The sequence below is a fragment of the Saccostrea echinata genome, unplaced genomic scaffold, assembly GCF_033153115.1.
Source record: "Saccostrea echinata isolate AGI-Se365-2 ecotype Australia unplaced genomic scaffold, CSIRO_AGI_Sech_v1 ptg000036l, whole genome shotgun sequence".
Lineage (NCBI taxonomy): Eukaryota > Metazoa > Mollusca > Bivalvia > Ostreida > Ostreidae > Saccostrea > Saccostrea echinata.
In genome coordinates this window covers 3,906,069-3,978,157 of record NW_026889785.1, presented here as the reverse complement: position 1 = coordinate 3,978,157, position 72,089 = coordinate 3,906,069, and the positions used below count along the sequence as shown (strand labels likewise).

The 72,089-nt window shown below is 35.5% G+C and overlaps 1 protein-coding gene and 1 pseudogene across 1 annotated transcript; both read left to right on the top strand.

The window, feature by feature from the left end:
• Nucleotides 1–16,600: 16,600 nt before the first annotated feature.
• On the top strand, nucleotides 16,601–40,472 carry LOC133199899 (uncharacterized; annotated as a pseudogene).
• A 5,848-nt stretch (nucleotides 40,473–46,320) lies between these two features.
• LOC133199898 (uncharacterized) lies at nucleotides 46,321–47,440 on the top strand. Its single transcript, XM_061335705.1, has 3 exons — nucleotides 46,321–46,743; nucleotides 46,888–47,106; nucleotides 47,357–47,440. Exons 1-3 carry the CDS (start codon nucleotides 46,321–46,323, stop codon nucleotides 47,438–47,440), a joined length of 726 nt encoding a protein of 241 aa, XP_061191689.1.
• The last annotated feature ends 24,649 nt before the right edge of the window (nucleotides 47,441–72,089 follow it).

Genomic DNA, 72,089 nt, shown 5'->3' with positions numbered 1-72,089 from the left:
TGTAGACGTATATCAGGAGAAGAGGTCTTTGAATTTCTTCGGGAAGCACAACAGTAAAGGTATTCACATATTGAATGAAACAAAGAGTTGTGTTGTTTTTATAATAATAGCAAGCATTAAATGTTACAGGATTGTGATAAAAAAGAAATGCAAATTATAATTAATGCAACTATTTCGATCTTCAATTGAAAACAATTAAGTTCAAATTTAACATTGTAGATTGCGGACGGTGAGGAAGAGTTCTCAGGCACTGTGAATGGAGTTTCGTTTGAAGAGTGAGTTATTATACCCATATGTTCCTTTAAAAGATATGGAAGAATTGTTTCATTTTTAGAGGGGGTCAGGTGACCCCATCTATTACTTTACTGTCAGAGCTTTGAAAACGTAAGCCAAGATGATAACACATGAATTAAATCTATGCTATATTAAAGAGCGCAAAAATAGTTTTGATATAAATATAAACATTCTGTTATTTCTGTATCAAACTGTAGAGAGTGATATGAACTTTTTTAAAATCAAATTAATAAAACATTTTGTAATTTCAGTTCAGGTGTTAGTTTTCAAACTGTATTGTTTTTAATTAACAGATCAACCGTTCACGGTAGCTCAGTCGGTAGAGCGCTCGCTCCGTGATCGGGAGGTCGTGAGTTCGAATCTCGGCCGCGACAGACCTAAGTCGATAAAAAATAGGTAGCAACTGTTCCTTCGCCATGCGCTCGGCACTTTGGAGTGAAAGTTGCGGGTCTTTCGGATGAGACCTTAAAAACCGAGGCCCCGTGTCACGGCAGGCGTTGGCACGATAAAGATCCCTCACTGCTCAATGGCCCTGAGTGCCGAGTAAAGGTCAAAATTTGAAGCCCTTCACCGGTATATGGTGACGTCTCTATATGAGTGAAAAATTCTCGAATGGGACGTAAAACAATATACAATCAATCAATCAATTAACAGATCCAATTCCTCCATCCTCCTGGATGACGAGTTTCTGGCTTGCTCCTCGGAACAATTGAGAGAGATCTTTCCTGGAGGGAATTTTGTTGAAAACTTGAAGGTGAAGGGGAGGAAGAGGAGATCAGTGATAATGCCAATGTAAGCAAAATTTGTATAATGATCATATACTATGGAGTTAATGTTAAATATTTGGTGAAAGAGAAAAGAAAGAAATGGAGTTATAAGATGTTAATATTGATATTAAGAATGAAGTAGAATTTGTTGATGATTTAAGCAAATGGAAAGATTCATATATGTAATGGTAGAAATAGAGAGTTGAAATTGATTTTTGTGAAATGTTGCAGTGAGATGGAAGCAGAGTCTACTGGATGCAATGCTACGGAAGCAGAGCCTATCGTCCATAGTGGTGTCGCAGAGCCTTCTGTTCATACTAGTGGGGTGGACGCTAAGCCATCAACTTGCAGTGGGGTGAATACAGAGCCAGACCTTTGCAGTGGAGGAAGCCTTCTAGAGGAGTTAGAAGCTATTTTGAACTGAACTATTGTGCTGTGAAAAACTTGCATTACATGAAAAGGGCAGTAAAATGATCTTCATCCTGTGTTAAATAGAGTCTGTGGAAGGTGTATTGTATATAGTTTTCTAATTTTACGTTATGGCAAGAACTGCTCATTGTGTCTTTTTTTTTGTACCTTGTATTAGAATGGTAATTACTTAAAAATTTTCTCAATTTTCTCGAGAGTTCCTTTCAACTATCATGAGAAAGAATTTCAAGTCCCTTTAAAGTGTGTTATAATAGTTTTGATGTATGTGCATTCCAGTATTGTAATATTTGTGCCAAATGGTTTTATTTATTTCAAAGTGGTTGTGATATCCAATTTCAAATATCCAAGTTCATTCCATATGTACCCTATTTATTTATTTCTAGTGCAAACCATATACAAGATTATATCTTGTATATAGTTGGAAAGGGAAGCAATGATTGTATAGTTTCTGTCTCTTAGATTCTAGTTTAAGATTTCACTGAATGTGTTATAAAGTTTTCTTGTTTTTTTTATGAGTTGTATATTCTCTTTCTTTTTGTTTTAGATATGCTTATGTTTTCCTTTCCTTAATATGTGAAATATGTATGGTTCAATATCATATGACAAATGCTATTTTTCATGTGATCTTCGAAAATCAACTTCAAGGAGATCCTGTACAGGTATTGTACATTTTGAAGGATGGAAGATTTTTTTATTAAATGATTTACAATTCTGCATACTGTTTCTTGTGTTTCATTAGAAGATGTCAATGGTAACAGTGCATGTATTTGATAAATTAAAGTCCAGGCTTTTTGATATCATTGACAGCTGCTTTTTTCAATAAAAATGGAACTCGTAAATATACTTACCTTGTCATTGGTCATTTGCAAAATTATTTTGTCAAAAAACATTCTGATTGTTCACACAAGTACTCTGAAGTTGACATTAAAAAGATGCTTGAGTTTCTGATTGAGAATATCTTTGTGGTTTTTGGAGACCAGGTCTTCCAACAATCTATTGGAATTCCCATGGGTACCAATTGCGCCCCGTTATTAGAAAACCTTTTTTTGTATTCATATGAAGCAGAATTTGTCCAAAATCTTGGACGTGAAAAGAAGAAAACACTTGCTGTGGCCTTCAACTCGACATTTAGATATATCGACGACGTATTGTCAATTAACAATGGCTATTTCCATTCTCATGTCGATACGATATATCCTTGTGAACTTGAGATAAAAGATACCACAGAGTCTGACACATCTGTTTCATATTTGGATATTTTACTTGAAAAAGACGTTAATGGTAATCTAACAACCAAGCTTTATGATAAACGTGATGACTTTAACTTTTCAATCGTCAACTTCCCTTACTTATGCAGCAATATACCTTCATCACCTGCATACGGGGTATATATCTCTCAGTTGATTCGATACGCAAGAGCATGCTCTACTTATGTACAATTTCTAAAACGAGGTAAATTATTGACGAATAAGTTGATGAAACAAGAATATCAGCTGTCTCGTTTAAAGTCGTCATTTCGTAAGTTCTATGGTCGATACAATGACCTTGTCAGCAAATACAATTTATCATTGAATCAAATGCTGACTGACGTTTTTCACACTAATCGTTAGGCCATTATTTACACACTGAATTGTCGACGGATTTTTCCGTTATTTCCCGATCATGACAAGGAGCACACGGCGGGTGTGACCGGTCGGCAGGGGATGCTCACTCCTCCATGGCACCTGATCCCACCTCTGATGTTTGGAGGTCCGTGTTTTTGCTCTGCTCCTATTTTGTATTGATTAATGGACTTTTGAGCTTGAATACTGTTCGTTATCTCCATATATTTCATCCTAACAACCCTCGTAGACCCAAGGTATTAAAATCAGTTCGCAGAACGCTATTGGCCGATCTTATGTCTTGCATGAAATATTATTTTGTCCACATACTGTTTTCATTATCATTGTTTCTGACGTCTTCCAAAGCCTGGGAAGGTACGTTAATGATGAAGCTATAAACGACCCCAACAATAATGATGTAATGAAGTTTAAAGTATTTAACAACTACACCAGGCTTTGTCTCTGTGCAAAAAGGAAGAGGAATTCCGTCACCTTGGCTGCAACTGACACAGAGGACACTATGATTTGACAAACCTTGCGTCTGTGAAGGATTATTACAAATTAGTCTCCCATTTAGAGCCATTCCATTGCTTGTTCTAACAACAGTTAGTAAGGTCACCAACACTTTCCCTATTAATGTGCAGAACTACAGGCAGCAGCAGAGTCAATTGCTAGCCCGTCTTCAGCATAATCTGTGGCAATAAGAGGTGTCCAAACACTATGGTGACAAGTCAAGGAAAAGTCATATTTTAGCTAGCTGACTAACATCATTAAATCAGTAAAATTGTGGAAAGAATACCAGAACAGAGAACGTTGTTAAAGTCAGATGATTTATTGTAGAGGTCAGAAAGAGTAAATAATGGTACTAAAGAAATTATGGTGTCTCAATGACAGCAGTTGGTCTCTGTTCAAAAATTTTCGATTGGATGGCCTCTTAATAAGAGGAGGAAGTTTCTTTTTTCTCCAAAAAAATTAATACAGTGCACAATTGTGAACGATTACAGTCTACCCCCTCACCCTCGGGGGAAAAAATTATGTTTTGTAAATTCAGTATAAACATGATCACAAAAACAGTATACAAATGGTAAACATACACAGATTGTTACACCTTGCTACACAATTAAACAAACGTAATCGTTGTCCTTAAAATGATCCCTGCAAATGTAAACATAATTACTGGGAGGCACCAACTTTTCATACTTTGTTTTCCCACGTAGCTAGATTGAATCCAGGCATCTTTGTCCTTCTTATTTGATGGTTATATGTGATCCTTTTTAACCTTCTGGTACGAAACAGTACGCTTTCGGCATGGTCTACAATGACAATGTTTGGATTATCTGAGGAAAAGTAGGACAAATGCAGCGCTGGCGCAATCTATATGATCAGGAACGATAACCGACGCGCGTTTGCCATGCTTAATTTTCTTGTTTGTTGACCATGCTAATACACCTCTGTTCTCAAACTAGTCTCTGACTTTTCAGCATTAAGACGTTCTGGCGGTTTTCTCAAATCATTAACCGTCTTCTCCGGCGCCTCTCCCTCTGGGATCAGATTCTAAAGGTTTTCTGTAATCTTTTTTGCCCTCCTTTTTCATACATTTATTTCCAAGACCTATAACATCAAAGATAATATGGCAGCTATCAAGGATTGGGACCTGACTAAGCTCCCTGTATAAGTAACAAAATACTATATTTAACTCTACAGCACCACTTAGGGTTCTTTCTATCTAAATACTATTACACATGATAATGATGAATGTTGTATTCGTTCAAGAACCAGCAATTACATTGTAAAGATATAACAAAAATCTCATTGCATAAATATTTTTTATTACACTCTTCATCACTCGAATAATCAATTTCCTGAAAGAATCACTGATATGCGTTTACAGAACAACCTTATTATACCCCCGCTTCGAAGGAGAAGGAAGTATACTGTGTTACTCTTGTGTGTCTGTCTGTCCGTCCGTCTGTGTGTCTGTCCGTAAAAAAATTTGGTCGCAGTTTTCTCAGCAACTACTCTTTGGATGCTTGAAATTTTAACACACCATTTGTTTAGGCATTCCATATGGTGGGATTTATTTTTGTACGAATCCGATGTCAACTTCCTAATGATCCGTGCGTCTGTCCGTAGCATACATAACAAATTTTGCTCGCAGTTTTATCAGCAAATACTCATTGCAGATGCTTGAAATTTTAGCACACCCTTTGTTTAGGCATGCCATATGGTGGGATTTATATTTGTACGAATCCGATGTGGCGCAGTGGTTAGAGCGTCGGCTCTAGAGTCGCGAAGTAAGGAGTTGATCCTTACGTCGCGGGTTCGAATCCCAGTGTGGGAAGTGGAGACCGTTCCTTCGGATGACACCGTATAAACCGAGGTCCCGTGTCGCAGTAGGTGCTGGCACGAAAAAAATCCCTCACTGCTCAATGGCCGTAAGTGCCGAGATAGGACAAAATTTGCAGCTCTCCACCGGCAAGTGGTGGCGTCTCCATATGAGTGAAAAATTCTCGAGAGGGACGTTTAACAACATACAAGCAAACAAACAAACGAATCCGATGTAAACTTCCTGTTGATTCGTGCGTCTGTCCGTAGCATACATAACAAACTTTGGTTGTAGTTTTTTTCAACAAATACTCATCGCAGATGCTTGAAATTTTACCACACCCTTTGTTAACAATCAGCAATTTATTATTTTTTAAATAAAATTTCATGTGAAAAATTTAATCAACAATTGATTTTTTTTTTAATGTAATCAACTAGCATTGGGCAATATTATGCCAATATAGATGTATTAATGTTTTAAATCCATACTGGGATTTTAGTAACTGACATGAAAACATACCAGTGATGCTCACACGACATGCCTTTATCCCAGCCTTTCTCAGAGCGACCACTTGATCTTGCATAAGAGATGTCAAAGGGCATACAACAATCACTGTCATTTGTTTGTCTTTCTGATGCATGCACTGGGCAAACCACGGTAAAATCTGAAAAATTACACTCTTTCCGTAACCTGTTGGCAGAAAGGATAAGCAGTCATCTGCTTCGTACAAAGCTTTCAGTGTCTGTAGTTATTTATCGTTCAATTTGAAAGTCTTCTCATGTAATGAGGGACAATTGTGTACTGCAAATTGTGTAAACATTCGTCAAAGGACGCCATTTTTAAAAAACTTTACCTCTGTAGCGTCAATTTTTCCTGAGTAAACCAGCGACCGCATCACAAAAGCCCGGCGTAGTGGGATATCAAATTAGATCATACACCCGAGGTTTGATGTAGGGTATCGTAGTCAGCCGAGGTGAGCCGAATGATTTGAAGACAAAGATCCAATTGTATACATGCTATATGACGAATTCTTTTTTTTTTTTTTAAAGATTTAACAAAGGATAGTCTATCGTTGTAGAGGCCGCTGAGGTAAATAGGAATGAGGTCATGACGATTTACTGATAGGTCGGACCATAACAATGTCGGACTATAACAATGTCGGACTATAACAAACTAGGACTACCCAAACTCGGACCATAGGATTATTTTTACTAATTAATTAAGTTATATTTATTTCGAAGACTTTTTTATGATTTCTAAAGAGTATGAAGGTATACTGACCTTAAAAATGTTGAATTGTAGTATAACGTACGTTAGTAAGTGGACGGTGCATATGATAATTGATAAAAGGTTATGTTGCCCTATAGTGTATTTCTTATGCGTTATACTGTTATATAGGCCTTATATTACGTAAACAATGTTGTTCTCATTTTATTTTGTTAGGCCAGAGTTGCAGGTTTGTGTACCTGGTTATTATTCTCATTAACCAGAATTGCCTCTGTATATTTCGTAGTGAAGCTGCAGCATAGTTTGTTGACTTGAACTATAGACAGTTTCACAATAACTGAGGTACTACTTTTTTGCAGAGCAAAAAGAAATATTTTTTGCTGAAATATGACGTAAAAATTAATTGTTAAATATACTTCCAAACATAATTAATTTGCCATGCACAAGAGTAGTACCGCAGTTATCATGAATTTTATATATTTATGCACTGATTAAAAAGGCAGATTTGAAACCTTATTAAAGCCTCAAATTGTAATGAAGAAAAACTAACAAGTGTGTTTCAATTAATTTATTTTCATTGCAAACAAAGTTTTAAACCAAATAAATAAAGCAAGCACATTATATGGTCAACGTTTAAAGCTGTATCAAATAATTGTCACAGGTGTAAATATCACACAGTCAACACTTGGGAGTCACGATCACAACACTAGAGAACTATTCATTGTTTGTTAACACATATTTACACATGTCACATGGCACAATCACAAGCACAACACCAAAGAACTAGTCGTTGTTTGGGCCGTATACACCACCACACTCCCGCAACAGTTGGGATGCTGTGAGCTCTCCGTTGGTATAACGGTCCCAAGCTTCGTGATTAAAGTTGTTAAGTATCCGCCTTATTTATTCCGTTTATTTAATAAATATATATAAATTAGTCCGACTTTGTTATAGTCCGACTTCGTTATGGTCCGACTCTTATAGTCCGACATTGTTATGGTCCGTCTTATCTGTCATCGGTTACAAATAATTCAACTCCGATTATGAGGCATATTTCAACAGAACAATTAATTAGAATCATCCTACCTGAGTCTCGAGACAAGCCCACATCACATTATCTTTACATTGATACATGATATACGTATTCCAACATCAGATTTTTCATATATTTCAACTGATCTCTTCCCTCGCGGTCATTCTTCCTCCAATCCTTGTATTGAAGGGCATCGGGATCCGCGGGACGCTGTGATGTCACAATCATGCGCATTCCGCTTGTCGTAAAAGGAAGTCCGAAAAGTTGCGAGAGACCTATATACTATAGTATATAGGTCTCTGGTATAATGTATTACTTACACATCATATTACCTAAATACATACGGCCCAGGCAGAATTTTGTGATAGAAAAAAATAATATAGGGCAATATAGTATGTACCAGGTCAGCATATTTTAAATTTGATTTAAATACAAGTATTTCTGAATTATACTGTATGTGTAATGCTAACATTATTTTACTTCATCAGTACTTCTGGTAATTAACACATTTGATGCATTTTTGAAGCCTTTTTTATATTAAGATTCACTTTGTATGATTTTTTTTGTTTTTGAAGGAACAAGCACATAAATGACAACTTTTTGAAAAGAACAAGTCTTTAATGAAGAAATGTGAATCTACATTACCTTAAGATACTGGCATATTAATTCATGTATGACTAATTCCTGATATTTCTAAATATCTCCCCATACATGTGTATATTTTAATGTGCTATAGAACTTAAGATATTTGAACAAACTTGGATCTACACTATATAAGGAAGCTTTTGCCTTTTCTGGCTTAGTGGTTTTTAGAGTTAGAAAAAAATTATGATGCCAAATTTCCATTATTTCCCAATCATCTCCCCATTATATATATAGAGTGTATTTCATTTGAAATAAAAAGATGACAGACTTCCTTTAATTAGAAAAAGCTTATTTGAACTTTTGGATTGGCTAAACAAAGAAACCAAACAAACAAAATAACAGCATGTACTGGTTTTGTTTTCTTATTATCCATTATAAATGTTATATTCAGTACTGAACACATTTTGGTAAATAGTAATGGAAGGAAAACATGTCAAGTTTTTGTTTCATTTACTGCCACTTTCCTGGTACAAAGTTAATTCTTTCAAAATGGTAGTCGTCTCGACACCAAATGAACAAATCACACCACAGAGCACCGGTCAAACCCATTTGACCCATTTTCTGATAATAATATACATGGGAAGATTTTAGTTTATAGCTGTTATTGACTAGAGTTAAATATTTTAAAATCGTAATCGAGTCTGCATTTGGACATTTTATTTCTAGTAGCCCATACATGGGTACAGAGTTGGGATCTATGACTTTCCTGTCAGGTGAAGTTCCAAGATGAAAACATGAGGGGTTGATAACTAAGCCTGCTTTAAACACATTGTTTCCTGTAATTGTGGCGTATGCTTCTGCTGCTTCCTGTTCATGTTCAGGTCCAAATTTCATTGCTGCTGTTTGAATTTTATTATTTTTTAATAATCCGTCAACAAAAGTTGAAAAAAAAATTTTCCGTGAACAAACTCTTTTGAATTTAGATGAAGTAATTCTGTGTTTTCTTACTGTATTCCAGTAGGGACTTTTAGACTGTTCAATTGTATTTTGTTTAATGGAATCGGTTTTAGATACAGTTAGTCCTTCATACAAATTTTGTTCACCCAGATTTAGAAGTGTATTAAAATTTTGATCAAGTGTAGGTAAAGTGTAACCAGGATAGGTAGGAAAAGCAGGATTGTTTATAATTGTATCAGTACTGTCGTCAATTTTCTTTTGCTGATAAGAAAGAAGGGAACCTCTAGGTACTGGTCCAACTTTTGATTCAATAGTCTCAATGGAATTAATTTTGGAGGAAGGTGGCAGTATGGTTTTAAATTGAGCATTTGTTGTCATCAAGTTTTCATTGAGAGATTCTAAGATGTTCCGGTATGGAATTGGTTGTTGTATTGGACAATAAAATTTTGATTTCACACCATCTGTTCTTTTTAATTTTTTACACGTAATTTTCTGAATATGTACATCCTCAACTGCTTCAGGATGAATGCCCTCTAATCTTTTAGGTATGTGCCATGTTTGAGGCATTGATGTCATAGATTTGACACATGGTACCGTCTTCAAATCAAGTTTTTGATTGTGAGCTAATGTGTACATCAGACCTAAAATATGGCTGCAATGTCCAGAGCCAGCTTTACGTGTGCAGTTTGAACTTTCAACATTGGTACCAGCTGCAGATGTAAGGAAAATTTGTAAATTATGTGGGGAATCATTTTTCCTCATAGAGGGAAAGCACTTGGCTCTAATACTAGCACCAGTGACCCCTGATGTACATGGTCTCACTGAAATAATAGAAGAAGCTTACTTAGCTTCCTTGTAAATGAAAATTGATAAAGAAACAGAAAAATAAATCTAACCAAGTAAAAAATGAAACTGATTTCAGCAATGAAAATAAATTTAGACAAATAATATGAAACAAAAAATGTATAAAAGAAAATAAAAACAATTTGGGATTCATTTGCTACATGTACTAGGAAAGAAAAGAAAGATGATCCATTTTGTTAATTGCATGAATGTAAATTTCAGCTGTATAAACACTTGAAATTGGATTTCTTGGTATAATATACACTATATACTCTGTTATACATGTACAGGAATTTGACTTTTGTGTATATGGTAGTGTGGAACATGTCACATTTATATGTATAATAAGCTTATAAAGAGAAGAGGAAAAAGATATTGGCTTAATCAGTATTTTTTGCAACCAAATAAAAATGTCCCTGGTTAATTCTCAGTGCATCAATTCTACATCAATTGTTGTCTCTGACCACATCAATATTTTCCTAAGGATTGCTTTTTTTTAAATCTGCCTGATATTCACTTCACATCCCAGTATGCATAATGAAAATATCATTGAAATCCATTGCTCTAAATCATAATCATAGCTTGTCTTTCATTCTTTGAAAGTATGTGGTATATACATGTGCATTACTCAATCTGATTTATAGTACACCTGCACATCTTCAAATTTGCAGGCATCGAAAACGCAATTATATATATACATCACATTTAATTTAAATGAAGCATCCCCAGCAATTCGAGAACAAGACTTAAACTCACAACAAGGTTGATAAAAATTTAGAATCCTAAAATTTGAAATGTGTTTGTATAAGGTGTACATGTATTTGAATTTAATTTCTGGTAAAAATATGGTTACCATCAATACACTATTGAACTACTTTATATATATATATATATACATGTATATTACATGTGTATCTGGATATTGGAGGTTAACACAGTGCTTTGTTTATTTTTAAAATTCCATATTCTATTTGAAATGCCTTGCAATTTTCAAACGGGAAAAATCTATAAAAACAAAGCAAAATCAAGAAATATAAATAATAATTGAAAAAATAAACAAAGACATATACATGTAAATAGTTTATAAATTTATTATAAACAAACTAAAAAATCCATGTGTTAATAAATGACATAAGATAAATAACCTCAGCATCATAACATTTACGTAAGGAACATGCATTCTTTGAACAGCTGACTGCATAAATATTTCGATCTATAGGCTCTATATAAACCACACCCACCTTAGTGTACATTTCACATAACGTGACAATAAATTTCTTTATATTTTTTCCTTAAAAAGAATAACTAAAAAAGTACTTCATCTCTTCTTGTGGTGTATCTTTATTGTCATCCGTTCATCAAATCTCAATAATTATAACAGATATCAACGTAAAGAAGTTAAATGTATTATGCTGCCTGAAATGGGCCCTCGGAAAATATGTAAACAAACTTTAAATATCGTGTACATAGCCTTCAGCAAAATTGCTGTATCCTCTTTTGAGTAATTTATTTGGAATTTTTGATGTGGATGACGACGCCGATATCACATCGTCGGTTATCTTTGGTACAGTTGCGAGAGAGCGCGTCCATGCTGGTTGACCTTCACCGAACTTCGCCATCTTTCTCGTAGTCAAGAACGCTTGATCGTCAGGTCAGCCTCGTTTTCGTATTTGGATGGCAGACGCGTGAATAGAGTCTATTTGGTTATTTTTTGGCCTACTACTCCAGGGTGGGTTCCCCAACCCTAGAGTGTTCTACTACTTACTTTTTTGGAAACAAAACGACATTGGTGTGTATGTTTAGAATGAGAGTGGTGAATGTCATCTTTTGAATGTAGAAATCTTGTAAATGTAGTTTCTGGATGATAATAGAGTAGTGACCTAATAGGAAACTCCATCCTATGTATGGCGTTGAACTGAAAAGTGATTCTACAGTGCGCAATCTATATTCGAGAAGTGGTGTAAATCGGATGTGGATATTTAAAAATTCCAAGGAACTTCGCGAAAATTTGAAATCGCAAAATTTTACCAAAATCATCAACATAAAAACTTGCACTTTTCACCTTTATATACAACCATTCCCCACGATAAATTAAAGTCCAGGCTTTTGATATTATTGACAGCTGTTTTTTTTCAATAAACTCGTAAATTTACTTACCTAGCTTGTCATTTGCAAAATTATTTTGTTAAAAAACATTCTGATTGTACACACTGAAGTTGATAATAAAAAAATGCTTGAGTTTCTGATTGACAAATAGTCACCCGCGTGGTGCAGTGGTTAGAGCGTCTGCTCTAGAGTCGCGGAGTAAGGAGTTGATCCTTTAGGATCTTGATCCATGTTCTCTCCTTCAGCTTCAAGCTTTGTTCCTTCTTAAAAGTTGAAACACTTCTGATCTTCCCGTCAACAATGGCTTGACTGAAGTACTTCATGGTTTTTCCTGATCCAGAAAATTTAGACTTCATAACTCTCGGCTCTGGTGCCTCTCATGAATAGGCTTTTAAATTTTGAAATAAAAATTTATTATAGACGTAATATTGTTTTAAAATTCTTTACGAACAGGTACATGCACAAACATTCTTTTGAAAAAATAAATAATGAGCAAAAAAATGTTTCATATTTATATTGATAATTTTATCTGACAAACATAATAAATAAAATGCAGGGATTTCGCCTTTCAGTTTCTTAGAATCTTCATGTGGATACAACGATTTGAACAGAAAAAAAAAACAGGAACAACCTAGACTAGAACACAACGCCTGTCGTGATACGGGGCCTCGGTTTTTAAAGTTTCATCCGAAGGACCCGCAACTTTCACTTCAAAGTGCCGAGCGCATGGCGAAGGGACAGTTGCTTTCCATTTTTTATCGACTTAGGTCAGTCGCGGCCGAGATTCGAACTCACGACCTCCCGATCACGGCGCGAGCGCTCTACCGACTGAGCTACCGTGAACGGTAACTAATAAATTGATCAAAGAAGATCGTTTTCATAACAATCTACAAATTCGTCTTGACATTTTGAATGTTTCTCTGGAATGTAATCTATACTGTCAATATCAGGCAAACTGTCACTTGAATCTGACCTGCTATACATTTATTTTCCTTTGAAGAATTGCCTTCACACAAATGATTGAACAACTGACTTTTTCTCACTCTAATTATACTCTTATTATGATGGGGGAAGCTTGAAAATCTTGTTCTTGATTTTCTCCTTTTCTTTTCTTGATTGGGGATAATGCAGGCAGTGGGGAATTTTAGGGTGAATAATCCTTTAAAAGGTGATACAACTGCCAGACATCCTTTCTTTTCTTCTTCGGAGATGAACTATCCGAGTCGGAAGAAATTGTCCATACAACTGGTTTTGCCTTTCTTACAGTTTCACTTGGGCACTTTTTTGTCTTCCGGAGCTTAAGTTGCCCTTCTTTTTGCATGGCTGGCTGGTCATTTCAGGTGACAATTTGTGGTAAAGAAATCCATTCATTTGTGACTTTATAACACTTTCACCTGGAACACATTCTTCGATGTCTGACTTTTCATTACTTATTCAATTTTAAATTTAGCTTTATTTAGCAAATATATATAGAAAACTTTAAAATTTTAAATAAACTAGAAGTATGCAGATGTAGCACGGTGCAGTATAACAGACTGGTATAAAGGACCCCCCACCCCCCAAAAAAAATCCTCGCTGCTTCTCTGAGTAGTGGTATTATCGATGAAACAATACAACATGAATATCTCTGCGTGATAAATTAACACTTCCTAATGAAATACCCACAAAATTATGGGTCATCTTTAATTGCACTCTGTAGGATACATAGGCCTATCTGTTTAATGTCTCTGTTATCCATACCCATTGTGAAGTCACGTGATAAGATGGAGCTTCAGAACGGTCACGTGGATGGACACCAGTACCATGGGTCAAAGGCGCAGGCATACCTTTCTGCAACATTTGTCAACAGTCCAGTAGAAGGTAAGAAAATGTTTTAACAGCTGATTGAAAAGGGGGCTCGTTTTAATCGTTCTCATCCTCCTTACTAGGTACTAACTCGAGGAAAGTTGAAGCCACGCTTTTCAAAAGTTTTGTCCCTTGGCCGCCATCTTTCTCAATTCCCATCTAGGCCTTATCTCAGCGAGCTTCGTAGAGACTAGAAATTTTGGTCTGGTGACCGCAGAGACACCGTACCAACACTTTTAGTCTCTACGAATCTCGCTGAGATTAATCTAGGCCTATAGGTCTATGTAGCGAACCCTTTGCAACTTTTGTCTTTTAACATGTTTTACAGGAAAAAGGTCTTTGCTTCTTGTATTTTGATTTCCCAAGAACATGGGGCATTGAAAAAAAAAAAGTTAATGACAGTACGCCCTTTTCAATTGAAAAAACCCCCCGCCAAATTCGGGGGGGGGGGGTTGCAATACAACATGAAGTTTCTACATCTTTAAGGAAGGGAAATATAGATTAAATTATGACACTTTTTTTAACATGTTTAAAAAATCTTTTTCTATTAGAGACCTAGTCTATTTAGTAGCCTACTTTTTAACCAAAAATAAACCAAAATGAATATTTTCACTTTTTTTTTTAATTCTTACAAAAAAGATTTCTATATTCAAAATAAGTTTTGCTATTTTGTCTTTGCAAATACCCTTATATTTATGTATTGATTTATCATATCATGTGTATCCCCCACTGCATCACAATATACATTGTTGCACCCTAAATCATTTCTTTTGATCCTTTTGACCATTTGGTTGACCCAACACAGAGCCACAACTTTTGAAAAGATGAATTTGCAAAGTAAGGACTAGCCTCTACAATGTATTTACCCACAGCCACATGACACTTGCTCACACCTATGTCTGACTTTACCCCATCTATCAATATTTTGTAATATTAAATTAAATTCAACATTACTTATTCATTTGTATTTATCAGACCTGAAGGAAGCAATTTCAGTTTAGAGGAGGGAGTACAATCATATATTTTCAGTTGGGGAGGGGGCACCACCAAGAATTCCATAACAAGCCATAAAAAGAACTAGTCCGTTGTTTGTTGTAGTCGTTTTTGTTGTTGTCATTTTTATTAATTCCAGTGAAGTGTACCTTTTTGCATTACGACACAACCTATGAGGACAGCTGCACTCAAGGTAAATAGTAGTCTCTCCTTATCCCTGATTGGTTGCTTGTGCAACAGACTATTTCCGTGTCAATGTTGACAAAATGATTTGACCAATCACACAGGTCTTATACCGGGGGCGTGAATTGTTTACGCTGGGCACATCTGTCGAGATAGATTGTCACGTAATGCGAAATGGTACACTTCACTGAAATTGATAATAACTTTTTTACAATTGCATCCTCTTCTCCAGAAACACTGGGCCACTTTCAACGAGTTTGTTTTGGTAAAGGGGATTCAAATTTGTTCAAATAAAGGGCCACACCCTCTTCCAAGGAGAGGTAATGAAGAAATAGTAAAAAGTTAGGGTCATTTAAAAATCTTTAAAAATCTTCTTCTCAATAACTATTTGGGCCAGAAAAGAAGAATTTTTTTTTTCAAGTCATGACCTCCAGAGGTAGGTCAGGGCCACTTTGGGCAAACAAAGTTTTACATTGGTATATATAGGAAAAATCTTTTCAAATCTTCTTAAAAACAGCATAGTCATGATCAGTCATATTTAAAAAGAAACATTCTCAGGTAGTGTAGATTTTAAATTTATTACATTCATGACCCCCAGGGGAAGGGTGGGGCCAAAATTGGCAATCAAAGTATTGCATAGGAAAACAAAGGAAATATTTTTAAAAAGCCTTTTCCAAGGAACAGCATAGTCATGATTAGTCATAATATTTAGGCATCCTCATGTAGTGTAGATTCAAGTTTGTTCAAATCATGACCTTGGGCATAGGGTGGGGCCATAATGGACATATAAGAAAAAATGCTTGTAAATCTCTTCAAGAACAGGAAAACCATGATAGTCATATTTATATGGAAGCATTCACAGATAGTGTAGATTGAAGTTTGTTCACATCATAAACCCCGGGGATAGGGTGGGGCTACAACTTGCAATTTATATTGGAATGTATCACACAATTGAAAGATGAATCTGCTGATTAAGAACAGGAAGAGCTCAGATGAGCCCATGGGCCTCTTGTTTATTGTGGGGACACGAGCATATTTATACACAATATAGCAGCTTTGTTTTCTATAATATTCTATATCATTATGTCCGCAAAAAAAAAAAAATTGTTGGGGGGACACAGGCCCCTCCCCCCTTTCTTATGCCCATGTTCATCACTATTATGTATTGATAGCTAGATCCCATATTTTAAGATAAGGTATTATTTAGACATATTTTTTTTTTTTTTTTTTTGATTTATGTTAACATTTACATATTAACATTCTCTACAGCTTGATTACATTCTGAGGATCAGATAGTGAAGCAGTAGCTATGTCAAGGTCAAATAATTATTTGAAATCATTGTCATATGTTGATCAGCTTTTGTCAATATTGAGTGTATTATGTCCAGAATTACATGTTGGTATTTTTCATTTTTATTGTTCAGATATGCCACTTAAAAGCAAAGATGCCACTTAGAAGTAAAAAATATTCACAAAAAATTAAAGTAATTAAATACAAGGAAGAGGGAAAAGAAATTGAATTTGTGAAGTCTGAGCCAAAATGTTCAGGTTCCAAGAAACCAAAGAAAATTGCCACAGAGGAACTGTTGGATCAGCCATCAACTTCAGTTGTTCAGGAAGGTAATTGTATGAATTAATTTTACATGCATCCTCATAGCAATAAGGACTTTAAATATAACCACCACATTTCTTTTTTACTTCCAGAACGAGAATAAAGTTTTTCATGGTAATACATGTATATAATGATTATGAACTGTCTAAATTCCTCTATAAAAATCAAGACCAATGTTTTTCATGTTGATACTGAAGCATCCCCATCTTATGTGGATTCAGACCACTTAAGCCAAGACCTCTTGGGTGAAGGGTGGGTCAACAATATGAGGTCAAAATTTTTCATGGGAATAAAGTGGGAAAAAATTGTGAAACCTTTCCTGACAAACATCAGGACCAAGGTGTCAGACTCGATTGAGATTTAGGGATTACAGTTCTCTGGTTTACTTTAAATCTGTTGCTCATTGTCTATCATGGGTCCTCCAAGACCGTCTAATCTCTTAGTAAAAAAATAACAAGAAAGGAAAAGCAACAAAGTTATCAGAGATAAGCATGTGAACCAATTTGTTATGTATTACAAACTTTAGAATATTTTATTAATTTTATTTTGAAAAATAGATGTAAGGACTTATGTATCCAGAAAAACTAAAGAACGAGAAGGATGGGAAACAGTACAGCCTTCAATGCTAAGGGCTAGAATTGAGGAAATGTGCCCATCAACATGGGAATGTTGTTTTTGTGGCAAGGAGACGATGCATATTATCGACTGTCCAGACTGTGGTCCAACAGCATACTACTGTGAAACATGCTGCACAAAACTCCACAGTGTAGTGCTTTTTCACAAGCCATGTGTTTGGAAAGTAAATAATAATCAGCTGGTCATCTTTAAAAAGAATTGTTTGTTTGCCCTCTTCCGACCGACTGACTAAAAACAGCCTGATTCAAAAAAATTTTGACCTCCAGGAAACAATTTTTTTTTTAATTATTAATAACTATTTTAACTTCACATTTGCAGGTGTTTTTGACTAAAAGAATATTTGCCCCTACCTACCTACACAATTTTTTTTATCCTCTTTTGGGAGAGGGCAAACAAACAAATTTTTGGCCTTATTTACTTTTTTTTTTAAATTTTTTTTTTTCACAATTATATGAACTTCCTTAAAATGAACGTTAATTTAATACAAAAATTACAAAATTAAAGTTTATAAATATCCCTTCTGGTTTATATGCATTTTTTAAATTTCCTTTGTCTTTTTAAGAATGATATGTATGTCCCATATGAGAATTAATCTGAAACATGCATTGGAAGGGAAGATCATAAGGAATGTCCCACCACCTACACCAAAATCCTTGCTGTGATAAGCCTATCAGGTAACCACATTTCTAATTGTTAGCTCACCTGAGCTGAAAGCTCAAGTGAGCTTTTCTGATCACCCGTTGTCCGTCCGTCTGTAAACTTTTCACATTTTCAACTTCTGAAGAAGAACCACTGGGCCAGTTTTAACAAAATTATTACAAAACATCCTTGGGCGAAGGGAAGTTTAAATTGTTAAAATAAAGGGCCAAGCCCCCTAACAAGGTGAGATAATCAAGAAAAAACAAAAATAGGGTGGGGTCATAAAAAAATCTTTTTAAGAACCACTGGGCCAGAAAAGCTGAAACTTAAGTGGAAGCATCCTGGGGTTGTGTAGATTCTAAATTATTCAAATCATGACCCCTTGGGGTAGGGCGGGGCCACAATAGGTATTAAAAGGGGGGAAATCAGGTGAATAACAGCAGGGAAAAAAACTACTCAGGTGAGCACTGTGGCCCATGGGCCTCTTGTTGTAGTTTATAATCTATGTCTCCAAATGTTTTTTTTAAATTTTTTAATTTTTTTCTTATTTTTTGCAGTTGAATGTAAGAAGGACTGAAAAAGCATATTTTTTTGTTTTTAAATGCCCACTTCAGATTAATGGGAAGTACTTTTGTCAAGTAAAAAAAAAAAGAAACGCACACACCTCAAATGTGTTAAATTAACATTCACGATTGTGAGATGTTAAAATTTTGTACAAAATTGAATCGTTTCCTGAGTAAATGAGAATTGGTTTTAGAGAGCTAATTGTCCCTTCTTTAAGCTGTTTATACCCCCCCCCCCTCAAATAAAGGTGGGTGGGTGGGGATATAGTAATCACCTTGGCCATCTGTCTGTCTATGCAATCTTTTCCAAGCTGTACTTTGTAATGTAGATTCACTGAAACCTTATACATGGTACAAAGATTTTTTTTATGCCTGCAGGTGTGTCTTGATCTTGCTCCAAGTTCATTCTGGCAAGTTCAAGGTCACTGGCAGAATAATTGTAAAATTTATGATGTGTGTATTTTCTAACGGAAAAAAATTGGATGTCCATCTTTCACTCAACGAATACTTGAAACCTAAAATCATGTCCTTTTTTCTTTTTTTAATCAAGGACAATTTGGCAAGATCAAGGACACACTTGCAAAAAATGATTACAAATAGGCATTTTAAAAATATTGCACCAGGGGGCATTACTTTGTGAACTTGCTAACATTACCTGTAGTTCATTACAGTGAATGATGGTTAGTTCCAGACCCTAACAAAAAATTAAATTTTGATCAAGTCATGACTCCTTGGGATAGGACAGGCATAGAATAGTTTGTACAAATATTTGCATATAAATAAAGCTTAAATCTTTTAGCAAGTTAAGTGTATTCTGTCTCAAATGAAATTTATAAGTGTTATTGTATGTTAGCATCCCCATCTACTGCAGATTAAAGTTTATTTGATATGTCTTGACCCTCAGAGCTAGGAAAGGGCCACAAAAGAAGGGTTCAAAATTTAAATCAAAGATCTTATATGAAACATATTATGTACCAATGTTTTAAAAGTAAAAGTCATCAAGATTAAGAAATTTGAAAAACATGCAGACACAAATGGTAGTATTTTAGGTTTTTGAGCCTCCATATGTATATAGTTTATTTGTTATAATGAATTTCACTCTCATTAACAGTTTTCCTTGGCAAATTTGTAAACAATATGAAATTATTCCATCATTTATTAAAAAAAAAGAATAACCCTGAAAATAACATTTATATCGGTTCTAATTGAATTTCAGGACATCAGCATAAGATAAATATGCAATTTTGCAAGTGTGAGAAGGAGTCTATCACTTTAGTCAGGTGCAGACTTTGGCCATCTTCTCCTGAAACTCCCCGTGTTGCATTTGATTTTAAATTGATGGAATTGGCTGTGGTCCTTCAGCTTGAGGGGCATTTATCTTTAAAATCATTCTGTGATGCCATCATTCAATCTCAAAATGGATTTCCTGTTATGGTGCGACCTGATGAGGTAATTGTTATTGTTATATATACATATATATCTATCTCTCTCTCTCTCTCTATATATACATATATATATATATATATATTAACTTTACCTCAACTGCTTTATAGAAGATCCTATTTAAGAGAGGACTGATAGGAGATGCATTGTAGTAATGATTATGTTGCTCAGTTGTCTTCTTTGTATCATTATTTATTGCAATATTGATAAAAGAGGGAAGTGGGATTTGTTTAAAAAAAGAAAAGAAAAGAAATAATTACCGGTATAACACTTGAAAGAGCTTTTTATGCCAGCATCAGTGTGGGCTTAGGGAAGTTTTTGAGAGGAGTAAAAGTTTCAGACAACCAATCGGATCTATATCTTTATTCACATCTTTATCTTATTCAATGGACATGTCACAATGAGATGCATGCACTGCCTTGTTGAGTTTAAAATCTTCATTAAAGGTAAAGGTCACAGTAGGCAATTCAAATTAGACTGAAGAATATACTTTTGAGTCATATTTAATCAAAGAAACTTGACCTGAAGGGAATCGTTCAATTCATATAAATTTTATTTTAGCATGATGATTAAAATCTGAAATAATATTTATATCAAGATAGAGAAACTGAATGACATCTGAGTAAATTGACATTTGAATACAACAAAATATAATTGGAATACAATTAAATTGTATACTGTTAAATCACTAATTTTCATGGGATAAAATTTTATGGTTAGGAAAAGTCATTACTTCTTCAAAGAGATTTTATTTTGTGATTAAAGAGGAAACATTATTTTAATGCTGCAATATTGAAATTCAATATTTTTTTTTTTGGGGGGGGGGGGGGGTGTACATTTATGAATTCTTGAGTCTCTTCATGTCATGAAAACTATAATAAATAAATCCCTGTGAAATTAATCAATTTTACATTATATATGGATGTGCTATATATCTTTGCCTTTGTAGTACAGTAAAACATGCTTATAACGAAGTGCCAGGGACAGGTGATTTTGCTTCGCTATAAGCCTAATTCGTTTTATCTGTTAAGTTTACAATATATTTTAAAGACTGCAGGCCGGCTACAACCAACACGTTTGAAAATCACCACCAGCGTGTTTATACATATGCTCCAAAACACCACATGGGCCAGGAATGTCACTGTTCTGTGTCACTCTGCAGTCCATTCAATCTTCGCATGGCAGTGGCAAGTCCATGGTTATCCTGGCAGCGAAAGTAAGCTTGAAATGAAAACAAGAGGCCCATGGGCCTTATAGAGCACCTGAGTATCATGTAATAACTTTCCAACAATTGAATTTGGTTCGTGTTTTAAACCAGAGGCCATGAAATCAGTTTTGAAAGAGGCACCATTGCTCATTTAAACAATACACGTAGCATGCTTAAAGTGTGATTACTTAATACCCAGAGGAAGAGTAGGGGAACAAAGAAAAAAGCATTTACATTAATCAATAATAATCAGTAGTGCCCCCAGCCCACAGGAATCCCTGACCCTGGGACTTGAAATAGAAAAAAGGGAACCAGTTTACAGATCTACGTTGCGGAGAGAGCAAGAGACAAAGTGTCAACAAGCAAGAAAACAGACTCCTTGGTAAAGAACATCTCGAAACCCGAGAAAAAGAATACAAACCATTAAAATCTTGGACCATTGCAGACCTCTCCACCTCAACCGAAAATTCTTACGGATTCAATATCATCTACACAAGAAGTTGGTATACTGACAAGAATATCTTGATAAGGAGCTTCAAGAAATCCAACAGAACTTGAGTCAAATAGGGTCATTAAAACTTCAAATTGTTGGTGATAATTGGGACAAGAATAAGGACTTTATTCTATAGGGTCTTCAAAAAACTGGGTAAATGTAGCTCAAGACAAACCAGAAGGCTGGGAATTGAAACCCAGATTTTTTTGACAGACTTCTGTGAGGAAGAAATAGTTTCCATAGAGTAGACGTTTTCGGGAAGTTCAATTTAAGGGACAGATTAGATGTAACTTGCAAAGAACTGCGACAATGTTAGAAATTACTTAATTTTTGGTTATTATTTATAAGCATTATTTTGCTATCAGTTCGAAAATATTTTCTTAATCATTTTATTTTATTATGAAATAGCTGATATAATTATTATTATAGATAGTTTTGTATACCTTTGCGACTTGAATCGTGAGCAAAGCTAGACCAGATAGGTTCAGTAAAACAATGAGTCAGAGTTAAGTTCTTGCCATGTTGAGAAGGTGTGCCCACTCTATGCAGTGGAATGCCAGGTTGAGGAACTGGCTTACCAAGGCAAGTTTCTTATTTGTTACAGCTTACAGTAAAGATAATCCTTAACCATGGGTATAGCAGACAAAACGATGACAGCCAAAGGAATTCTGTATGATGATTCAATTTTTTTCAGAACATAATATACACAAGGAAAATTAAAATGATGGGTAGTGCCAAGTAAAGGTTGGCCAAAGATGGCACAATAGATCGAATTTAGCATCCTGTAAGAGGATGCCCACCTACAAGATGACCCAACGTCCAGTAACATCAAATAGTCTGTCATTTGTGGAAGATGACCCAATGTCCCGAAACATCAAATAGCCTGCCATTAGTGTATTTAGTTTGTTTGTTGTTAAACGTCCCTCTCGAGAATTTTTAACTGATATGGAGACGCCACCACTTCCCGGTGGAGAGCTGCAAATTTTGACCTATGCTTGGCACTAAGGGCCATAAAGCAGTGAGGGGTCGTTTTCGTGTCAGCTCTTACTGCAACACGAAACCTCGGTGTTATGCTCTCATCCGAAGGACCGGTCTATACCTCCCACAGTGGGATTCAAACCCGCGACGTAAGAATACTCCGGGACTGCAATTTTAGACAAATGACCCAGCGTCCAGTAACATCAAATAATCTGCTATTTCTGTAAGATGACCCAACGTCCAGTCGTGAGGTTTCACTTGGCCATTTATCATAGCAACTGGGGTGCAAGTTTATATAAACCACAATAGAAAAAATGGCTAGAGCACTACTATCTTTATTTGTTTTAAGACACAATTGAAATTCATGATCAAGTTTTTCAATTTTAAACTGACAAACTGTTAATTTTCTGTAACGTGAGGGATATGTATGCACTGTGTCTCGGATTCCAGTTGCAATATTATAGCCGTTAGTTTCTTTATCGTTCCTCCCTAAACACACATTTTCAGCCTCGGGACTCGTTAAGCTCTTGTGCTTTCTAATCTTCTTTACGAATTTAAAGCCCTTCAGTGGCATAACATATCGTCTCTATACGAGTGAAAAAAATTTTGAATGGGGCCTTCAGTAACATACAATCAATCGGAGCAAGCAAACAACCAGAAGTCTCTGATGAGAATGTACATTAGCTCTACTGGCTTGTTTTTATTACAAAGGAAGCGAAAAGTAGCATTTGTATTTGAAACTGTGCAATATCAATAAAAAGAATTATGATCCTTGGTTTAGTCCCTTTGTGGCAAGATTGATTGCAGTCTGATATAACTGGAGGAGAAGCATTTTGAAAGAATTTCACCAAAATTTCTATTTTAAGGCTTTGTGGAACAAGCTAGCACATTTTATGATCAGAAATGGAATGTTTGTACTGGAGAAAAATGTAGCAATAAATGGAAAAGCATTAGTAGATACTATAAAGCAGTAGTTAAAAAAATGCTAAAAGCCCATCCAACACCATAGCCTCTGACACCAAAGATTCCGTTTCACATGCAGTCCAAATCAGAAAACGTTAAATAATCAAAAGTAAGATGACTGCTACCAAGGTCAAGGTACATTTGTATACTAGTATGGTTCAGAGACTACGTCCATTACTCGGACGACAGAGGATGAATGCCTTGTGCGGTAAGCAGTGGATCAAGAGACTAGCCGTGAATTATGTAGACTCTCAGTAACTATCACCTCAACAAGGAATTCAGAACATTCTTGAGAAATATCAGGCAGTTTTCAAGGAAGATCTTGCTACTTTGAAGAATACAAAGGTAAAACTCTCCCTTAAGGCAGGTCGCGGGTTTGCTTTTGTCATCACTTTTGGTACACAATTTCGACGATTCGAGCGGTTGTTTTGTGCACATTTGATTATGACGTCAATTAAGTCACAAAGGCGACGTTGCGTTGTTTCCCGTGTAATTCTCTGAATATAACTTCACAAAGAGTCTACAGGTACGAACCAAGTAGACTAATGCAAAGTGCATGCTATTGTACGTAAACCTAGTACATGTATGAACCCAGATCGGGTATTATTAAATGACAGCCTGAATTCTGATGTGATTATGTGTAAATGTCTTAGAACAAACTAAATACGATACCAAATGAAAGGAATAATTTATATTGTAAGTGTTACTAAACTACTAAAAGTCGATCAAAATGAGTCAGCCTTAAAATTATGGTATGCAAAAAAAAAATTATGGTAAATTTCTTACCAAAAAAGGTTTGTATATGCGCACGTAATTTGCGACTAGCTTGCGACTAATATAGAAAGAACATTGCCGTTCACACCGCCTCATTTTTCTCAGTATTGGGATGTATTTTTCTTCACCGTTTTCGATTGAAGTGATCAAATTCATGTGTTATGCCTGAAATCTTTCTGAACATTAACATCCTAAAAATACATGCACTTAACAGGGGAAGTGCATATTACACCATTTTTACTGGGGCAAAACTTTTTCAGGATGGAATAAATCCTCAACACTAAAAACGGGTGAAATTTAATTACAGTACATATATTTTCCTGTTATTATTTATTTACTATTTCAATCATCATCATTATTATTTGTTTATTTTGTATTTGTATCTCGTTTAGTCGCTATGTATATGCAGGCTAACAAATTGTGAAATACATTTAAAAAATAAATTTAAACAAACATCCGGACTATCAGACCTATATGACACTGTAAACAATTTTACAAGTACATTTTTTGTATATAAGAAAAGCTCTCTGTGTATAAACTAAATGCAAGTGTTTTACATTTTGGGTATGGAAATTTGATTAAGAGAATTCGAAATTAAGAAATGTTTGAGAGTTAGGACTATATACCAGCTTGCGACTAATATAGGAAGAACATTGCAGTAACCCCCCCCCCCCCATTTTTCTCAGTATTGGGATGTTTTCAAACGAAGTGATCAAACTCATTTATTATGCCTGAAATCTTACTGAACATGAACATCCTAAAAATACATGAATACATATTTTATCACTCGCCGTGTTGTCGCTGCATGTTAACTCTTATGCACGAGAAATGTTTTATATACCGTTAATTCTGACTTTGTGGGCAGAATATGAATTTCACAATTCTAGTGTAAATAAGTTGCTGGTCATCCAACATATTTCCGCAATTAGTGAAACGATACTTAAATTGCATTTTAATTGCAACTATGAAACCTTTTTGATCTTGCATATTCCAAATGTAAAGGTATTTATACTCGTATGTAAACGTGATCACGTTCAACACATGACGTTGTAGTAATAAATAACACCATAAAGGCAACATTTTGGTAATATAAAAGCAAACTTTGAAATTATTTAGCAAATAAGCTAGCGAGAAGACATATTTATTTTTTTTATCTCAATAGTTTTCATTTGACCTCATCTGGATATTTTGAAATTCCTGACTAATTCGCCTACGAAGAGAATTTTTAAGCAGTAAACCCGCGACCTACCTTAAACCTGAGGATGCTTCCACATTAGTTTCATCTTTCCCGACCCAGTGGTTCTTGAGAAGATTTTAAAACATGCCACAAAATTTTCACTATTTCTTAATTATCTCCCCTTGAAAGAGGGTATGGCCCTTCGTTTGAATAAATTTGAATCCCCTTCACCCAAGGTTGCTTTGTGGAAAGTTTGGTTGAAATGAGCCCAGTGGTTCTGGAGAAGAAATCGAAAATGTGAAAAGTTTACAGACGGACGGGCAGACAGACGGACTACAGACAAATTGTGATCAGAAGAGCTCACTTGAGCTTTCAGCTCAGATGAGCTAATAAAGTATTATTTTCAATCACTGTTTACTTTGTCTTGTTCAAAGATGTACATGCTGTAAATTGCGTCAGTTAAAAATAAAGTTGTAAATTTAAATTTATTTTGTTTACCAAATAAAGTTTAGAAAATACTGTAAATTACACAATTGAAAATGAATGCGTTATATAGATCTCAAATTATAATTATTTATTTCCCTACTAGGAAAGTAATGCCTCTATTTAAATTCATGCATCATGTGCCACCGTCACAACTTTTTTAGATTGATAAACAAATATGGCGTCAAGAAAACTATGTAGGGGCCGTTTGGAATACAAATAACTTTTGACATTGATGGCACATATCTAATGCTTGAAGATACTTATCTTTTAAACAACCAGTATTAACCATCTACTCTGTAACAAGAGGCCCAAGGGCCTTAACGGTCACCTGAGTATAATACAACAATTTAGAAGTTAAATACACTGATAGATGAAGCAATGTGCCCTAAAGCAAGAGAAGCAGGAAGATCAGGATCAACAAAATAAATAGTCTAGTATTCAGTATCAACACATAATTAAAGTTCTAATCTGTCCCCCACGAAACACTATCACCATGCAGACTATTGACAAACTACTAGTGCTTCTGTACTATTTTTAAACCCATATTAAGACCTCTAGCATTGACCTCTCTTATGGTCTTTGAAGAACTTTTAATAAGATAAGTTATTTTTGTCTCATTTTTATTTATCTATTACTTACAGGTCTACCTGATTATTAAAACTAAGAAAGTACTTTTTTAATTATACGATTAACATTCTTGCATAATTATCTTATTCTATAAACCTTTCAAATACATTATTTACAGTGATTAATTATCAAAGGTGAATGGAAAAGGGGAATAACTTCTCTCAGTAGAATACAAATTAATAGAGCCCTGCCCAGGACCAGAATGCTTAGACGAATGGTTCAGATGTTTAAAAATCTGGTAGAAATACGCTTACTCATATCATTTAAACTTTTACTCAGTTTGCTTCCGATATGCCCAGAAGTAGAGAAGAATTTCACAGGTACAATGCATTTTCACTACAGATTCAACAAAGCCTTACCCTAACACCAGAACCGAAGACCAAGGGTCAAGAAATTTACAAATTTGGAAGAGTTACCCTCATCATCATAACTATGGACTTCAAAGAATTAACACTTTTCCACTATATTATCAAAAGTCCCCCCCCCTCGTTATGCCAGAACCCCTGACCCTAGGACCACAAGATGTAAAAATTCCGTTCAAAGCTCCCATTTTCATCATAGCTAAGCAATTTATTTATCAGCTCAACACTAAGGAGCAGACAGAATTAATTAATGATTAATTAATAGAATTAATGCTTTATCACTATGTAATCAATAGAGCCCCCCCCCCCTCCTCAAGAAACCCAAAAACTGAGGCCATATATTTACAAATTTTGGAAGAGGCATCCTTGTCTATCATAATCATGCACTTAGTTTGTTTAAATAATCTCCAGTAGCAGAGAAGAAGATTTTCAAAGAAGCAATGCATTTTCACTATATAATCAATAGAGCCCCGCCCTAACACCAGAATCCCTGACCCTGGGGCCATGAAATTCACAATTTTTGAAAAGGCATCCTTATGCATCATAACCATGCACTTAGTTTGTTTAAATAGTCTCCAGTAGCAGAGAAGAAGATTTTCAAAGAATCAATCCATTTTCACTATATAATCAATAGAGCCCCGCCCTAACAGCAGAACCCCTGACCCTGGGGCCATGAAATTCACAATTTTTGAAAAGGCATCCTTATGCATCATAACCATGCACTTAGTTTGTTTAAATAATACCCAGGAGCAGAGAAGAAGATTTTCAAAGAATTAAACAGGTTGGGCACACCCCACCAAATGGTCATTTATCCCCCGTTTGGTGGACAATCTCCCACATCGGAGACGACTTTTACTGACGAAATGGTGGACTTTTTTATTCTATTCCAAATTTTATTAAAATAAAGCAAAAGCGCATTTGCATAGGCATTGGGGAATTTTAGTGAATATATTCCTCGCACAATTAACATAGTTCAATCGATTTTCCATGTGCAATTTCTCCATAACTTCGTAAAAACGATACCCAGAGTTGTCCGTGACAGCCAAACTTCTTGATCAATCGATCAAAAAAAATTTGATTGTGTCTAGTACGATAAAAATTCTATTTTATCAAGTGGTTTAACTCTTGATAAGTTAACTTTCAATCGCTCTTATGATCTTCGTAAATATTTATCTCCATAAAATCCCGTTAAACACGAGCTCCTCATTACTTTACTGGTATGGTGGCCACTTATTGCTATAAAGTTTAATTTTCCTAGACTTGAACGTAATATCTCTTGTTATTTTTCTTTTAGGATGAAGTTCCATATTCCATGCGACCTTTTTGGTTTAATATGTATATTCCTGATGAATTTAATATATTTGATAAATAATTTTCAATAAAAGATTTACAAAGTGACTTTTACAATTATTCTTGTTTTTGTTCCAAGTACATCGTTTTAAAACAATAATTATATCATAATCTAACTTCATTTACTATTTTTATAAAGAACAAAGCCATTACGTACAAAATAAAACGAAAAAAAGGCGAAAACTTATTTTTCTTTTGATTTCCCAATTGAAAATTAACACAAATGTGCCTCCGTAGTTAAATCCGACTTTTGACCAGGTTAAAAAAAGATAATCGTTTTTATTGGTTTGCATTATTTGATTGGTTGCCCGGATAATCGAAATAGAAAGTAAAGAACGTGATTGACAGGTGCAGCATCGTTGGAGGAGGGAATTTTCTTTTTAAGTAAAAACTGAGAAACGTTGCTCTTGTTTACGCACGTGACGTTTTATTCAAATTTTTGAACGATTCTTCGCAAAAAATTACACATTGAATTCTCGATTTTTTTCACTCAGAACACCGATAAATATCTATATTTTATTCCACATGGTTTAAAATTATGCGCCATTCCACGCCATTCTAGAAAATTGAACACAACTATTTTTCTCTCCCAAATGGTCAGTAAAATTCGTCTCCGATATGGGAGATTGTCCACCAGACGGGGGATAAATGACCATTTGGTGGGGTGTGCCCAACCTGTTAAAGCATTTTCACTATATAATCAATAGAGCCCCGCCCTAACACCAGAACCCCTCACCCAGGGCCCATGGCTTTCACAATTCTGGAAGAGGCCCACCTCCTCATCATAACTGTGTACTTAGTTTATCACCTTAATGCCCAGGAGCAGAGGAGAAGATTTTCAAAGAATTAATGCATTTTCACTATATACAAATGTAATCAATAGAGCCCCGCCCTAACACCAGAACCCCTGACCCTGGGGCCATGAAATTCACAATTTTTGAAAAGGCACTTTTGCTCATCATACCTATGTACTTAGTTACTTTATTTAATACCCAGGAGCAAAGAAGATTTTCAAAGAATTAATGCTTTTTCACTATATAATCTATAGAGCCACGCCCTAACACCACAACCCCTGACCCTGGGGCCATGAAATTCACAATTTTTGAAAAGGCACTCTTGCTCATCATAACTATGTACTTAGTTCCTTTATTTAATACCCAGGAGCAGAGAAGAAGATTTTCAAAGAATTAATGCATTTTCACTATATAATCTATAGAGCCCCGCCCTAACACCAGAACCCCTGACCCTGGGGCCATGAAATTCACAATTTTTTTGAAAAGGCACTTTTGCTCATCATACCTATGTACTTAGTTACTTTATTTAATACCCAGGAGCAAAGAAGAAGATTTTCAAAGAATTAATGCTTTTTCACTATATCATCTATAGAGCCCCGCCCTTACACCAGAACCCCTGACCTTGGGGCCATGAATTTCACAATTTTGGTTGAGGGCTCAATGCTTATTACAATCATGCCAACAGTTTGACTGCTTGATGTCCAGGAGTAAAGAAGATTTTTAAAGATTGCATTATTTTTGGTGGTTTTAGCCCCACCCCTCAGGCCCCAGGGGGGGCAGGGACCATGAAATTCACAATTTTTGCTCCACTTCACCCATAGATGCTATATACCAAATTTGGTTGAAATTGGTTGAGCGGTTCTAGAGAAGAAGTTAAAAATGTTCAAAAGTTAACGGACGACGCACGACGACGGACGAAAACAGATAGCAATAGGTCACCTGAGTGACTCAGGTGACCTAATGACAGATGTTAAACTTTTATCCATATTCGTAGTCAAAACGCAACGTACCTCTTCGTCTATGATTTCCCGCGGACATGCGTGTCTATATACTGTTTACGTACTTCCTTCATCAATATTCATGAAAAGCCGAAATCTTGATTGCAGATCGAGCTTAATTGTTATGTAATTACAAAGACTTATTTAGTAAAACTTTGCGGAAAGTAATTATTTTTTTATTACACATCATGTTTATCAAATCATTTAATCATTTTGTTTCACAGAAAAAAAAATCGCGGTTATATAGCGTGTATATCTTTAATAGTCATCTGATATAGAAATCTAAGACAGAGTCTCCGACGAACCCGACTGTCACAAGAGCAGAATATATCATTATTCCCCTCTTGGGATAGAAGTCTTGTTGCACTTTTACTTTAAGGATAATTCCAGGAAAAATTGTCTAGAAATCATGGATTGTGCGATTTTTTTGTTATCAACAGAGGTAAGTGAATATTTGTTTGTTAACCTGTCTAAATAATGTCAGATACTGAGCCTATCATTTTGGAGACAGATATAAAACTTTCGCACCATGACAAAATTTATTAGCCATTTGGAACCAGATAACATCTTTTCAGCTGGTGCTAAATTCCAACAACGGTTTTTCAGCAGTTACATTCCATTATGATTTTAAAGAATGTTCCCTAAACTACAAAAATACATTTTTTTTCAAATTTCGCTGCATTGCTTTGCATCAGATATATGCAGAACCAAATCGACAATCTTCGTGGACTTCTTACTAAAAAAAAAGGGGGGGGGGAGGTTGTTAGGTCAGAGCCCAAGAAGTTGCGACAAAGGAAAAAAATCAGATATTACCATCTCACTTATTTGAATGCATGCAGTACTAGATGTTATTTAAGTTATGCAGTACTAGATGTAATTTAAGTTGAGCCTTTCTTGTCTTCCAATACCATTATATGATGGGATACCCTTGTCTGTAACTCCTGATCAGGTCAAGGTGGCCCTAAATCAGTTACAGCCTTAGAAACTTTTGATATACAGGTGACTCGCTGCAATCTTTATTTATTTAGATGTCTATATTAAGAAAAGGGCGTGTTTGCTATGAAAGACTGGGCCTTCAAGGAAAAGAGAGTTCATCCTTGAGTACGATGGTGACCTGATAGGCAAAGAAGAGGGCGATCACCATGAGTGGGAGAGTTCATCCTTGAGTACGATGGTGACCTGTTTGGCAAAGAAGGGGGCGATCACCATGAGTGGGGGAATTGTATAGTTTTCTTCTCATTTAAAAAAAAAATAGTATAATTCTGAGGAGAAAGATATATTGAAAATTAAATATAAAATACTGATTTCTGTTAACATCCCTGCTAAGAAAAAAGTTAATACGAGAACTTCCGTTACTGCTGTTACTGTCAAATGCAATCTGATTAACAAGTGTGGCTAAAAAAAAGACTTTTTTCATCAAAAAGGGGTAAAGACTGAGATTAGGATATCTGAAAGTACAGGAAAACTTGCAGGTTCCTGGATATCCTATCCCTCTTCGTTTCTTATTTTTCCCTTTTTTTTGTGGGGGGGGGGGAGGGGGTTCGTCCCTTTCCGAGAATTTTTTCACTCATACGGAGACGCAATTATTTGCCAGTGGAGGGCTGCAATTCAATACCTATACTCGGCACTCGGGGCCAATGAGTAGAAAGTATGGTAGAGGTTCTTTTTCATGCCAACACTTACTGCGACAAGGGATCTCGGTATATACGGTCTTATGGGAAGGACTGGTCCCCACGTCCTGCAGTGGATTCGAATCCGCGACGTAGGGACTTACTCCGTATGCCGCGACTTTAAAGCAGACGCTCTAAACATTGCGCCACGCGTGCGACTTTTTCTGCGTATATACAAGGCTTTGCTGACCTTAATACCGAGATGGTTTCACACCTTAAAAGCAAGAACCCCTGCATCGTGGCAGTTCAATGGTCCTGAGTTGAAATATCTAGATATTATATTATTGTCTGACGTCATGGCGTCAGACAGTACTAGATTTAGCCAAGGCTTGTTGGTCAAGTCGTTCAATAGAATTTTTGTGATAGCTTGATCACGGAAACTTCATACTATCTTAACTATCAGCTGAAGAGCATGAGGAGTAAAAGAAACATGCTTAACACCCAAACAAACCAGAGCATTAGAGCTGGTGTCATTATTATCACATTATACATTACAGGTTACATAACATTTGGCCATTCTCGAATGCATCATTCATGTCCTGCAATATAGAAGGAATGAAGCTGGTCAGGTCAACACTTGTCCATTATCTTTATCAGATTAACTAATGGATGTTTATTTTCAATGCATACTAAGTCTCTCTACCTTTAAAACTTTTATAAAATAACTTGCAGACGTTTGATTTATTCACGGTTAAAAAATATTACAGTGAAGGATAGATGTTGAATATTCTTTTGCTTAAATGCAAAGATGTTAGCTCATTTGTAACACCTTTTTTTTTTATATAAAACATTTCTTAATTATCAAAATTATTCACCAATAGATGTTAAAGTTTTTATGTGTTAAATTGTAGCTCTTTCATTCAAAAGCACTAAGATATATTTTTGTATCCCTGAACAGGCCCGTTGGAAGAAATTTCAGAAATTTTCAGTTTAGGGTGGACACTGTCGAGGAAAGATTCCTTATAGAGCATAAAAAATGTTATCATCGGAAGTTAATATTTTCATGATTTAGGGGACATAAGCATAAAATTAATAGCTATGTATAAATCGGCAATATTATTGGGGGCACGGTCCCCAACATACCCCCCCCCCGGTTCTTAAGTCCATGAAAAAAGAAATGACCAGTAATATAGTGTATATAGAATAAATTTATGTCCAAGTTTTATTTTAAGTTGATGCCACTGAATTGAACTTTTCTTGTTTCTTAGCAAAAGAATTCATTTCATTACTCAGCGTCATGTTGTTAACACTGGGTTTAGCTTTTCTTAATTCTTCGCGTAAAAATAAATTTGCTCAAGTCAGACAAGCTTTTTAGGAAAGCTAATACTTGTATTAATATCTATATTTGGAACTTTTTACTAGCATATGACGTTCAGAAGTGTTTCTGCTAAGAGAGCACTACAACCACTCCTTGAGTTGACTGATTAAAATATTTCACTTGACTTAGAACCGAATATTTACTGCACAACTTATCAAAATTCTTTGGTAAGGAAAATGTTAATTTGTCTTCTACGTATTCGTGTAAGAGTAGATTATAATTTTAGGTCTTTATTTTTGTACTGATTTTATCAACAGAATGTTTCATCGACATGTACCTGATCAATGCATGTTTTACGCTTCTTCAATTGTTTGTTTTTTATACGTTTTATTCTTTAGACAGGACGTATTATGTTACGGCGTTCATGTCCGTCCGTCTGCCTGTCTGTTAGCTTTTCTCGTGTCCGGCTCATAACTTGAATAGTATTAGGCCTAGGATTATCAAACTTTGTCAGCTGATACTTCTTGGGTAGAAGGTGTGTCGCGCATTAAAAGTAGGTCGCTCTGACCTTTAATTAAGATGTTATGGCCAAATATGGAAAAATCCTGTCCGGCTCATAGCTAGAAAACCATTGGACTTAGAATTATCAAACTTGGCCAATTTATGCATCTTGGGTAGAAGTGTGTCGCGACCTAGTTCTCACCGTGACCTTTAATTTAAGTGAAATAAAAAAAAAACAACTTTTTACTATTAGATAACACAATCCCAAAAATGCAAGATTGTTGCAGTATCCTTATTTAAAAAAATGTCAAATCAAGAAAACAATTATTTTTTTCATTATATACTTTACAGCAATCTATAACAAATGTAATGTTACAAGAGAAATTCCACCTATCCCAGGGGTGTAGTTATCAAGCACTGGTCAAGGAGACTTTGATAATAGAAAATTGCAGGTCAAATTAGACAGAAATTAATGAGTTTAGTGTGAGAAGCTAACTGGTAGAGCATCTCTGATCAAGCAGGTGTTATCTATATCTCTTGGGAACTGGGCAAACACATTGGCGGATGCAGAGGGGGGTTCCGGGGGTTGGAACCCCCCTTCATTTTTTTGCCGAGAGAGAGAGAGAGGATAAAAGGTTTGTTGAAATAGATATTTGTACGTCTAACTCACGTTTTATATAAACATAGTTCAAAACAACAGTTGCTCATATTCCACTTGCTATCAAATTTTCATTTCCCCCATTTACCTTCACTATTCCTCTCTTTCAGCGTTTTTATTTATGATTGAATGGAATAAAATAGTTATTTCAATACTAGTATATAATAAGTAACATGATATCGGATTCCGACGATCTTCGGCTATATGCGTACCATTTTCGTATTATCTTTTGAAGGAACTAAATCAAATAGGTCAATAAAAGGAATATGCATAAGGCCATAGTAAATAATATGTAATTCTTCGTTTGAGATAGGTATTCAAAAACTTACCAAAGAAAAAAAGTTTTTCAATCTGTAAAGTAAAATTTCTATGTTTTCTTTGGAAATGCTGCAAATTCAATTTTAAGACTTCAGTAGTTTTTGGAATGAGTTTGGTTTTTTTTATTCGGACTTTTGGGGGGGGGGGAGGGGGTTACCTTTTCAACGTAAAACAAAGATATTATTTACCACGACCTAAGAATTTCTCTGTCTGTGTGTGTGTGTGTGTGTGAATCTATGTTTGAGTGCGTGGTTGGGGGGGGTCACAACCCTGGAACCCCCCCTTCCAAAAATTGCTGGATCCGCCTCTGAAACAGAATCAGCCGTGTTGGACTAAATAGTTGGCCAGCCTAACTTTTAAAATGAATTTGGTGAAAAGTAATTAAAACTTATTTGATATTGTTTTTAGTTTTTGTCCATAATGTATTTCCATATTTTAAATAGTTATAAGTAAGAGCGTTTGTATATATTTATTACACTAAGGCTTTTCCATAGTGTGTCTTATTAAGTCAAGCATGCTATTCATGCATGGATAAACCAGGTTTTTGATTGGCTACTCTGGTGAGAAGCTCACTATTGTAGTAATTTTTTAGACATTCAAAAAAGATCCTTAGAGTGAGCAGTGTATTATTACTGACTTCTAAATTCCTGAATAATTTTTTGACAATTTCTATACAAGACCTATGGACTTATGGACAAGATACTAAACAGGTCAGTTCATTAACATTTTAACATTATTAATTATGAGCATGATGTGTGAAAGTTATGTGAATGAGAATTGTGTAAAATATTATTTTTTATGAGTTTTAAATATAATTTGCCAATAATCAGTCAGACTTACTTTATGTGGTAATTTATTATAGTTATGACTGACTGAGAAATTAAGGATCAGGAAGATCAGGTTCATAATCCATATATTTGGTAAGATTTGTGTGAAGTTTGTGTATATTGTGATGTCTGTGTTGTAAATAGAATTTCATTTGAATACTATGAATGGAAATGTTTATAGTAAAAAGGAAATTATTTTATGATAATGAAGTTGCATAATATAATGCCTGAAATGATTATTTTATGATCCTTAAAGTTATGAGGAAAATGGAGTTATTTCCCTTAGCCAGAAAATTCAGTGTTTTATGCGATGTTTGTTTGTCTGTGAATTATTTGCTAAATATTTTATTTACAGAACTACACAATGACCTGTACACATGATGGAATATACAATATATTAATTGAACCCAAACTTCCTTCGTTGTTATTAAAATCAACGTCTACAGAACTGCTTGTCAGTTTATTGCATATGTCATTTGATGGCCAGCCTTTTATTTTTAATATTAATTTGATATAGATCAGATGGGCATTTGTCAAGCTCTAACACAACCAGTTGAGGATCTATAATGTAATATTTGTTATAATTAATGCCTACACCACAGGAGATGTATAAACAAATATTATAAGGAATGGAAAAATCATTGAAATCCTTGTATGAAGGTTGACATGATTTTCTTGAATTCTGTTTAAACTGTTTATGACAATTGAACAATATTTGACGGGCGAATCATGCTGTGGCGGGGCACTTTATTCGGTGTTTAGAGATCAATCAGCGATCGTTATCGTTTTTATTGATTCTTATTGGAAAGGAATGTCAAAATATTAAAGTCCTCGGATGTTGGGTTTTGGATCAGCAAGTTTAAGTATTTTTCTAATTTGGGCCAGCATTTTTTTTTATTTTTGGTTTACGAACACCAGAATGAAAAGGTCCGTAGGAGGAAGAAATATTTTTAAATTATTTTTTGGACAAATCATCTTTATTGATGCTCATTTAACAGGCCCCTTGCCACTGGCCACACAGTGGTTACAAATAAGAAAGTAGAACCTTAAATTGTTTATTTCATTGTCTGCCAGTTGGGGACAGTGATATGAATTTTGAGATGTTGGTCAAAATACAAATTAAAAAAATCAAATTTTTGAACTGCTTCAAAGATATCTTCATTTTTTAAACTATGTGTTAAGTGATTGTGTAGAAGTTGTTCTAAAAATATACTCGAGACCTTAAGTAAATATTCCTAAACAGACAGGGAGTATTGGGGAGGGGGATAAATTTTTTTTCTCAATTAATTTTCTAGCTGCCATATTCATAAAAATACTACATGCCTGTATATATTTGTATATACATGTTTTCTATAATAGTTGAACTATTTCATTTCTTTAGGCTATTGTTTATTTCACCCTTAAATGGACTTCACTTTTCCCATAGTTTTATTCATTACATCTGATGCATAAGCGATCCTTTTCTGAAGAATGTTGCTTAGACTGAAAGCTATAGCAGAGACCTAAACAATGTCTCTGGGTAAAGGCACCATGGGCAGTTTTTAACCTGTGGGAGGAAATTAACATGCAGATACTTTTGAATACGGATACATATTTATCTCACCAACATGTCATTGTGCAACAAAATCGTCAGCATTTTATTTGTCCTCTGAACGGGTGAAACGTTTTGAATGGTAGTCTTATCGATAAATTTTACTCTAAAACTCTGATGCTGCTATGGACTATGCAGATATACCTTTATTTACCCGCCATGTTATCTTACACCGGAAGTACGATTTCGTAAATTTGAAATCTCGATGACGACTCAAATTGGACATCGGAAAGGAAAAAAATCAATTTTTCTCAATTTTTTTCCCTGAAAATTCAAAAACTTGAGCGGCGGGTTTGTAAATCTAAAATAAAAAAAAAGCTGGCCTTTAGGGTGTTTCCAGTTGTTAAGATTACGTGACGGTCCGGTCGTAATGCAGTTAAACAATTATGGTGTTGTTAAAGTAGGAAGGGAATGGATGAGAAACCACGGTACAGAATAAAAATCTGTTAAATTTGATTTTCTTTCTCTGATGAGAGAGAAAAATGGTGTTCAAACTGTAAGGCGTGAAATTGGACTATCAAGTAAAACAAATAAGAGTACTGAAAGAAGTTGGACCCTTAAACTCCCTCCCCCCCCCCCCCCCCGAAATAGGATTTTCGAGTTTAAGCAATTCCCTCCCCCCCCCCCAACTTTCAAAGACTATTTACGTCACTGCACCAGTTTTTCCTTAGCATTATACGTAAAATGAACTGCATGCAATATATGGAGATTGAGGGCAATCGTTAGAGGAATTTTATTGGCCCGTTTCCACTGCATCATTTATAGTGGCCTGGTCTTCTTCAGCTGCTCTGATCAGCCATTTTAATGTTTGAACACACTAGAGGACGTAGCTTGAATCTATTGTCACAATCTGAAACATGGAGGCGTGCGCTTATTGGTACAATGGATCCTCACCCTGTTGTCTAAAGAAAAAAATAGAAGACGGCATTCAATACTCTGGCTGTTGAGATGAATCTAATTTTCTGAAGGTTTGGTCCAAGTTTACTATGACTGATAAGGTTCTTTTGTTATATTTTACTTTCCTTAGTGTCACATTTTCATTGGTGATTAATGCAAGATTTCGAGAGGATATTATTATATCAGTTTTTTTCGTATTGGCAACTTTTCCCCAACAGGACAAGGGATACCATGTGGATTTATCATCTTATTTTCTAAAATTTACAGATCTTTAGGAGCTTTGAGAATATTGACGTTTCTTATTTGAGCTTCGCCTTTTTCATTTGTTTGGAGGATCTCTGTGTCTTATGCATCTGAGATATGAGGAGCAACATTAACTCCTCTCCTCCCGAAGTATTGAAGTGGAAACAACAGAGCATTTTGTTGTCACCATTGCCATCTCGTCTTCCCTGCATCCTGCTGCATTTTCGTGCACAATCTGGATGCTAAAATCGGTCACCAGACGTGTGTTGCGCTTTTGTTCGGCAACATGTGTTTGTTTTTTCGGAATTTCCCATCCAAAGAATGTAGATGTTCATCAATCCAATCATCGGCTCTGTCACATCGGCAATTTTGACGGAACTTCCTAATTCATTGATGGAGACCCTGTTTAATGGTCTCTTCATACTGCAGAAAAACAGCGCGTTTAAGTTCTTCAGTCTGCAATCCCTTGATCCCATTATATAAACTGTTCGACACAATGGAAATTTGACTTTCACTAAGAAATTATCATTCGGGCTAGTTACGCTGAGTGCAAGCAAAGCAGCTTCCGGAAAGATGATTTTTACCTATGTAAGGTGATGAAACCAAGGCCTAAAAGCCTTTCAATGTTCATTTTGGAAGGTTATCCCCTGAAATAAATTCAAATTTTTTTGGCTAAAAAATCTGCAAATATTGAAATATTTATGAACGGACATTTTTTTAAAGTATAGCTGTAGCTGTATGGAACTCATCAACTACTATTAAGGAGACATTATGTTTAGATAAGAATCCTCTACAATCTGCATCCTCAACATGATGCTCTGTTGAGAAAAACATGAAGACACAATCCTCTACTGAACAATTATCCTTTTATCCGATTTATGAAACGATTAACTAAGGATTCTAATAATTATATGTTTCTATCCAAATTTCACTTCTGGTGAACTAACAAGTGGCTGTTACATTTCCAACACACGAAACAAACTTTATTGTTAAACAGGGTCTTAAGGTCATGTATCATTTAAACGATAGAAAATATATCTTTGACCATGCTGACCAGCATGGCGGTAATTTTGAAATAATCATCTGCAGTTGACTAGGGGCCTCAATGGGCTGATAAAAAGATTGATTGATTGATTGTATGTTGTTTTACGTCCCATTCGAGCATTTTTCACTCATATAGAGACGTCACCATATACAGGTGAAGGGCTTCAAATTTTGACCTTTACTCGGCATTCGGGGCCACTGAGCAGTGAGGGATCTTTATCGTGCCAACGCTTGCCGTGACACGGGGCCTCGGTTTTTAAGGTCTCATCCGAAGGACCCGCAACTTTCACTTCAAAGTGCCGAGTGCATGGCGAAGGAACAGTTGCTACCCATTTTTTATCGACTTAGGTGAGTCGCGGCCGAGATTCGAACTCTCGACCTCCCGATCACGGTGCGAGCGCTCTACCGACTGAGCTACCGTGAACGGTCTGATAAAAAGAAGAAAACATTACAATTATGCGCATAGATTTATTAGTAGAGAAAATATTAATGTTAGCAACACATTATACCTTTCTTTTTCTTTTCTAGTCCGAAATAACTGACGTTTTCCGGGCTTTTTTAACGATTTAAATATTTTATGTGCCAATTCCTGGAAAACGTAAGATATTTCGGACTATTTCTTCCCTTGCTGATGTTGAGACAGACTTCTCGTTTTAAATCCGCACAACCACATTGCCTTTATATCACTCTTTTTTACAGACACTGTCCTGGTCAATAATAATGTTTTTTCCTACGCGAGTTCCAAAGAAACTGATATTTAAGTCTAATTTCCAGTAAAAATTATTTTACAGTATTTTCAGACTAGATCTTATGCTTATAGTCCACACAGAAAAATACTTTGTTCTGAAGTAGTTTGGGAGGGAAATTAAAATTTTATTACTCATAATAAATTATACCTGGCAGAATAATGACTGCAATTTGCAAAATACTGATCGTTTTCCAGAATATCTTTATATATGGGGAAATGCCTGACCACTCAAAAGTCATAGTTGTTCTCTGAAATCAAGATTACACAAGATGAGATAAAGTTTGACCAAATTGCAAATAAACTTAAGAAATATATATACTTATATATCCATTCATGGTATCCTACAGAAAAACATGTACTTTGTCAGATGATGATGATGAAACAGCTGACAGTGAAGAGGATGATTCTGACGTCAAGGACAATTGAAAACATTTACAAAGCCAGTACTAAACAACCTTCTAAAAATCTACGCTTAACCCCAGATAATCTAGTGGTCCTCTCCAATCGCATCCTAAGAGTCCTCCTGATTATGGTGTACTCTCCACTGAATCATCTAAATATTATAGATTCCCGTACTCATTCAATTATAACACAATGACTCAATGTGTCTGGATTAAGAAGACTTGTAAGTTTATAGTTTTATTATAAAATCACAGCAAAGGCAAAACATTGGTATATAAAAAGTTCAATGGCTGCCGGCCTCGGAGCTAAGGTGGTGAAAGCTATTGATACTCAGTGTACACATCTTTTTGTAAGAGGGGAATCACATATTTGGTCATAGCAATTACTTAGTAAAAGTGTCACTTCATTAACACACTGATATAGTTCGCCCCTCACGAAAGTTCTGGGTAGAATCTTTTAAATAAAGTGTTTATTCAACAGTTTGAATTGTGTTCTGTCACCGGGTTCTGGTGAACGCAGATCTGGTTTAAATACAAGGTACCGAGTTCTGTGTGCACTGAGTAGATACGTGAACCATAGTAAGATTTACCATAGTAGAGTACTTGGTATCTTTGTTTGGTTACTAGGTATAAAATAAATGAAGATGAGTGATCATGAGTCAGAACTTTGGGCGGATCTTGAAGAAAATGACGTTAGACGACGACAATTAAGAGATACTTTAGAAAAGTTAAAGTCTACGCCGAGCACATTTAATGTTAGTAAGCCCTCTGTTGTAACTGATTCAGGTGTAGATTTAAGGCAAAAGACTAGTGACGACAGCATAGATGAGTTGATGGGTAAAGTTGACATAAACCCTACCTCAAGAGCGAGTAATGTGAAAGGAGCTATGGGTGGATATGAGGAACATAAACCCCAAGGTTATGATTTCCATGTTCTTGGAAACAAAGGTATTTGGGGAAGAAGCGATGTTTATGACACACAAAAGTCGATGTACTCAGGGGTGTCACTGGCTGAATCTGAATATACCTATACACCTCGAATCTCAACTCCGCGAGTACACTGGAGTAAGTTAGGTGTTAGTTCAATGTCAACACCCACAAGTGTTACATGGAGTCTTGCGAAGGACAGAGACCCTATGCCTGCTGTACCAAGTACGCCATTAGGTGCATCGTTACCAGTAAATGAAAGCAGTGCAAATTGTCCTACTAGTAACACTTTTGGAAAAACTGTGATGAAGCCTGCGACATTTGATGGTACTGGGTCCTGGATTGATTACAAAGCACATTTTGAGGCATGCAGTAGCATCAATATGTGGAATGACAGACAAAAGGGCTTGTACCTGGCAGCATCATTAAGAGGCCAAGCACAGACGGTATTGGGGAACATGAAAACATGTAATGCTTGTACGTATAGAGACTTGTGTGAAGCGTTAGAGGCAAGATTTGCACCAACAAATCAGACGGAACTTTACCGAGCCATGTTAAAGGAAAAGCACCAGAGGCCAAAGGAGACATTGCCAGAATTAGGGGAAAGTATAAGACGACTAGCACATGTAGCGTATCCGACGGCACCACGTGAAGTCACAGAGATGATTGCTAAAGACCAGTTCGTTGACGCCTTAACTGACTTTGATATGCGTCTGAGAATCCAACAGTCGCGGCCAAAATCCTTAAATGACGCAGTTCGGCTTGCTGTGGAGATTAAAGCCTTCTGTAGAGCTGAACGCCAAAGAAGACATGATGTTAGTTTTGCCAGAACAGCACACAGTGAATTAGATAGGCCAACAGAAGCTGAATCAAAGATACGAGAAGATTTAAAACAATTACGAGATGAACTTCGGTCGTCACTACGAGACCTTGAGAACAAACTAGCCACTTTGTCCGAACGCAGAGATATCAGTAGACAACCAAGAGCAGATGAATCGAGTTCAATACAAAGATCTGACCAAACAAAGTTCCCTTTTAAGTGCCATAACTGTGGTAAGCGAGGCTATAGAGCTCAAGACTGTTATGTCAAAAGGAGAACAGAGATCAGTTATAAAAAGGACGATGTATGCACACCATCCCCAAAGGAGGCAGTAGAACAAAAAGAGATAACCGAGGCTAAGCCAAAGAATATGAAGTCGAATACGAGTTCAATCACTGAAACACGAGTTGATATTCAGTCTGGGTTATTTATAAAGGCCAGTGTAAATAAAGTGCCGTGTACGTTGTTAGTGGATACGAGTGCTACACTGACAATTTTGTCAAGTAAAGTATTTGAGAACATGCTTAGCACTAAAACAGTCGAGCCAATGCCCGTAACCCAGAGAATAATACTAGCCGATGGAACGCCATTGCAAGTGCAGGGTAAGTGCACATTCCACTTTAGGTTGGGAAATCATGAATTCACTTTTGAGGCAGTTGTCGCCGACATTAGCACCGACGGCATCTTAGGTTTAGATTTCCTGAAACAAAATAAATGTTTGGTGGATGTTTCTTCAGGGAAAATGTATGTTGGAGGAACTGAGCATGAGCTCCAACTTGAGGGTCACTTAGGATGTTTCAGAGTCAGTCTGAAAGAGACAATATCAATTCCACCAAGGAGTGAAATGATATGTCCTGGAAAGTTACTTGCCCCTAGCAATATGAATTGCCAGGGACAATTAGTAATGGAGGCGTACGAAAAATTTCAGAAAAGCGGTAAAGCTCTGGTTGCGAGATCTTTGATTGACCCTGGTGACGATGTCATGGTAAGGTTAATGAACTTATCTAGCAATCCTCAGATTGTTTACAAAAACACGGTAGTGGGTACCACGTCGGCTGTTACACGTGTTGTGGAAAGTCAAGATAAACTAGGCGTTACAGACTGCGAAGACAGCTGTATTCCAGAACACCTTAAAGAGCTGTACTCCGAGGCCATCAAAGATTTGAATTCTGATGAAACGGAGAAAACAAAGAAAATACTCCTTCGTTTTCAGCATTTATTTTCTAAATCAAAAGATGACTTCGGGAGAACGTCTGTAATCAAACATAGAATAAACACGGAAAATGCAAAGCCTACTAAACAACCTCCACGTAGGTTACCGCATCATGCAGCTGATTTTGTTGACCAAGAGGTACAGAAAATGATTGAGAAAGGAATTGTAGAACCCTCTTCTAGCCCATTGGCTGCAGGCGTGGTACTAGTAGAGAAAAAGGAAGGGACAAAAAGGTTTTGTGTGGACTACAGGTCCTTGAACAGTAAAACAGTAAAGGATGCATACCCTTTACCCAGAATCGATGATTCATTAGACCGTTTGCAAGGGGCAACGTTGTTTTGTACCTTGGATCTGCATTCCGGCTACTGGCAAGTCGAGATGGAGGAAAGTGACAAGCCAAAGACTGCCTTTGTAACAAGAAACGGATTGTACCAGTTCACAGTAATGCCTTTTGGACTCTGTAATAGTCCAGCGACATTTGAAAGGCTTATGGAGACGGTGTTAGCTGGCTAAAACTACAAGATTTGCTTAGTGTATATTGATGACATTATTGTATTTGGTCGCACTTTTGAAGAGACTCTATGGAATTTAGAACAAGTGTTTCAGAAACTTGAAGAGGCAGGTCTTAAATTTAAAGCGGCGAAATGTTCTTTATTTAAGAAAGAGGTGTTGTTTCTTGGGTATAAGGTATCTGGAGAAGGTATTCAGACGGATCCTCAGAAGATCTCAGTCATTGACAAATGGCCTGTACCCTTGAATGTCACCGAGGTAAGGTCATTTGTAGGGTTATGTGGCTATTATCGTAGATTTATCAGTGGTTTTTCTTCTATAGCCAACCCCTTGTTTAAACTTACGGAAAAGGAGAAAGAATTTATATGGACTGCTGAATGCCAAATGGCATTCGAGAAACTTAAGGTGGTATGGGATACCAATCGAAACTTCTCCTACATATTTATGTACCCAAATTAGAAGGATTTGAAATACCCCCACCTTTCAGTATATTAAAGTGTAATTTTAATAATTTTTTTATTATTTTAATGAGAAATACAAAAACGATTTTTTTCTTGCATAATTCTTTTTTCATAAGCTTAATATTATAGGCAGGCGTTTGCTAATATAAAGTGTTTATAAAAACAAAAATGACAAGAAATATGTCTTAGTATTTTTTTAATTTTCAACAAAAAATAAGCGTAAAAAACTGGGAAAACTTTATTTCTTGAAAACAGACGGATAACATTTCATGAAAGTCTACAATAAGAATGTATCTTAATATGTTAGCAAAGTGAAATAAACAAATTGAAAATATGTATATAAATGGAAAATATAAAATGCATTTAAAATTTTTTGAATTAAAAGATCCGAGCGGAAGAGTTATCCTTCTTTATTTTCCAAGGGTTGAAAAAACCTGGGTGCTATTTTAGAAATGATGAGCATTTTTTCCCAACCATAAAAAAATCGCACTTTGTAGTTTTCAACTTTGAGCGGTTTTGAAAACAATGCATGGACAATCGCTTTCCAGGACGTGTCTTGTTCAGAGCAATTGCATTCATCTGAACGTTTTGGGACTATATACAACAGCTAGCTGATTTGTGACCAAACAGTTACTTCTTGAATTAAATAACAAAAAAGTCCAGCTCTGGTTAACGTGATAATTGATTGGTGATAATTCAGCACAATGTGAAGTAATCGCACTTATCCATGCCTCACCGCACACAAGGTGCTGTACAATTACTCAAACAATTGAAATACAGCTTTTGCTTAAAAGTGTTCAAAAGCAGCAATGTTGAAACTACCTTTTACAGGGGTTTGCTTTTTTAAATGTCCGTTGTACAATTATAAGTAAATTTATATACTTGCGATTTTTTTTGTCTGTTTTTACTTAAAATGCCGACTTGTGAGAACTTGCATTGAAATAGGCTTCAGAGTGTTCTTTTCAACGGTGTATCTACAAATTTTGACCCGATAATAAGCACTCATGCAAATCAAAACAATACTTCAAACGGAAATACGTCATAACGTGGAGGTATCCCATACTACCTTAAATTTCATTTGGTCAATGCACCAATACTCGCTCACCCGGACTTCGCTTTGCCATTCATCTTAGATACAGACGCCAGTCAGACTGGGCTTGGTGCAGTCTTGTCACAAGAAATAGAAGGACAAATAAAAGTAATAGCATACGCTAGTAAAACATTGTCCAAGTCAGAAAGACGTTACTGCGTAACTCGAAAGGAACTCTTGGCAGTGGTGTTTGCTTGCAAACATTACCGGCATTACCTCTATGGGCACAAAGTTATTATCAGAACAGACCACAGTGCTCTAAAGTGGCTGTTTAATTTTAAAGATCCACAGGGCCAGGTAGCGAGATGGATAGAGTTTCTTGGTACCTATGACCTAGATATAAAGCACAGACCTGGTGCGAAGCATGGTAATGCTGATAGTCTAAGCAGACATCCATGTCACCAATGTGGGTATGCTGAAGTCATGGAGGAAAACCCGTCAACTGCCACTGTTGAACCTCAAATTTTAAAAACAGACTACAAAGTAGATGTTGTATCAACAGTGCCAGTTCTTCTGCAAAGTCTTCAAGATGAGGATGGGGATCTATCAAAGATAAAAAGCTGGGCAGAGAATAAAAAGCGTCCAGAGTCTTCCGAAATCAAGCATGAAAGCAAAGTGGTCAAATCAGTATGTTCCCAGTGGAATCATTTAGAAATTAAAGATGGTCTTTTGTGCAGAAAATGGATAGGTGATAAAAAGACATATCACCAGGTTGATCAAATGGGGTGTCCCATGGAACGCGTGGCTACGGACTTAATGGGACCATTACCAGAAACCAATGATGGCCATAAGTATATACTTGTAGTTTCAGACTACTTTACTAAATGAACGGAGGCGTACCCACTCAAAAATATGGAGGCTCTAACTGTTGCAGAAATGATTGTCGAACAATTCATTACTAGGTTTGGTGTGCCAGAAGTTATACATAGTGATCAAGGTAGACAGTATGAAAGCCGACTATTTAAAGAACTTTGTAACATTCTTGGTATTCACAGGACTAGAACTACGGCCTTCCACCCGAAATCGGATGGAATGGTCGAACGTTTTAACAAGACATTGGCCACTATGTTAACTGCATATGTTGCAGACCATCAACATGATTGGGACAAACATTTACCATATGTGTTGATGGCCTACCGGTCTGCGGTACATGAAAGCACAGGATACACCCCTAACATGCTCATGCTTGGGAGAGAAGTTTCAACCCCTTTAGATACTATGTATGAACTGCCTATAGATCGTGAAAGGACCACGGTACACGAATATGCATGGAATGTAAGAGATACCATGGAAGAAGCTCATCGAAATACATGACTATTTACCAATCAGTCGATGTTGCGACAGAAGAAATGCCACGATAGGAATGCCATTGAGAAACAGTTTGAAATTGGTGATAAGGTTTTGGTACTTATTCCCCAGAGAAGTATAGGGAAGTCTCCAAAACTAATGAACTTTTGGTATTGTCCTTATGTTATTGTTGAGAAACATACAAATTTAACCTACAAGGTGCAGAAAGTGGGTGAAAAGAAAACCATGGTCATCCACATTGACAGGTTAAGACACTATGGATGTCAGAGACTTAGTTTTGAAACAGATGTACCAAGTGATGATGAATCTGGTCAAACAGCAGAAGAAACAGTAAGAGAAGATTTGGACATTGTAAAAAACCATGATGCAAATGAAAATGGTTTAAGTACAAAAGAATTAGATATTGAATCGGGTGATGGGTTGGGTATATCAACCAACACAAATCTTAATGAGATGGAACTTGAATACACGAGTAGGAGGCAATGCAGGAGGCCTAAATGGCACTCCGATTATCAGTTTAATTATACTGTATAGCAAATGTACTTTGCTAAGTAAGCAATATTCTTTGTTTTTATTACAGATCATGCCTTTGACTAAAGTTACCCCTAGGAAGCCCGGCCTTCTATGTTCCATTTGCCTTTGTCGCCTCCCTTCACAAGAGTAATGGAAGGAGCATCTCCTAGCGTGTGCAACTGATGACATGAATAAACGAAGGTTCGAGTGTAACCAGTGCGACAAGGCATTTGCTAAACATTCCCTTCTAATGAGACACCAGAAAAGACTACACTCAGCTACTACTAGTTTGCCAGATAATGAAAGAAACACAGAATTCCAAACCCGTAGCTGAAGATGACAACGATTCTGATTCCGAGTGGCAAGAGGATCCAGGTGATCTAATTTATGAGACAGAGCTTGAAGTTGGTAGAACCATTAGGAAGAAAACTTCGCCAAGTCTCCCTGGAGTCAAGCGCAAAGCAGACGAGTGTGACAACAAAGTGCCTAACCAACCTGAGGACAAAGGTTCGAGTCTGGTAGATGATGGTAAGGATCATGAGGCGCCCATGGTTTTGCATCACTGTCCCTGCTGTAGAGAACATGTCACTAAGTTGGATGTTAGCACTCAGACGGACAGAAGTTGCCACCAGAAGACAGTCAGAGTTGTGAGAAAATATCAGAGGGATGGTGAATGTGTGGAGAGAGTCGAGGAAGACATTTGGAATGACTAATTATAGTGAAGTACTTTGGCAAAGAAACAATGTATATAAGACTATTGTTGTAAATACCTAATTACTAGTATGTTATTTTAACCAGGTATAAGAAAGGAATTCTTAAACTACTTTATGTTTAGCTTGTTTTCATTGCTAAAAAAAATAACCGATAAACATGCGGGACGCAAGTATACAGAGGCGTGGGTAGTGTAATGAGTAATACAATGGGTCTTTACCTTCCAAACACTGAGGTGAGACTAGGACTAATGGTATAGTCCACGAGCCTGTTCACCCCTGTTTGGATGGTATAGCCCTTTACTATATAAAAGGCAGTATTTGTCATTCTGAAGTCAGAGGTCTGTATTGATAGGAAGCTTCTGAAGAAGAAAGGAAGGTAATTATTGAAGTAGCCATAGTGAGAGATGTTTGAAAGGCTAGGGTGGAAGTAGTAGTAGCACTCGTGAAAAGTAAACCAGGGGATTGGAAGATACGAGGTGCAGTAATCCTGGATAAGGGTGAGACACCGAGTACTCTTAGAACTTGGTTGTGGAACACAGTGCAAAGTGCCCAGCCACTTCTACATTTAACCCAGTAAGAAAGAACCTCAGTTTGTGTCACCACTGTAAGAAAATAGAACACGGGACAAGTAACCCAGTAAATCAACAATATTCATTGTAAATAATATTAATTCCCAGTGTTAATCATAGACTCAAGTAGAGCCAGAGGAAAATTTTATTCATACTTGTCTACATTAAGACCCTTTTCCCTTTGAAAACGAACCCTTAGTTACACGTTACAATATAAATCACGCAAATAAATCAGTGCACTTTGGGGTGTTGAGAGGCCTAAAATATATTTCATACAGTGTGTAGTGGTTTTTCCACTCCCATCGAATTCGTCTATAAAGATGAAATTCACATATTTCTTTTAATTTTAATGGTTTACCAGGTATTATAGGTTGATTTGGATTTGTATCCATAATCCTGAAAAAGAATAAAAAAAAGTTTTTTTTTTCATATTTATGTATTATTTATAACATATTGAATACTATAAATACATCAAATTTATTTAAATTGATAACACCCGATTTTTATTAATATATATATATATATATATATATATATATATATATATATATATATATATATATATATATAGGTGCGTCGGTTCTACATAGTTTGAACACACGAGCCAGTCTTCTACACACATTAGCCAGTTTTCTGTGTTTTATTCTACATACATGAGCCAGTTTTCGTTCTTGTTTTGATGGCTTCTCCGGCTAGACCTAAGGCCATCTGGACTGCTTCCTCCTCATCTGTGGAGTGGTCCATCAGTCCCCTGGCAAGCCAACCGATGGTTTCATTCACCCTCCTTTTTTCTTTGACAGATGGCAAGGAGAGCGATTTGGCTTCCATAAATTCTCCTGTTTTTCTGATCGTTGTGAGCAACAGTTCCATTTTCAATTTTGCAATACTGACGAAAAATGGCGTTTCATACGCAATAGCAGTTGCCCTCTGATCTGCTTCTTCTTCACCGTGCCCGCGTAGGATGAGAAATTTCTTTACTTTTATGTACGCATAGAGTTTAAATGGCTGACTCAAAATTCCTCTCTTTTTCAACTCTTTGATCTCATTGTGTATTCCTGGATCTTTGCTTGGTCTGTAAATCGTCTAATCATTTCTCTGATTTCCACTGGTACGATTCGAAGTGAAAATTCTTGTTGCCATCTGTAACAAATATTTTACGTGATTATAGAATAAGGTGGAATAACTTGAAGCAACAATTTAATTATAGTTTTAACAGCTTCTAAAGTTTCAGCGTTAAATGTTTTTCCATAGTCTGAAATCTTGTTTTGTCCTATGGTTTTCTTTTGAGACTTTGATATGTAACATTCATTCATGTCCATTTCGTCAACATCGCTTGTCCTCTGTATAGTCTCACTGTCACTGGTGTCTTCTAGTTTGTCAGAGTCCAAATCTTGTCCAGTGTTAGTCTGTTTCCGCTGTTTCAGGCGTTTTGACAATTCCCATAAAGGAATGTCGTCCTCATTGCATACCCTGCATTTCTTATAGGTCTACCGTCTTCCTCTTTTGGAATTTCCCAATCTATTTTTGCCAATCTCAAGAGTTCTTTATTTATTCCAGTAGAGGAGTCAAAATATGCAAAGGATGATCCATAGAATTCATCGCTTTTCAAGGACTCAACCTCAGCTGCAAGGTCAAACAGATCGAAGTAACGTTTCCTATCATTCTCAATTAACAAGGTAAAATTAATGATCCGCTGCTTCATAGCATGTTCCACTGCTTCAGGGCTACCGTACTCCAGGTCCAGTCTTTCCCATATTTGTGCGAGAGCTTTCTCTGGATTACGAGCATTTGTAGTTCTAATATTTTCACACTACAGTTTAAATCCTTGCCCAAGGTTGTTCAATAAAAGATCTAGTTGCTCCAATGGGCTAGAATTAATGTCTTTCATAACATTTAGAAAACTGTGTTTCCAGGTTATATACCGTCTAGGTTCACCACTGAATTTCCAAAGTCTTTGTGGGATCATTTGGTTTTTTACTACTGCCTTTGCAAGATCAAATGCAGTGTCCTGCTTTGTGTTAGTCTGTTGCAAAACCTGAGGAACAACTAAATTCAATGAATTCTGTGTAGGTTCGGACACATCAATATCATGTGCATTTACCACTGTTGCGGAAGGTATTTCACTAACCACTGGATCAGGTGGAGGAATGGTCATTCTCATATTTTCATTCACATATCGCTCTGTCAAATTGTCATTATCGTGATTTTGATATTCACCGAAAACACTTGCATCAACATCTGAAAATTCCAGAACCTTTCGTACAGCTTCTAACCCTTGTTTTGCAGCTTCAAGTTCTTTCATACATGTTAATACAGTTCTGCTGGCCTTGATAGCAGCTTCCTGTCTGATTAATTCTGCTTCTTCTTCAGCATATTTCATTTGTGCACGGGCTTGTTCTACTTTGGTAGTGTGCTGTATGAGTGTTTGGGTAAGTTTGGAACTAACTCGAGATAAGTTTGATTTTCCTGATTTGCTTGTTTTGCTACCTTGAAATGCATGTGATTTAGTTTGAGGCATCCTTGAGCGCAAAGAGTTCATGTGAGATGTGAACAGAACTACTGATTTGGCTACAGACGATGAAATTTGTTGCAATGAGTTTATTTCAGTATCGCTCTGTGCGGTTCTCTGTCCTTCTAAAAACTGTCCAAATGTTTGGACTGCTTTGTCAAATTGCTGAAAAAGATCACTAAGCTCTTCCTGTGTTTTCTCAATCTCTGAGAGGTGTACACCTTGTTCTATACATTGTGAGGTAAAATAGTCAATCTTTCTCTTCAATGCAGCTATTTCTGTTGTGTGACGAGACACGGATTCATCAAAGAGTTTCTTACCCGCACTGTTCATGATCCTTCGTTTCCTGAGACCTTGATCCATACAAACTATTAGCCGGATAAACAGGATTTTTTACTGTAATGTTTCCAGTTTGAGTTTATTGGAAGCGACATTCCACCTCGTGAAGAGAGGAAAAAACTTCAAACAATTCAAAAAGAATCGTAAACAAATGACATATATATCATCCAGATTTACCAAAAAACATACTAATTGACATTAACAATAGTTTCTTGTACATGAGTTCACTGAACAGACCGACATTTTACTAAAAGATTATTTAAACATTTAAATTTAGCAGCATCATTGGTATAAAACAATTCAAATATGTTCTTAACATTATTTTCCTTGAAATTTTATGAATTTAAATAATTACTTACTCCTGTGAGGTTTTACCAAGTTCAAGCACATGTTAAACAAACATTTCTGCTTGGGCGGAAACTTAAACAAATACATAATAATCAAACCTGTAACGGACAGATTTCCGGATCGGGGACCATACAAGTATACGAGATATTTACATTTGGAGAGAATTTGGGATAGTCACTATTGTACAATTGCTTTTCTGTTCACATCTACGGCCATAATCTGAAACAGGTTGATGAACATACTTATAAATAAGTGCAAGAAGACTAAACCAACTGAAATCATGTCAAAATACAGTTTCTTCGTTTGCCACATAAGCCCGCCAAAATACAACAGTTGTCAAAAAACGTAATTCGTCACATTCCTTTAATTTAGATTTTTGATGGCCTATTATTAGTTCTGAAATATTCGAAAGAGTCTTAAAATCATCGCAGCGTCTGTTTTATGTTGACAATTGGGCAACATTCGTAGATCATGACTATTATAATAATCATTTGATCAAACCATCATTATGTACAAGAACATCTTTTTCCCGCCTTTTTGTCACAAATATTGTACTCTAAACGAAATTCGATATTTTTTGCAATCAGCACAAGAAATTAGACATAAGAGTTGGAAAAAGGGTTTTAACCTCTCACAAACGATGAAAAATTCCAGGTAGTCACCTTATACAATATCACAAAGGAAAACTGCAATTGTATGTTTGTTTGAATTTCGTTTTTATGCTGCATTAACAAAAAAGAAAATACGACATAAGGTGCATTTTCCCTGTTAAACCTATTACAAAATTAACTGAGAAAAACTTCTTTAAGACTATAACCTTCAGATATATTTTTCATCTAATATTAATAGTAAGGTTTAGATCTATAGATACCTTAATTTAATTGCGTTTTTGTTTGTTGATTGGATTAATAAGAAATACAAAGAAATAATACGGGAAAAATTTGAGTAGGAGATATGGATTGGCAAGGAAAATATATGCATTTAATGCATTGTATATATAATGAGGCATTTCTTCGTATGCCATTCTCCGTGTAATCTTGAAGTTTCTGGTCACATATTGCATTAAAAATGTATCTATGTCTCAGTATTCATATCATATAATTCAATGGATAATAAATTTTATCCCGTGGTTTTAAATTTAGAAAGATAAATGACCAGACATGCATCTTATGTATAGAGAAGTTGTACCATACAAAATCTATATTTAATCCCTTGCACCAAAACATGGAATGGTACACGTTTTTTATGCTAGAGCAGCAATGATTACCGTCAGTAAAATTAATATCTTATTGGCTGGAATGGCATGATAAGAAGAAAATGAAGGTGCATGTCTGTATAACGTGTAAGGTGTCAAACTGGTCGACGTTTTCTTCCGCTGCATTATGCCGTGGAGACATTCAATGCCTTTGATTCTAGCATGTTTAATAGTACTTTCATTTGCATGGACTCACAGACACCGCCATTTTTATTTCGATTCCACTTAATTTTTAAGTGGAAGTTGCTGAAATGAAATTGAATCAAATTGCAACCTTACTTCTGTTGATTAAGATAAAATAATTGTGAATACTAAATATACATATTCTTCACTAGAAGTACACGTCTACTTACACATAACATAGTACTTTCCTGGAGCAAAATCCAACATTCCAGGAACAGGATTAAAACTGTAAATGATCATTGTAAAAGAAACTTTATTGTAAGGTTTATTGCATTGCAGTATCAAATGTTTCCCTTGGTCCAGTGAACATAAGTGAAATTCTCTTTCTGATGCCTAACAATGGAAAATTTTGACTTATTGTATGAAATAATGTTGATCATGTTATCAAAAGAAACAGTAATGGTATTAATACTAATGGTATTTAGTATAATTGTTTTAAAGCATGCAAAAATAGTTTTGTGAATGATGACTGCTTATCAAATTTTTATGCATACATTTCTGTGATTTCATCTACATATACAGTGTGGCAAATTGATAGTTCAACAGAAAAAGGAAACAACAGTCTCTTTTTTTAAGAAAGAATTAGTAAAATACATTAAATTGTTCAATTCTCTTCTCATCTATCAATACAAATTCCTTACAGGGAAATAAATTTTAATGAAATTTAAATTATCAAAACTTACCAAACAATGTATTGCATTGAAACATTTTATATTCCAGTGAAGAAAAACCCCCCAGATTTCTTTCAAGTGGCACACTAAAATTGTGTCATGTGAAACTTGACACTGATATACAATTTATTTTATATTAGCTGTGTCATACTCTGCGGCATTATGGAATTCAGATATTTATGTTGAATTAATGATTGACACAAATGATACTTACAACATAAATAGCATAATATTCAAAAAAGCATGGTGACGTTGTTTCATTATATGTGGGAACTATAAAGTCTATGCCATCCCCAATGTTTAAATTCATTCTTCTTGTCTTCTGTCTGAAACTAGCATTATAATATACAGTAAGTCTGTAGAATAACAGCAGGTGTGATTAGTGCATCATTCAATACTTTAATTATAACAATTAATGCTTACATTGGATTGCTCGAATTCCAGTAGAGACGAAATAGTGTTCCTTCACATACACTAACTGCTAATGTAAAGATGAGGACACAATTTAATAAAATCCAGAATAATCTCACCTTGAAGTTATTCATCTGTAACCACAAACTTCAAAAATACACGGAGAATGAGAGGATAAAGAGAATGAAATAATGTACATAGGTTATGGGATGTAACATATGAAAAACAGATGCCTAAAATGAACCAATCGCAATCAACTCAAAATAAAATCAAGAAAGCATTACCATTAACTTTTTTCCAGCTTCAATAATATTTCTCCATGTTGGATTTATTAATGTTTTTGCCATAATGGAATCATTCTGAGTTATTAGCAATGAAAGTCTAAGATATGGCAACTTTCATTAACTAAATGTTTTTCAATCTTTAAGCCACCATATTAGGAATCATGTGTCATATTTGTGAGACATGATGCTCTGCAATTCGTTTGATGATATTTAAAAGGAAAATCAAACAAATATATTATACAAAATCAAATTAGTCTAAATAACTTAATCTATACCAAATTAATTTTGAAAAATTTACATTTAATTAGTTATAATACATCATTATAGAGCAAAATGGTTTTACAGAAACTAGATAAAAATAGATTCATGGTTTTATAAAAAGGTTAATTTATAGTCTACTTTTGTAGTGAGTACAACTATTTGTTCTCTTTTAACTTCAAAACTTGCCATTAAGATTATATTAAGTGACGAATACCTGTCGATATTTTCTCTGCGTTCTTTCGAGCTGTTTAAGAAATGGATTACCAATAAATATGGGACAATCTCATAATTTTAGTTTGCTGAATGAGTCTTGTAGTAAATTTAAACAATAAAGAATATAAATTAACAAAAAGCTATTAATACCGATATTAAGTAGATGAAACGCCTGTTTCGCTTGTGATTCCTTTTCTTGAAGTACGTAGTATTTCGTTCGAGTATCAAACGAATGGGACATATGACCAGCGACTATTCTTCGGATGCTGTCAGGATAGCTGACTACCTAAAATGGTTATTATATAATCGTTAATGAAAGCCAAGTACTTATAATACCAAACTTCTATGAAAGAGAGAGAGAGAGAGAGTTTCATTTTACCACAGTGGCAGAAAATTGTCTAAAGCTTGTGGCTGACACAGGTTTTGTCCAGTTTGCTATCCTGCAACACCGGCTTAAGTCCTGATTTACTGTAGAACTTGTCATCTGTCGACCAGATGTTGTAAGGAAGAAAAAGTTCTCGCATTCCTCTGGTCGCCATTTAACAAATTCTCTCATTTCTTCTACCAGGGATCTTTCAAGGACAATATGGGCATCTCCATACGTCTTTGAGGTTTAATGTTGTTTGACCTTCAAAATAAAGGTATTACAATGTCGTGAAATCTACAATGCGGATATATAATACAAAGCAGTTAGTTCTCGCTTTAATCTAGAAGTACATTTTCCAACTTGCACCAAAATACGCAAACCAGACCATGACACATCTCTCTCCTTGAAAATGAAAGCGAAAGATCTTAAGGGTCTTTGTGAAATTAAGAGTACAAAATTTTGTTTAAAAAAAAAACATAAAAAGAATGAAATAATAATTAATGAAGTGTGTATTCACTATACGGTCTATTGCTAAAATTGAAGACCTGAACAATAACAACAATATAGTAAATTATCCTGATCATTGATACATGTTGTTACACAAACAGTTTTCAATAATTTATGGTATACAAAATTTATGCTAATAGTGCTGAATTCCTTATTTTTTTTTTAAGCATGAGGCCGAAAATGTAGATTCTAATATACCGGGTATTTAGATTCTAATATACCGGGTATTTACATGTACCTTTATGGTAGTTAATCCTTCCGGGTAGTCCTTCCGGCTTTTAAATTGTGAAAGTCATGTTAATGACTGCTCTACATCTTTGCCCGTTGGACACCAGTATCTTGTATATGAGCATGGCTCGTACAGAGATGTAGTCCTTTCGGTCCATTTTTTTTATATTCGATGACAATCTTTTGAAGTCCGATGAATTCAAGATCTTTTGTATTATACTTGATGGGATTAGGTCGTCTAAACCAAAACAAAAAACAAAATGACATCTTTTTATATTTATCTAATAGAAGCGATACAGAGAGAAACAGAGAGAGAATACAATTATACAACCGCAAAATTTGTACCTACCCATTTGCTTTTCTTTTAGTTCAGTTATTCTGATTTTCTCTTTTTTGATGTTGCCTTCATCCACTTCTCCAGGGAGGCAATGGTGTTGGTAACAGTATCAGTACATATATTGTTGTCCGAAAGAGTCTCCAGTTTCTGCGACAGCAGGAATTTAAGAAACGCTTTTAAAGCGTGGAGTGAGGAGTTTAAAGTTCCTGCTGCACAACCCTTGATGTTATGCTTCATTTTCTTGAAGGCTGGCAGAAACCAGGACTCTTCCAGACGCTTATTCGGTGTGTCTTCGTCTGTTGTTGCTGAAAAAATAAGGCCCCTTTGAAGTTCCTGTAGAATTCTAATGCTCGAAAGGATGAGTGCTATGCCATTTTAGCCAAGTCTAGCATGATCTTTGGCCTTAACGCATGACTTACAGTAATATCATGTGCAGCCTTGATCTATATGGAATACTGATAAAGAAACCTCATCCAAGCTTGTAATAAAATGTTATAACTACAAATGCGGTAATTAAAACTGTAAAAAGACAGGCGGACCGAAACATAAAAGACATATAGTAAGGGAACCAAATACTATGTGTATGATTTAAGATCATAGAAATAACATGTTATTAAAAACTAATCAAAACCATTGTTTTGTAAGCAGAAAAATACGAAATCCAGCGATCGAAGTTAATGCAGTCTTGTTCATACCAGGACGGAATAAATCGATCCAAGTGATTTTCAATTCTTTTAATATGTTTCTGGCTATTAAAGCATATTGCTGTGAGGTTGCCTCCGTTTTTGCTCCACCTGAGGTTTTTTTTAGGTATTCCTCAAACTGCTCATAATCATTGTCTTGTTTGGGATCTTTGAAAAAGATAAAGAAAAATTGGTAAAAGAAAAAGGTGTTCAGGAAATTGAAGTAAATAATTGTGTGCTATTTTGGTTAAAATTGCCTACATTTTCTCTTTTTCCGGTTTGTCTCTAAAAGATCAACTGCCCACTTGTACTCAATTACTCCAGTTTGATCATTGACAACATGGATTAATCTCAAATCCCTGTTGAGTACACCCAGCTGGTCGAGGGGCACCGACTTTATGTTCCGGTCACCTGGTTGAGTGATGTACGGAAAGCCATCAAGAGCAAAACCAAATCCATGTGCTTTCAAGCAAATGATAAATGGTTTTGAAAAAGGACATCAATCAACCAAGCTTGTTGTAAATTTACTAGGGCCCGACACTCTAGACCACTTATTAGTTATTTAATAAAAATGTTATTATGGAAGCATAGAGTGTTTCGGCGGTTTTTAAAGAGAAATATATTTTTGCTCTCAAGGCCCGCCATCATCAGAAGCCCACCTTTACATGTGTCTTAAGCTATTGTAAGCGTGACTTGATTATCATTTCGCTATGTTTTTGTGTTAACTGTAGGCGATTATTGGTTCATCGATAAATATCCCTTTGCAAATTGTGTCTGTTTGCAAGATGTCCCAGTGTTTGAGAATGCGTATTTTTTAAACCCTTAATTTATGGATTGTGTTTTATTATGGTAATCATAACATTTGGTTGACGCTTTTTTTCTTTCAAGATTTGTCTGTGCAAGTATTTTTTTCTGTTTGTCTTGCCCATTTCAGTGATGATAGGATCAACTTCCTTATATTTTACTTTTCTTTTAAAGAATTCGCACATCGTCGGTGATAATTTCAAATTAACAACCCTTGGTTACTTAAAGATCTTTTCTTAACGTTCTAAATGTTCTTCGTAGGTTTTGGAGAAAATAATCAAGTCATGCAGATAGTTTTGTTTGTTTGTTGTTTAAAGTCCTATTGAGAATTTTATAATCACATGCAAGTTTTTTTCTTTTAAATTACAGGCTTAAATCTGTCCATCTTCCTATTCTTATTTCAATGGATTAGACCAAAAGCTGAACTACTGGAGGGGACAGGATACAACAGATTACAAAGGAGTGTTTTCCCCCTTAAAAATTGATTTAATTATACTTTTCCATACGTTATAAGTAACTATAAATGTATTTCAATTTATATAAAAATATAAGTACTTGGTATTTTTTATTCTATTTAATCCAATTTTGTAGGCTCGGAAAGCTGGTCCAAAGAGGAAACTTTCACTGAAAGAAGAATTTGTGATCACTTTGGGTCGTCTTAAACGTGGGTAAGATGTAGAAGTGTTGGGTAATTTAGTTGGTATTCATCCATCGAGTATCAGTCGGATTTTCACAACATGGATAAATTTTTTGTATCTGGCGTTGAATTTTTTAATTTCATGGCCAATTAAAGAGCAGATAACAGCTAACTTACCGAAAGCATTCAAATATTTCCCAAAGACCAGATAAATTATAGACTGTACAGAATTTTTTATGCAGAAACCAAGTTTACCATCCTCTCAGAGAGTAACCTGGTCTAATTATAAACACCACAATACCCTGAAGGCACTTATCTCCATTTCTCCCACAGGATCATTTACTTTTATTTCTAAACTTTTCACTGGTAGTATTTCAGACCGACGTATTGTTGAGGAAAGTGGTTATCTTGAATATTTAGAACATGGAGATGATATGGCTGACCGTGGATTTTTAATACGCGATCTCTTAGCCAGAGGATCATGTGCTCTGAATATACCGCCTTACTCTATGGGTAGACAGTTGAGCAGTAAAGCAAAGACAAGACGGATTGCAAGAGTTCGGATTCATGTGGAGCGTGCCATTCGAAGGTTAAAAACATTTAAAATTTTACAAGGAACTATGTCTTTAAGACTACTTCCTTTATTTCATCAAGTTTTTGGGTGTTTGTGCTTGTATCTGCAATTTAGATTCAAAGTTAGTCAACTGAAATGTAAAATCAATCTGAAGCATGTTTAGTAATTATAAAATTAACATGATTTAATATAATGATCATTAAATTTATGAATTATGTACAATTGTATTAATCAACTCTTAAGTAATCTATATATTTCATACATTCATGTATAATTGCAAATGAAATGAATTAATGCAAGCACAGTTCAACTGTTAAGTCTATCATCAATTCAATCTTACATTCTAAAGTATATAATTATTTGCTCAAATACAAGGTATCTGACAATATAATAAATGAAAAGCCGAAAAATTTATGTATTAAGATGAAAAATATATAAAATAATATACAAGGGAAATATATTTGTTATTGTTTTAACAGCACTTGAAGAACATACATCTTGTGAAACAATACAAGTTTCTGTGCCATACTAGAGAAAATTTGTTTAATAAAATAAACATGAGAGACATGAATTCATTTGTGTGTGTATATAACCAGATCAGCATTTTCATAACCATAAAGACCTAACTGTCCCTGTGTTTGTGCATAATGTTCTGAATCTGGAGTTACAATCCAAGTCCCAGAGCTTTTGTCATAAATACATTTTGACTTGACTGCCACATCCTTTGGCTTTTCATTACGCAGAGAATAAGGGCACTTTATTTCAACTATTTTTGGTGGGTGAGGAGGAATGCATTTACATGTGCATATGCCATCAACACTGCATCCAAGTACTGGAAACTCTTCATTTTATAAGAAGCCCATTTTCTTTTACTCTCAGGCATCTGTGTTGGCGACGCAGTAATCTGAAGTCGGGCCACATTATCCTTTTCCCTGCCCTATTTTAATGGCGCGGGTAAAGCGAGATCTTCCATTCTATTTTCACCCATCAAGCTTCTCATAAATGATTTTGATGGTTCTTTTTTGTCATCGATATACTTGATGGCTTGTTTAAAGTTTGAAGTTGTTAAAAGACCAACCCTCATCTCATACCATGCTTCATTTGTAGCTTGTCCTTGGGTATATTCATTAATGTTGGATATATCTTCTTTGGAATAGTTGATGGAATTATAAAAATCTTCAACGTCCATGTGTCCAGCATGGCTTTCCATGAATTTCTTTCCTTTGTAAGAAATAGGTAGTTGATCGAGGTCTTGGAATTTTGGATCAGGATGACTTTTGTTTGGAAAATCCTCAGAGTTAATCAAAATATCGAGAGCCTGCGCATTTGCAGACATCTAAATTGTACACGTTGTATATTATGTTGGGGGGAGAAACAGATTGCAAGAAAATGATTTAATTGGAAGTACTTCTTTATTTACTTATTAACAAGTTAAACGAGTTCTGTTACTGTACAATATATATATATATATATATATATATATATATATATATATATATATATATATATATATATATATATATATGATACCTCTTGTAATTTAAGGCCAAATTCCCTCTGTTCTTGATCTTGCATTGTTTGTCGTTTGTCCAATGGCCTTTGGTCAAACAAATCAATGTGGAGTTTCCCTGGTACATGTTGCTCTTCTTCACAAACATACCTGGCTTTCTTAACAGTAAGATGTCTTACTGGCAAGGAGATGTCATGATTACGAGCTCTTTTCTTCCACTGGTTTTTCCCATCAGTGCATGACTTGGCTTGAAATGCCTCCAACTCATAAAGAGCTGCAGCTAGGTGCCTGCATGCCCCGTCTGACCTACAAAATTAATGTATAATATTATAAATAGAATTCATTAAGTTTATTATAATTTCAATAATAGTTTTAATACATAAGTATGAGAACTCCAAATATATGTATATTAACCTACCGTCCCAAACACTCACAATGCCCAGAGCTTTCAGCTCAGGTGAGCTAAAAACAAAAGAAGACAGACGAAAAAAAATAAGGTCTTCCGAAGGAAGTCGGAAGACCTTAATAAGAAAATCTACAAAAATAATGTCTCCCCTTGGAAGGGGAAACATAATGAATGATCAGGGATCAATAGATCTTAAACTCTGCAATGAATTATAATGTAGATCTATATTTACTTTCCTGTTTTTACCATTTTTAATGTATTTTATGTCATGACTTCATGCATACCTTTTTTTTGTCAAAAGGTAGAGACGGGCTTTTTGCTGGTGCTCTTGCTCATTATAATGTCTCCCCTTGGAAGGGGAAACATAATGAATGATCAGGGATCAATAGATCTTAAACTCTGCAATGAATTATAATGTAGATCTATATTTACTTTCCTGTTTTTACCATTTTTAATGTATTTTATGTCATGACTTCATGCATACCTTTTTTTTGTCAAAAGGTAGAGACGGGCTTTTTGCTGGTGCTCTTGCTCATTCTCAGCTCATTCTCAACCCATTCTCCTATGCTTGTAAAGTTTTCTGGACTTATTATAATTCCTTTGAATGTTCTCAATTCAGTGTCCATGCACACTAATTTTCCTCTAGAACTTTTCCCTCCTGGGAAAAATTCTTCAATTGATGTTTTAGTTTCCTCATAAGATGCAGAGCGGGGTAATAAAATTGTTGTTATTCCCGTTCCTGGCTTTTTACTGTATTTTTAACTTGTTTGTATCGTTTTTCAGCATAGCTGTAATTTAACTATCCATTGGTAATCTTAATGGCTTATGCTTTTCTTGAAATATAAATAGTCAGAATTGGTAATTAAAGTTTTCAAAAATGAAATATTGAGTTTGATCAAAATTGGTTTAGATTTTTTTTTATTTGGGAGTGGGTACCTGCAGTTATTTAGCTTGCTGGTCTAAAAAAAAATTGAGACGAATGACCAGAGAGCTACAGTGCCACCAATTGAATCAAGAGGCCTATGGGCCACATCGCTCACCTGAGTAACTTTGGCCAAGTTATGGGCAAGGTTAAAGTTGACAACAGACAAACAAACAGGACAAAAACAATATACCCCCGGGATCTTTCGATCCGGGGGTATAAACATTAGATTCTCTATTATGGCCCCGCCCTACTCCCGGGGGTCGTGATTTGAACAATTTAGAATCTACACTACCCCAGAATGCTTCCACACAAGTTTCAGCTTTTCTGGCCAAGTGGTTCTTGAGAAGAAGATTTTTCCATATATATTTCAATGTAAAACTTTGATTCTTCATTGTGGCCCCGCCCTAACCCTGGTGGTCGTGATTTGAACAATTTAGAATCTACACTACCCCAGGATGCTTCCACATAAGTTGCAGCTTTTCTTGTCCAGTGGTTCTTGAGAAGAAGTTTTTTTTTAAAGATTTTTCCTATATATTTCAATGTAAAAATTAGATTCCATATTGTGGCCCCGCCCTACCCCCGGGGGTCATGATTTGAACAATTTACAATCTACACTACCTCAGAGAGCTTTTCATAAGTTTCAGCTTTTCTAACCCAGTGGTTCTTGAGAAGAAAATTTTTAATGACTCAACCCTACTTTTGTCTTTTCTTGATTTTATCCCATTGTAATAGTAATGTAAGATTTTTAAAGATTTTTCTTATATATTTCAATGTAAAAATTAGATTTCCTATTGTGGCCCCGCCCTACCCCCGGGGGTCATGATTTGAACAATTTACAATCTACACTACCTCAGAGAGCTTTTCATAAGTTTCAGCTTTTCTAACCCAGTGGTTCTTGAGAAGAAAATTTTTAATGACTCAACCCTACTTTTGTCTTTTCTTGATTTTATCCCATTGTAATAGTAATGTAAGATTTTTAAAGATTTTTCTTATATATTTCAATGTAAAAATTAGATTTCCTATTGTGGCCCCGCCCTACCCCGGGGGTCATGATTTGAACAATTTAGAATCTACACTACCCCAGGATGTTTTCACATAAGAAGATTTTTAAAGATTTTTCTTATATATTTCAATGTAAAACTTTGATTCCTTATTGTGGCCCTGCCTTACCCCCCGGGGTCACGATTTGAACAATTTAGAATTTACAATAACCCAGAATGCTTTCACATAAGTTTCAGCTTTTCTGGCCAAGTGGTTCTTGAGAAGAAGATTTTTTAATGACCCCTTCCTATTAACTATCAGTCATATTCTTTTGGAATGTACCGATTTTTCTCCTACTCAAGTAGACTTTTTAAAAATGTGCAAACGATGCATGAACTTTTTGCAAATATAAATGTTTATACAATTTTAGAATTTTTACATGAAACTGATTTTTACTGCAAAATTTAAAATGATATTACTTAGGAATTTTGTATATATATTTTAACTGTTTACATATTTTTAATTTTTGAGTCCGTCGGATGGGACGTTAAATGGTGCCCCGTGTCAAGGATAACAAACTGTCTGAGAAGAGACTACCCAAGCCCCAGGAAAAAAAGACGCAGGAGGACATGAGTCTCCAGGAGATACAGGGTGATTTATTAAACATTCCTGTAGAAGCTATTGTACATCAGGAGAACAAAGAAAATCTGATTCCACTGGACCAGCCTAAGAAAAGAAAACACAAGGGAGAGGTCAAGAAGTCCCTGAAACTTCAAAAGAAAAATTGACTTTGTATCATACTTAAATAAAAAGAGTTTAAACTTTAACATTGATTTGTTTTTCTTTTAGAATAACAGCTGGAGATCAGCTGTGTTTTTAAAGTGTCAAAATTAACCAGCCAGAGAGGCGATGAAGGACTAGAATGACGTCATAATCAAGATTTGAATCGCTGCCAAGTTTAGGGCTAGGTAGGATCTCACATGGACTTTTTTTTTTCCAGGCACTTTGACCCCCGGGGTGGAAAAGGTTGAACACCCTGGCTGGTTAGGGGGCCAAAAGTGCACTCCGTTGACCCAGCCATCCCCCCAGGGTCAAAAAGTGCACTCAGTTGACCCAGCCATCCCCCCAGGGGCCAAAAAGTGCACTCAGTTGACCCGGCCTTCCCCCCCCCCCCCCTCGGGCCCAAAAGTGCACTCAGTTGACCCGGCCAGCTAGGCTGCTTATACTACTAATGCAGTCTAAAGTCATTTACTAGATCTTGACCTTAATGAATATGTTTCCATTTTTTTTAAATTGTTTTTGTGTATAGGTATTTTTCTAAAACCTAAAACAACAGTATAAAATGTTTTCTAAGTCTCCATTCTGAAATTCTTCATATTATTTTTATATATTATTCTTCATATTGTTTTGACTTTATTGGATACAGCCAATGAGAGATGTTTTATTTTGGAAATGAAACGTCGTAGTTGATTCATTTTATTAGTTATGTAGAAGTCAAACGGTTCTTGACACTTATTTTTCACACTATTTAAGACTATCCAATATCAGCAAAATAGATAATGATTCATTGAGAGAAAATGTGATTATTTTGTTACAATTCCGTAGATGAACATGTCTGAGTTATTCCCTTTATTGTGTTAGAATTCAAAACCATTAAGTCAGACTTGTAATTGCTAGGATTAATATTAGTAGAGGCCTTTACATACAAACAAGTGCGCGTTAGAGAAGTGCATTGAGATTGCACGATAGTAATTATTGATATGTCTGACTTATTCCATATAACAGATTTGAGATATTACATTTTTCATTAAGATGTAATTTTCAAATTTAGTTGCAGATTATGGAGTTACTAAGAAACTTAAAATATATATTTACTAAAATATAAATACATAGTGATTTTATAATAACTTTAATGATATCCTTAATATTGTAGACATGAAGATATTTTAGATATCCATCCCAATGATGACGAGATGACTGAGTTCCAGGAGGAGGAGATGGGTGAGGAGTGGCCCGGGGGGGGGGGGGCATGGTGTGTCCCATTGTAGGATGTCCTTCTGGAGATCATTGGTTTAACCGACTTGGGAGTTATTGGAGTCATTTTCACCGACACCATCGCAGACTCGTAACATTACAGAACTGTCCTCTCTATCGACGTAAGGTCAAGCAGTAAAGATCAACACGAAGTCCGACGTCATCTCAGAAGAAAACGTCATACCTCCAAAGAAACTAGTATCAGGAAGGAAGTTGTGCTTAACGACAAGTTCATGAGTTCAGGAGAGTTCTGGAGGCCACGTCCACGGGTATACAGGGAAGAGAGGGAGAGGGCTAGAGAAGAGAGGCACCTTTGTTCTCCCTGACAGTTTTACTGTTTACTGCCTGTTTAGCCATATGTTAAGTAAGTTCTACTTGATAATTTGATATATTAGTATGTTCTAGACAACACTAGTCATGTTTATCTTCTGTCTAATTAGTTGTCTTAGTTTACAATATAGAAATAAGTTGCATAGGCAGTCTTTGTTTACAGTGTCAGTTGGTATTCCTTTGTTTGTCTGTTACATTATATGTATTAAACTAGTCCCGGATAGGTTTTTTATGTTCTTTGAATAATACCCATTTATAATTCTAAATGCCATCTTGTGATTGGTAGCTCGGTTGTGTTATTTAGCAATTTTTGCATGTCTTGTATAATCCGGAATGGTCAATTCTAATGTATAGTCAGACCATGTTTGCTAGATCCGGTAAGGCGCAATATTTGGGATCACTAGGCGCCACTCTCATAACAATCATTGTAAGTTATCAATGAGAAATGTTAGTAATTGTGGATTTCTAGTCAAAGGTCTTGCTAGTCATAGTTACATGGGTAATGTGCTGTGTTTTTATTATTATCATCTCGAGAGAGAGATGACACATTAAGTTTGTTACCCGGATATGAAGTCCCAGTGTAAGCTGCCATTGATAAGCTGGTGGTCTGGCAGATTAATGACACAATTTCTAAATATAGAGATGTAAACAAAACTGCTAAAAGAATGGGCGATCTGTCTTGATATCAAACAAAACAAGCCATCTTAAAGAAAAACTACCCATGAATCACAGAGACAGAATCGCTTGGGTAGTGGTGGGTCTTCAAAATACATGCAGTTACCTAGGCTATTGCGTAAATGATGGTGAGTGCGTGTGTAGCAAAATGAACTAAACATGAACATGGACATCGATTAGAGCAGCCAAGGCGTGGATCAAAGAATTTACAGAAAAACAAAGGGGGGGGGGGTCTTAACATGAAGCAATCTACCTATTGCGTAAATGTTTGATAAGATCATAAAGAATCATTGTGAGTATTTTCATGCATGTTTGCACTATTTTTTTTGTTTTAAAAAAAATAAATGTCATAAATACAATTATATAGCTACCTCTGCATAAAAGACGCAATTTCTTTACCCGACTCGTATTTTAAGGATTTATGTTTAAAACACCTGCACTCATTTTCCTTCTGTAATTTTAAATTACATTACTGGTTAATAGCAAAAAAAAGTCATCAAATCTCTTCTCTTATTCTTGAAATAAATCCAACATTATTTATATAAAATGATTGTTTCCTGGAACATCCTAAATATCAGGGTTGGTAAATTGGGACTCTTTCAGATAATTTGTAAATGCTTAATTTTAGCTGAAAACGTTTAAATTTTATTACTGACCTATATTTAAATGCATGTGAGGGTTATATTTTTAGAATAACCATATATTTAAAAGTGGAAATCTTTGGAAATCAATTGAGGGCCGGTGTCGTATAGAGAGACTTCCTCCGGAAGACTGGCTATACCGTCAGACTCCCCCTTCCCCCAGAAGATCGACTGGTTATAGAGTGAGACCTCCCGGGGAAGTCTCACTATATAGCCATTCTCTCCCCCCCCCCCCTTTTCATAGTGAGACTTCCCCTCAAATGAAGTTTCCGGATTATTTTTTTCATTGTAAAACAATATTTTTCTATACAAACATTTTCAGTATTTGAATAAAAGTTCTCCGTTAATTAATAATTAAAACACCTTCATAGCGTTGCAACAGTTTGTCAGCCAAAAATAATTTGGGGATGACAAGTGCTTGTATGTCTTGATGTGAGATAACTGAATGAAAAATGTACCTTATTGCTACAAGTATGCTTCTATATTAAACTGTATATATTGCATTCTCTATGCAGGTAAACCGGCATAGGCAAACTCCAAGAGTCCACGAGTAATGACCTCTTTTAAAATGTTACATGTATTTCTTTTGATAAGAATCGTTTCGGAACAATTCAATAATTTACTGTGCATGATAAATTTTAATGCACATTTTTATACTTATTCATTTGAAAATATCTATACATGTATCTTTTTATAAGATCATTACCTAAATGCAAATATACATACATCCCCCTCAATGTGTTTTTCAAGAAAGTCAAAAAGTTTAAATCTCCCCCCCCCCCCATCCATGAAATAAGATTTTCGAGTTTTGACATCCCCTTTTATCGTAGTCAAAGATTATTCAGGTAAGTTGTTATTTTTTTCTGACAAACCCCTCAACCCTTGAAATAAAGTTCTGCCTGTAATAGCTGAGGAAAAATGTTACATTCCACTGTTTATTCTGTGACATTTATGAAGCCAAAGAGATGACATTTCAGGCTTTCTTGAAAGCCAAACTTGTTACACATTAATAATATTTTGTTAGAAATCAAAACACATAGGACTGTACTATACTGTAACTAACATAACAGTAAATTGAAGTAGCATATGTATTTATGTAGATTTACTTATACTTATCTTAAGGATATGTAAGTTAAGTCTGTTCATATACAAAATTAATTATAGATCATATGCACCATGGTACATGTGCCATCTAGGGTACAACCCCGTGTTCTTACCTGATACCACTATTTGTTTCAAGCCTTAATTCTAATACACCTATTCACAAAGTTTGGAATGCTATAAGAAAAATAAAAGGAAAAGGTCCCGAAAAGTACCACCACCTTAAAATTGGAAATCAGACTATTACGGATAAAAAAGAAATATCAATTAAAATATCAATTAAACACAATTTCTGTAAATTCCTCAGCAGACACATGATACAGCAGTAGGACCGGACCAAATCCATTATCAAATAATAAAACATCTTTCTAAAATCAGTAAAGAATGTCTTCTGAAAATATTTTATACGATCTGGGAACGTGGTCATTTTCCACCTTCTTGGACACAAGCAACAATTATTCCAGTACCAAAACCTAGAAAGGACCACACATATCCTAATAATTACCGTCCAACTGCTTTAACAAGCTGTCTGTGTAAAACCATGGAACGGATGATTAATGAACGTTTAATATGGTTTCTTGAAACCAATAATATTCTAACAAATATACAATGCGGTTTTAGAATAAACCGAATTACTATTGACCAGCTGGTGAGACTGGAAACATATTCGAAATGCCTTTATTAAGTATCTATATTTTTTTGATTTAGAAAAGGCATACGATACAACATGGAGATATGGCATTTTGAAAGATCTTCATAATATAGGCCTAAAGGGCTTTTACCGAATTTTATCAAGAATTTTCTGAATGAAAGATATTTTTAAGTACGCATAGGATCTACTTTTTCGAACAATTTTGAACAGGAAATGGGCGTACCACAAGGGAGCATTCTATTGGTTACATTTTTCAGTATTAAAATAAATAGTTTAGCAGAGATATTACAAAATGATATGCAAGGAAGTTTAAATGTTGAGTTCTATTGAGCAACAATTACAGGAAAGTCTAAACAAAATTCAAAATTGGGCTGATATGAATGGTTCTAAGTCAAAGGCAAAGGTGTTTTTGGTCTTTATGAGTGTCATATTATAACCCAATATGTGCAGAAAAATTTTGTGTTTATGTTATGAAATATAAATCAATTCTTTTTCTGTACAAGTATTTGTATTTCTTTGTTTACAGAGGAAAAAGAGAACAACAAGCAGTCATGGTCAATCCCCTGTAAGGTCACAGAAAATATGACAACGAACATGCAAGTATTTTGCTCTGTTTAAGAAAAGAAATTTACACAGTAATATATTGCATAAATGGAGCAATTGTTGTATAAATGGGAGTTCAAGTTACTCAACAAGAGTAGCGTATGTTTTCATTGAAGATTCCCTATTAGAGTTGCCAAAATTTATAAAGTAGATGTACCTGAAAAACTTTTGCTGTTTCTTAGATTAAAGTTTATTTGTTATTTGATTTGAAAACTTTACTTGCTTGATTGTAGTTGATACAATTGTATGCAAATACACTTATTACTAGTTATTGAACTCACAAACATGCAAACAATCAACGGATGTTCTAGTTGGCTGTAATAGGATAGTTTCATCTACTCTTACGTCATATTGACAATATGGCGTCGGTGTCAAAGGTCAATAGGCAAAAACATTCCGACTAACGATTTGTATACAATAGTTAGATTTATTGGTATTATTGTTTTAATATTAGTGATTTTATAACTTTTTTGTCACTATTACCTACACAATGGATACTGGTGATCAAACTCTGCCCTTGGATGCACTTTTGACCTAGAAAACAGGCTTTACGTGAGTATCTCGTAAAACGCAGACTTGCAAAAGACAAACGTATTCAGCAAACCTCGGCTGATTTCGTCACCTTCATCAAACCTCCGCAGTGCAAGGAAACTTGATATGCGTCTCCGCTTAACATTTGTGATAAAGCTGCCTGTTTACCGCTTATGGAAAACGTAAAGCTTTGAAAACGATAATAAACATGCAACTGACTTACGATAAAAATTTTCAAAAGTATTTATTTAACACTAAGAACAACACGTACATGTAACAAGAAACATGCATCTAGTATCTTTACATAATCACATGTTTTTTAACGGATCGAATTCAGCACACTGTGCACGTGTAATTAAAGGGCGCAGCCCTATTGCGGATAAAGTAGCTCCGGTTCAATGGAGGTTTACATGATACAGCCGAGGTTAGATGAGGTACGTATCGGCCGAGGTGTGCCGAGTGAGTCAAACCAGAAATTACAGCATTAGCTTATTCAGCGCATATTATGAAATTTCCGGAAATACCATCGGCCGCAGAAAACATGGTGAAGAGATACTACTAGCTACGATATCAGTACCGGGATATAACGTGTATTAGTGTTTGTTTGTAAACTGCACTGACCTGTGGCACTGTTGTAAGTTTCTTTGGTACTATCTTACTCTCCTGCATTAGAGTTATATATTGCCGCTACCGAGTGCTGTATAGCATACTTCCGTTACACCAGTGACGATTGATTACACTGAACAGTGACCAAGTCAGCGGCTTTATATAGGGGCCCTCAGATATAGCGAGAAACCAAACAAATATGGCGGACACATTCCTTTTATGAATCGTGTTCAGCTCTAAGCGATATTGTTGAACATGCTGGTGTGTGTGACGACAACCCTAACATGACACAGTTCCTCAACAATATAAATTAGGGAAAAGACAGTCTTTCGTTCATGCTGGTCAAACTGGAGAGATTTCTCATCATGACATTTTCAAAGAAATCAATGTGTCTTGTTAGATTTTAGAGCTCATCATCCCACATGTTAAGGATGACCCACACAAGATTTGGATATGTGTTGAGAGGGAGACAAGAGCCATCAAGTCGTCATATTATACATGCACAGCGGGGTATGTAATTTTAAAGTCACAATTGATTGAACTGAATAATGATAAACTTTACCTATCTGGGCAAGTGTGCCCACAAACGACTTAAGTTAACTTACTACCTAACAGTTTGCAAATCTATGGACTTAACGAACAGTATTCAAGCTCAAAAGTCCATTCAGATAATACAAATTAGGAGGAGAGCAAACACGGACCTCTAAAACATCAGAGGTGGGATCACGTGCTATGGAGGAGTGAGCAGGTCACATCCGCCGTGTGCTCGCTGTCATATGATGTTTGTCGGTAATTCATTGTGTAAATAATGGTCTAACACGTCAGTCATCATTGACTCAATGATAGATTGTATTTACTGACATTATAATGACAATAGACATTGCTGACAAGGTCATTGTATCGACCGTAGAACTTACGAAATGATGACTTACAACGAGACGAGACTGCTGATATTCTTGTTTCATCAACTTGTCTGTCAATAAATTACCTCGTTTTAGAAATTGTTCATACGTAGAGCATGTTCTTGCGTATCGAATCAACTGAGAGATATATACCCCGTATGCAGGTGATTATGGTATATTGCTGCATAATTAAGGGAAGTTGACGATTGAAAAGTTATAGTCATGACATTTATCATGAAGATTTGTTGATAGATTACCATTAACATCTTTTTCTAGTATAATATCCAAATATGAAACAGATGTGCCAGACTCTGTGGTATCTTTTATTTCAAGCTCAACGGGATATATCATGTCAACATAAGAATGGGGAAATAGCTATTGTTAATTGACAGTACGTCATTTAAATGTCGAGTTGAAGGCCACAGCAAGTGATTTCTTCTTTTCACATATAAGATTTTGAACAAATTCTGCTTCATATGAATACAAAAATAGGTCTGTTAATGACGGGGTGCAGTTGATACCATTGGGAATTCCAATAGAATGTTGGAAGACCTGGTCTTCAAAAACCACATAAATATTGTCAATCAGAAACTTAAGCATCTTTTTAATATGAACTTATAACCATGTTTGATTTTTTGGAATGACAGTACCAGTACTGCTTACAATTACTAGGAATGCGTGCCTTACATATATTTCATAAATTCTCTAATAAACAATACGATTATGATTGAAATGTACAATTATAGGTTACGATCCCCATATGTACATGTTGTGGCTTTGCTTTTTCTCATGGAAACCGCTCATCTCCTAGGAGCCTCTTCTTGCACTACATAACCATGTAGAGTGTTCCTCCTTCAGAGTCAGCCAGGACTACTGCAGCATATGTGCAACTTTCAAAATTGAAAGACCTGAAAGAAGCCAATCCAGTTCATTCATTGACAAGTGGCAAGTTATGTAAGAGATTTATTTGATCCTGTAATATGAATAGAGTATTAAAATGAATTTGTCAC

Excerpts from the sequence above, each read along its gene's own strand:
- LOC133199898 (XM_061335705.1), top strand. The coding sequence starts at position 46,321 with ATGGAGGCTCTAACTGTTGCAGAAATGATTGTCGAACAATTCATTACT. Across the intron at positions 46,744-46,887 it reads TACACGAATATGCATGGAAT|AGAAGTATAGGGAAGTCTCC; the intron begins GTAAGAGATACC and ends CTTATTCCCCAG. Across the intron at positions 47,107-47,356 it reads GTCAAACAGCAGAAGAAACA|ATCATGCCTTTGACTAAAGT; the intron begins GTAAGAGAAGAT and ends TTTTTATTACAG.